General features: G+C 44.1%; 1 protein-coding gene across 1 annotated transcript; it reads right to left on the minus strand.

Annotated features, from left to right (window-relative positions):
* Window positions 1–17,500: 17,500 nt before the first annotated feature.
* Window positions 17,501–50,258, minus strand: LOC121565383 (calpain-1 catalytic subunit-like). The gene is made up of 22 exons (XM_045208993.1): window positions 50,169–50,258; window positions 44,926–45,182; window positions 44,729–44,798; window positions 44,520–44,638; window positions 44,171–44,304; window positions 43,900–44,074; window positions 43,530–43,604; window positions 43,289–43,374; window positions 42,579–42,653; window positions 42,298–42,458; window positions 42,032–42,198; window positions 41,676–41,687; window positions 37,330–37,538; window positions 37,097–37,154; window positions 36,901–36,981; window positions 35,072–35,129; window positions 34,463–34,527; window positions 29,180–29,248; window positions 28,986–29,064; window positions 19,252–19,368; window positions 18,859–18,911; window positions 17,501–17,796 (listed from the first exon to the last, which is right to left on the minus strand). Exons 2-22 carry the CDS (start codon window positions 45,160–45,162, stop codon window positions 17,770–17,772), a joined length of 2,127 nt encoding a protein of 708 aa, XP_045064928.1. The 5' UTR covers window positions 45,163–45,182; window positions 50,169–50,258; the 3' UTR covers window positions 17,501–17,769.
* Window positions 50,259–69,639: the final 19,381 nt, after the last annotated feature.

Consider the following 69,639-nt stretch of genomic DNA (forward strand, 5'->3'; position numbering starts at 1 on the left):
TTGGGTCAAACATTTTGGGTGCCTTCCACAAGCTTCCCACAATAAGTTGGGTGAATATTGGCCCATTCCTCCTGACAGAGCTGGTGTAACTGAGTCAGGTTTCTAGGCCTCCTTGCTCGCACACGCTTTTTCAGTTCTGCCCACACATTTTCTATAGGATTGAGGTCAGGGCTTTGTGATGGCCACTCCAATACCTTGACATTGTTGTCCTTAAGCCATTTTGCCACAACTTTGGAAGTATGCTTGGGGTCATTGTCCATTTGGAAGACCCATTTGCAACCAAGCTTTAACTTCCTGACTGATGTCTTGAGATGTTATTAAATATATCCACATAATTTTCCTTCCTCATGATGCCATCTATTTTGTGAAGTGCACCAGTCCCTCCTGCAGCAAAGCATCCCCGCAGCATGATGCTGCCACCCCCCTGCGCAGTGGTCTAAGGCACTGCATCGCAGTGCTAGCTGTGCCACTAGAGATCCTGGTTAGAGTCCAGGCTCTGTCGCAGCCGGCCGCGACCGGGAGGTCCACGGGCGGCGGACAATTGGTCCAGCGTCGTCCAAGGTAGGGGAGGGTTTGGCTGGCAGGGATGTGGGTTCGTTTCCCACGGGGGGCCAATATGATAAAAATTAAAAATAACATGTATGCATTCACTAACTGTAAGCCGCTCTGGATAAGAGCGTCTGCTAAATGACTAAAATGTAAAAATTTAAATATAAAATGTTGGGATGGTGTTCTTCGGCTTGCAAGCATCCCCCGTTTCCTCCAAACATAACGATGGTCATTATGGCCAAACAGTTCTATTTTTGTTTCATCAGACCAGAGGACATTTCTCCAAAAAGTAAGTTCTATGTCCCCATGTGTAATTGCAAACCGTAGTCTGGCTTTTTTATGGCGGTTTTGGAGCAGTGGCTTCTTCCTTGCTGAGTGGCATTTCAGGTTATGTCGATATAGGACTAGTTTTACTGTGGATATAGATACCTTTGTACCTGTTTCCTCCAGCATCTTCACAAGGTCTTTTGCTGTTGTTCTGGGATTGATTTGCACTTTTGGCACCAAAGTACGTTCATCTCTAGGAGACAGAACGCGTCTCCTTCCTGAATGGTAAGATGGCTGCGTGGTCCCATGGTGTTTATACTTGCGTACTATTGTTTGTACAGATGAACGTGGTACCTTCAGGCGTTTGGAAATTGCTCCCAAGGATGAACCAGACTTGTGGAGGTCTACAATTTCTGAGGTCTTGGCTGATTTCTTTTGATTTTCCCATGATGTCAAGCAAAGAGGCACTGAGTTTGAATGTAGGCCTTGAAATACATCCACAGGTAGCTTAGTGGTTAAGAGCATTGTGCCAGTTACTGAAAGGTTGCTGGTTCAAATCGCCGAGCCGACTAGGTGAAAAATCTGTTGATGTGCCCTTGAGCAAGGCACTTAACCCTAATTGCTCCAGTAAGTCACTCTGGATAAGAGTGTCTGCTAAAATGACAAAAGTGTAAAATGTACACCTCAAATGATGTTATTTAGCCTATCCGAAGCTTTTAAAGCCATGACATCATTTTCTGGAATTTTCCAAGCTGTTTAAAGACACAGTCAACTTAGTGTATTTAAACTTCTGACCCACTGGAATTGTGACACAGTGAATTATAAGTGAAATAATATGTCTGTAAACAATTGTTGTAAAAATTACTGTCACGGTTTCGGCCGAGGCTGCCTCTCTTCCTTGCTCGGGCAGGCTTCGGCGGTCGTCGTCTCCGGAGTACTAGCTGCCACCGTTGTATGTTTCGATGTTCGTTTGGTTTTGTCTTGATGTTGTACACCTGTTTTCGTTTAGCGCTCATTAGTGTCCTATAAGTTCTCGTTGTGTTTGTCAGGTGTTGTGTGTGATTGTACTTGCTGTCGTGTTTGTGCGCTACTGTTGGTTGTCTGTGCTTCGTTGTTTTCCACCTCTGTTAGGGAGGGTACTCGCACATGTTAGTGCGCATTTTGTTTTACGCCTGTGTGCGTATTTTCTCGCCTCCGGGCTTTTTGGCTCATGTTATGAGTGAGTGTTCACTAAAGTCTTTTGGACTAAGTTTCTGCGTCCTGCGCCTGATTCCTGCACCACACCCACCTACAGCACCCTCTGACAGAATCACACACCATAAGGATGGAATCAGCAGGAGCCGCAGCAGCACCTGAGTCTCTGGAGGATAGGGTCCGTGAGCAGAACGATCAGATCCTTCATATCGGGACCGCCCTTCAGGACGTGATTAACACCCTTCAACGCAGGGAGACCAGAGGGACACCCACAACTCCACCTCCCGTGCCATCACCATCGGCCAGTCAGCCCATTCAAGCTCCGGAACCCAGGGGAATTCGGCTCTCGCTCCCGAGGGCCTATGATGGGACCGCTGCCGGGTGTCAGGGCTTCCTTCTGCAGGTTGAACTATACCTGGCCACCGTACACCCGGCGCCCTCGGGACACGAGAGCGTGTCCGCCCTCATCTCCTGTCTTACCGGCAAGGCGTTGGAATGGGCCAACGCCGAGTGGAGGAGAATAGACGCCTCCACCATCACCTACTCTGAGTTCTCCCGCCGGGGGAGCGTCTGTTCTACCTCCGGCAGGGGAGGAGGAGCGCCCAGGAGTTCGCTTTAGAATTCCGAACTCTAGCGGCGGATGCAGGGTGGAATGAGCGGGCCCTCATCGATTACCGCTGTAGTCTACGAGAGGACGTCCGTCGGGAGCTGGCCTGCAGGGATACCAGCCTCTCTTTCGATCAGTTAGTGGACATGTCCATCAGGCTGGACACCCTGGTGGCTACCTGCGGACGTTCCGAGGGGGGTCCGTCCATTCCATCCTCCAGCACCTCCGAGCCGAGCCCTATGGAGCTCGGGGGTGCTGGCGCTAGAGAGAGGAGGGGTCGGAGCACGAGGGGGGCCGTCCTCTGCACCAACTGTGGCCGTGGAGGACACACCGCGGCTAGGTGCTGGGGAGGGTCTCCTAGGGGAGAAGACGACAGGCTCCGCACTGGGGAGTCCTTCCAGGTGAGTAGGCGCCCCACTTACCCAGAGCTCTCTGTTGCGCACTTCTGTATACTTGTGCGATTTCCACAGGTTGCACCTCATTCCCAGCATTGTTAGGCCTACTGCTGCTAGGTAGCTCTCTCTCTGCTCTCCCCCTCCCCTCTGTCTGTCCTTGATTGCAGGAGTGAAGTCTGGTGTGCGGGAGTCAGGGTTCCAGCTGCAGCTCATTCACCATAATCACCTCAGCCTTTAAGACCCGGTCAAACTTTCCACTCATCGTCAGATCATAGTCAAGACGACCATGTTAGTCTCGCTGCCGACTCAACCTGTTTGTTTTCGCTCTTTGTGTTTTTGGCCTGTTCTATTTACTTTTCTCCTGTGCCACAGATTATGGGAACCTGACTTCTGCCTCCGCTTCACTCCTGCCACCACCATCCTGCTCCCTACTACAGGACCTCCCTTTTGGACTCACCACAGACACTAGGACATTACGGTACCACACCTGCCCTGACCTGGATCTGTTACCCTCCCTGTAACCTGGACTTGCTCTTCCCCTATTATTGGAAACCTGGACTTTTTGAACATAGTAAATAAACCTGTTAAACCTTCTCTGGCTTGGTGTACTTGTCTGCATTTGGGTTCTAATCCAGTTAAATCATGACAGTATGATCTGACCAACATGAACCCAGCAGACAGTAGCTCGGATACCACCCCAGAGTGCACTCAAATTCGGACTGCTATAGCCAATCAGGACATTTTACTTGGCCAACATGATACCCTGTTTAAGACTATTGCTGAGAACAGTCAGGTGCTGTTTAATCAGGTTCAATTACTCACCAATCAGGTGTCTGTCCTTAGTACCCAAGTTAATAATGCAACCCTCGGGCATGGCATACAAACTGCCCCTTCTCCTGCTCCACCTGTTTTTCCTGGCCCTCCAGCCCAGATCAGAGAGCCTTTTGTTCCTGCTCCAGAGCGCTATGATGGGAACATGGGAACCTGTGGTGAATTTTTGACTCAATGCTCGTTAGTGTTTGAACAACAGCCCCTCACCTACGCCTCAGAAAGAGCCCGTATTGCCTACCTTATCAACTCTACTAGCGGTTCCGCTCGTGCCTGGGGATCCGCGGTCTGGGAGAGTCAGTCGGACATTTGCAACGCTTATGTGGCCTTCTCCACTGAGATGAGGAAGGTTTTTGACCACCCCGTACGGGGCAAGGAGGCTGCGAAACGGTTGTTGTCTCTTCGGCAGGGGGTTCGCAGTGTGGCGGAGATGGCAGTGGAGTTTCGGACGTTAGCGGCAGTGAGCGGTTGGAATGACGAGGCATTACAAGGAGTGTTCATCAATGCTTTGTCTGAGACTTTAAAAGATGAGTTGGTGTCATATGATGTATCGCCTACGCTGGATAATCTTATTTCACTCACAATCAGGTTGGATAATCGGATTCGGGAGCGCCGCCGGGAGAGGGAGTGTTAGTTCCAAGCAACTGGTCTGTCGTCAACAAACTCCTTCCCCGCATCTTCCCTACGGAGAAAGCCGAGTCTTCCCCGAGTGGATACGAGGAGCACTGAACCCGAAGCCATGGAGGTGGGTCGTGCACGGTTGTCCTCAGAGGAGCGTGCACGTCGTATTCAGGCTCGGGTCTGCCTGTATTGTGGAGAAGCTGGTCATTTCGTTCCTTCCTGCCCAGTTCGTCCGGGAAAAGGGCCGGCTCATCATTATTGGGAGAAGTTTTGGTGAGCCGAGCAGCGGATTCTTCCTCTTCTCCCCGCATTCTGCTCCAGGCATCCCTCCAGTGGCAGTCCCAGAATTTCTCGGTTAGTGCACTGGTTGACTCTGGTGCCGATGAAAGCTTTTGGATCGAGAGTTGGCTCAACAAATGGAGTTAGAGACTGTTCCTATGGACTGTCCGCTGCAGGCTAAGGGTCTAAATGGACAATTGTTGACCCGTATTACTCATCAGACTGTTCCTGTTTGTCTCAGAGTGTCGGGTAATCATCAGGAGAACATTCAATTCCATATAATTGACTGCCCACAGACCCCCTGGTCCTTGGTATCCCCTGGCTCATAAGACACAATCCACACATTGATTGGGTGACCGGTAGAATTGTTTCATGGAGCACATTTTGTCATGTGAATTGTTTGTGTTCTGCTCAGACCCCTGCCAGCACTGTGCCTCAACCTCCACTGGAGTCCATGGATCTTTCTGCTGTCCCTGACGTGTATCATGACCTGGCATCCGTTTTCTGCAAACACAGAGCTACTTCTCTTCCTCCTCACCGGCCTTACGACTGCGCCATTGACCTCCAGCCAGGAGCCCCTCTCCCCAGCAGTCGCCTGTACAATCTCTCCCGCCCGGAGACGGAGGCTATGGAGAACTACATTCGGGACTCCTTGGCGTCAGGTATTATTCGTCCTTCCTCGTCACCTGTAGGAGCGGGATTCTTTTTTTGTTGCTAAGAAGGATAAGACCCTCAGACCCTGTATTGATTTCCGTGGACTTAACAACATCACCATTAAGAACAAATATTCTCTGCCTTTAATTAACTCTGCTTTTCCCCTCCTTCATGGTGCAACTATCTTCACTAAACTGGATCTACGAAATGCGTATCACCTGGTGCGCATTCGTAAAGGTGATGAATGGAAGACTGCCTTCAACACACCTTTGGGACATTTTGAGTACCTGGTTATGCCTTTTGGGTTGTCCAATGCCCCTGCCGTTTTTCAGGCACTAGTCAATGATGTCCTTCGGGACATGTTGAATCGGTTCGTTTTTGTCTATCTGGATGATATCCTGATTTTTTCAGAGTCCTCCCAGGAACACGAACTGCATGTGTGCCAGGTGTTGCAAAGGTTGTTGGAGAACAAACTGTTTGTGAAGATGGAGAAATGTGAATTTCATGTGTCTGAGACCTCTTTTTTTGGGTTACATAATAGCTCAGGGGGAGTTGCGGATGGACCCAGCTAAGATCTCTGCTGTCACGGACTGGCCAGCCCCTCCACCCGCAAACAACTTCAACGATTCCTGGGGTTTGCGAACTTCTACAGGGAGGTTCATCAAGGACTACAGCCGCATTGCGGCGCCACTCACCGCTCTCACCTCCATCGCACGACCGTTCGCTTGGAATGAAGGGGCCGAAGCAGCGTTTGAAGAACTGAAACATCGCTTCGCCTCGGCTCCCATTCTGAAGCAGCCGGACCCCGACCGCCAGTTTGTCGTGAAGGTGGATGCATCCGACACTGGGGTAGGTGCGGTGTTGTCACAACGTTCACCGGAAGATAACAAACTGCATCCCTGTGCTTTCCTTTCACAGAAACTTTCTCAGGCAGAGAGGAATTATGATGTTGGCAATCGTGAACTGCTCGCCGTGAAGCTGGCTCTCGAAGAGTGGCGGCATAGGCTGGAGGGGGCGGAACAACCCTTCATCGTTTGGACGGATCATAAGAATCTGGCTTACCTCCAGTCAGCGAAGCAGCTCAACCCCCGTCAAGCCAGGTGGGCACTATTTTTTGGTAGATTCAATTTTTCTCTGTCTTACCGTCCTGGGTCACGCAACGTCAAACCTGACGCCCTGTCTCGTGTTTTTTCTGCTGTTGATACTGGTAGTAACCCTGAACCCATCTTGCCTCCTACCTGCAGTATTGCGGCCATTACATGTGACATCGAAGGGATTGTTAGACAGGCTCAACATCATCAAGCTGACCCTGGGAGCGGTCCTCCTAACCGGTTGTTTGTCCCTGAGTCTGTTCGCTCCCAGGTACTTCAGTGGGCTCACTCGTCTCCCCTTACCTGTCACCCTGGAGTTACTCGGACCCTTGACTTTGTGCGACGGAAGTTCTGATGGCCCAGGATGGAGGCGGACACTCGAGCCTTCATTGCTGCTTGTACGGTATGTGCACGTAGTAAGAACTCCACCCAGGCCAGCGCTGGTCATCTAAGACCTCTGCCAATACCCAGCCGGCCTTGGTCCCACATTGCCTTGGATTTTGTCACTGGACTTCCCCCCTCGTCTGGAAAGACTGTCATTCTTACTGTTATTGATCGTTTTTCTAAGTTTGCTCATTTTTTGGCCCTACCTAAACTGCCCACTGCCAGAGAAACGGCTGATATTTTGGTTGAACATGTGTTCCGCTCTCATGGTCTACCCACGGATATTGTCTCTGACAGGGGTCCCCAGTTTGTCTCCCAGGTTTGGAAGGCTTTCTGTAAAGCTTTGGGCATTACATCCAGCCTGTCCTCTGGATATCACCCCCAGACCAACGGGCAAGCCGAGAGAGCGAACCAGGAGATGGAGACCGCTCTCCGCTGTGTCACAGGGTCTAACCCTGGGTCGTGGAGCTCCATGCTCCCCTGGGTGGAATATGCTCATAACACCTTGACTAACGCTTCCTCTGGTTTGTCTCCCTTTCTGTGTGCTCTGGGTTATCAACCTCCCCTGTTCCCTTCTCAAGAGAGGGAACTGGCGGTACCCTCGGTGCAGTCCCACATGCGCTGCTGCTTCAAGGTCTGGAGGAAGGCCAGGGTAGCTCTGTCCCGAGCTTCGGCATACATGCAGAGGCAAGCCAACCGTCACCGGTCCCAGGCTCCCGGTTACTCTCCTGGTCAAGAGGTATGGCTTAAGTCACGTGACCTTCCGTTGAAAGTGGAGTCTAAGAAGATGGCGCCTGCTTTTATAGGACCGTTCAAGATACTGTCTATTGTTAACCCCTGCGCGGTTAAGCTACAGCTTCCTGCCTCCCTACGGGTTCATTCCACCTTTCATGTTTCCCAGATTAAGCCTGTGTCGGTTAGCCCTCTGTGCCCGCCCTCTCATCCCCCTCCTCCGCCCAGGATCGTGGGTGGGGGTCCGGTCTACACTGTCCGGCGACTTCTGGATGTTCGCCGCCGGGGTCGTGGTTTCCAGTACCTGGTGGATTGGGAGGGTTATGGTCCTGAGGAACGTTCCTGGGTGCCCAGGAGCTTCATTGTGGATCCTGCTCTGGTCCGTGAGTTTCATAGGTTACATCCTGATAAACCCTGTCGGTCGCCAGGTGGCGTCCGTAGAGGGGGGGGTACTGTTAGGCCTACTGCTGCTAGGTAGCTCTCTCTCTGCTCTCCCCCTCCCCTCTGTCTGTCCTTGATTGCAGGAGTGAAGTCTGGTGTGCGGGAGTCAGGGCTGCAGCTCATTCACCATAATCACCTCAGCCTTTAAGACCCGGTCAAACTTTCCACTCATCGTCAGATCATAGTCAAGACGACCATGTTAGTCTCGCTGCCGACTCAACCTGTTTGTTTTCGCTCCTTGTGTTTTTGGCCTGTTCTATTTACTTTTCTCCTGTGCCACAGATTATGGGAACCTGACTTCTGCCTCCACTTCACTCCTGCCACCACCATCCTGCTCCCTACTACCGGACCTCCCTTTTGGACTCACCACGGACACTAGGACATTACGGTACCACACCTGCCCTGACCTGGATCTGTTACCCTCCCTGTAACCTGGACTTGCTCTTCCCCTATTATTGGAAACCTGGACTTTTTGAACATAGTAAATAAACCTGTTAAACCTTCTCTGGCTTGGTGTACTTGTCTGCATTTGGGTTCTAATCCAGTTAAATCATGACAAGCATAAGGCGCTAGTAGATTCAGGCGCGGCTGGGAATTTTGTTGAGGCTCAACACCCTTTTCTCATTTTGACTGACCACCGTAACCTGGAGTACATCCGGGCAGCTAGGAGACTGAACCCTCGCCAGGCGCGGTGGAACATGTTTTTGGCCCGGTTCGTATTTAAGATCACGTACATCCCTGGGTCACAGAACGGTAAGGCAGACGCACTGTCTCGGTGGTATGACACGGAGGAGAGGTCCGTGGAGCCCACTCCCATACTGCCGGAGTCTTGTCTGGTGGCACCGGTAGTGTGGGAGGTCGATGCTGAGATCGAGCGGGCGTTGCGCACCAACCCTAGTCCTCCTCAATGCCCGGAGGGTCGGACGTACGTCCCGCTCGAGGTTCGGGATCGATTGATCTATTGGGCTCACACGTCACCCTCCTCTGGACATCCTGGTATTGGCCGGACAGTGCACTGCCTTAGTGCTAAGTACTGGTGGCCCACGTTAGTGAGGGATGTGAGGGTTTATGTCTCCTCCTGCTCGGTGTGCGCCCAGTGTAAGGCGCCTAGACATCTGCCTAGGGGTAAGTTACAACCCCTGCCCGTTCCACAACGACCATGGTCTCACCTCTCGGTGGACTTCGTCACTGACCTTCCCCCCTCGCAGGGGAATACTACTATACTGGTCGTTGTGGACCGGTTCTCTAAGGCCTGTCGTTTGCTCCCTATGCCGGGCCTTCCTACTGCCCTACAGACCGCCGAAGCTCTATTCACCCACGTTTTCCGGCACTACGGGGTACCCGAGGATATTGTGTCTGATCGAGGTCCCCAGTTCACCCCCAGAGTCTGGAGAGCGTTTATGGAGCGTTTGGGGGTCTCAGTGAGCCTCACCTCGGGTTACCATCCTGAGCCAACGCTCACAGCGAGTCAAAATAGGTCCCCATGTGTCGGATATACACAATACCAACACAGGCTCTCCTCAGGGATGTGTTTTGTCCCCACTTCTGTACATCTTGTACACTAATAGTTGTACTAGTTCCCATACTGACAGACACCTCGTTAAGTTCGCTGATGACACTGCCTTGATCAGCCTGTTGCATGATGACGAGGAACATCATGGCCCGGTCCTAGATGACTTTGTAGAGTGGTGTGAGGAATCACACTTGGTCCTCAATACTAACAAGATCAAAGAGATGTGCATAGACTTCAGGAAGCGTACAACACCTACCTCTGCAACATCTATCAGAGGCCAGAATATAGAAATTGTAGAGGAATATAAATATCTGGGTGTCTTTTTGGACAGTAAGCTTCAGTGGAGTAAATGTACAGACCAGATCTACAAAAAGAGCCAACGGAGACTGTATTTTCTAAAAAAGTTGGGTTCTTTTTAATATAGACTGTACTATATTGACTCTGTTTTACAAATCCTTTATTGAGAGTATTTTAACTTTTTGTATTGTTTGTTGGTTTGGCAATGCCACTGTCAGTCAGAGAAACATGCTGAGAAGGATTATTACCACAGCAAGTAAGGTACTTGGAGTCAAACAGACAGGCCTGGATGAGATCTTTAAGGTCAGGGCCCTCCGTAAGGCTCACAAAATCATTTTAGACCCAAGTCACCCCCTGTACCTGGACTTTGAATTACTCCCCTCTGGGCGTAGGTATAGGGCACCCCTCAGTAGGAAAAATAGAACGAGACAATCATTTGTGCCAGGTGTGATATCCCTCTTAAATAGCTCAGGCAAATGTTCCCATTGACCCCGTAAGGCCAGCAGGCTAGTCTTTGTTTTAAATGTTTTAAATGTTTTATTTCTTATTTCTTATTTTTATTGGTGCGTGACTGTTATTGAAAGTTGTATTGTCAATCTTGTTTTGTATTTAACGCCACTTTAAATGTGTACATGACACTGCAACAAAATTTCCCCATGGGGACAATAAAGTAAGTAAGTAAGTAAGAGTAATGGGCAGGTGGAACGTGTGAACCAGGATGTGGGTAGGTTTCTTAGATCATACTGCCAGGACCGGCCGGAGGAGTGGGCACGGTACGTTCCCTGGGCAGAAATGGCCCAGAATTCCCTACGCCATTCCTCAACTAACCTAACCCCTTTCCAATGTGTGTTAGGTTACCAGCCGGTTCTGGCACCATGGCAGCAGAGCCAGATCGAGACTCCTGCGGTGGATGAGTGGGTGCGGCGCTCTGAGGAGACGTGGAACGCTGCACACGTCCACCTGCAGCGGGCCCTCCGTCGTCAGAAGGCGAGCGCCGATCTCCACCGCAGTGAGGGGCCGGTGTACGCACCTGGTGATCGAGTCTGGCTCTCTACCAGAAACCTGCCCCTCCGCCTGCCCTGCCGGAATCTGGGTCGGCGGTTTGTGGGGCCGTTTAAAGTCCTGAGAAGATTGAACGAGGTTTGTTACAGATTACAACTGCCTATTGATTATAAGAATATTAACCCCTCGTTCCATGTGTCTCTTCTCAGGCCGGTGTTAGCTGGTCCAATCCAGGAAGATGAAATCAGAGAGACTCCTCCGCCCCCATTGGACATCGAGGGGGCACCGGCGTACTCCGTGCGGTCCATCTTGGATTCGAGACATCGGATGGGGGGTCTCCAATATCTCGTGGAGTGGGAGGGGTACGGCCCGGAGGAACGGTGCTGGGTGCCGAGGAGAGACATTTTGGACCCGTCTCTCCTGACAGTATTCCACGTAGTCACCCGACGCGCCCTGCTCCGCGTCCTCCTGGTCGTCCCCGAGGCCGGAGTCGGCGCACGTCTGGAGCCGCGCGTCAAGGGGGGGGGGGTACTGTCACGGTTTCGGCCGAGGCTGCCTCTCTTCCTTGCTCGGGCAGGCTTCGGCGGTCGTCGTCTCCGGAGTACTAGCTGCCACCGTTGTATGTTTCGATGTTCGTTTGGTTTTGTCTTGATGTTGTACACCTGTTTTCGTTTAGCGCTCATTAGTGTCCTATAAGTTCTCGTTGTGTTTGTCAGGTGTTGTGTGTGATTGTACATGCTGTCGTGTTTGTGCGCTACTGTTGGTTGTCTGTGCTTCATTGTTTTCCTCCTCTGTTAGGGAGGGTACTCGCACATGTTAGTACACATTTTGTTTTACGCCTGTGTGCGTATTTTCTCGCCTCCGGGCTTTTTGGCTCGTGTTATGAGTGAGTGTTCACTAAAGTCTTTTGGACTAAGTTTCTGCGTCCTGCGCCTGATTCCTGCACCACACCCACCTACAGCAACCCTCTGACAATTACTTGTGTCATGCACAAAGTAGATGTCCTAACCGACTTGCCAAAACTATAGTTTGTTAACAAGAAATTGGTGGTGTGGTTGAAAAACTAGTTTTAATGACTCCAACCTAAGTGTAAGTAAACTTCCGACTTCAACTGTATATAGCCTCGTTATTTTATTGTGTGACTTTCTTTTTTACTTTAGTTTATTTAGTAAATATTTTCTTAACTCTTATTTTTCTTAAAACTGCATTGTTGGTTAAGGGCTTGTAAGTAAGCATTTCACGGAAAGGTCTACACCTGTTGTATTCGGCGCATGTGACAAATAAAATGTCATTTGATTTTGATTTGATTAGATAGACATAGATTTCTTGGCTGAATTAAGGTTTTATTAAACCTTCAAAACAGGGGGACACCTGTACAATAAAGGAAGTTTATCAAATAAAGTCATTGACAGTAAAAGTAATTCACTACATCGATTATAGTCACAGCCTCTCCCCTTCATTTGTGTAACTGGGTAAATGGAATGGAGAAATGCTTTACAATAGACAGGGTGGGGATCAACAGGCGGAATGCGTCCCAAAGGGTACCCTATTCCCTATAACGTTTCCCTGTATAATGCAGTACTTTTGACGAGAACTCTATGGGCCCTGGTCAACATTAGTGTACTATGTATAGGGAATAGGGTGCCATTTGGGACACATTTCATCTGTTGATGAAGCCATCTGAAATCAATGGCTGCATACCAGCTGTCCATCCCTCTCCTCATGGATACCCAAGCATTGGCTAGGTGGAAGCATTGGTTAGGCAGAAGCATTGGTTAGGCGGAAGCATTGGTTGGGCGGAAGCATTGGTTAGGCGGAAGCATTGGTTAGGGGAAGCATTGGTTAGGGGAAGCATTGGCTAGGTGGAAGCATTGGCTAGGTGGAAGCATTGGCTAGGTGGAAGCATTGGCTAGGTGGAAGCATTGGCTAGGTGGAAGCATTGGCTAGGTGGAAGTATTGGTTAGGTGGAAGCATTGGCTAGGTGGAAGCATTGGCTAGGTGGAAGCATTGGCTAGGTGGAAGCATTGGCTAGGTGGAAGCATTGGCTAGGTGGAAGCATTGGTTTGAGCTACTTTAAGCCATGGTTAAATCCCTGAGACGAGAAGAAATGTGCAAGTCCACACTTTGGGAGAAGGACAGTGGATATGCAGCCAATGTTTAATGGTCACACACCTTTGAGTCATTAGTAAAAAGGGTTATTCTATAAAAGGGTAAATAATTGACAAGTTGTTGCAGTAGGTAGGTAGGACAATGGATCCAGAGCTGTATAAATTCATTATGAAGCAGAAGATTGTGGTAAACAGCGCCACACTCAGGCAGAAAACGGAATGTTCTATTCTCAGTAGTGTTGCTGTGGACACTGGATAATCTGACTAACACACACACACCTGTTTGACCTTGCTGTGATACTGTAGGCCTACTTATGTAACATTCAGGTAGCATTCAACGTCCTGCATTTGTGTTAGCCATGGCAACCAGCATTGTAAATAAAGAGATGTGCAGAAAGATAATCAACCTCTGTGTCTGTGTATCATTTCCCCTTAATGTAGTTTTCATGTCAGCCAGGCCCATTTTTTCAAAGAAACACCATTTAATTCAGTCTCTAGTTGAGTAAAATATGTAGTTTTGTTCTGATCACAAGATAATCTAGAAATGTGCAGTAAACAGTGCCACACTCAGGCAGAAAACTGAATGTTCTTGTCACGGTTTCGGCCGAGGCTGCTCCTCCTCCTGGTTCGGGCAGGCTTCGGCGGTCGTCGTCCCCGGAGTACTAGCTACCATCGATCTATGTTTCATGTTCGTTTGGTTTTGTCTTTATGTTGTACACCTGTGTCTTGTTAGTCCTCGTTAGTGTCCTATTTAGTTCTCGTTGGTTGTGTTTGTCTTTGTGTGTGATTGCTCTTCTGTTTTCGTGTTGGAGCTACGTACTTCCCTCCAGTGTTTTGGAGAGGTTTTTCGCACATGTTAGTGCGCCGTTTGTTTGACGCCTGTGTGCGCCGTGATTTCGCCTTCGGGCTTATTGTGCTTATTTTCTACGTGAATATTGCACTAAAGTCTTTTGGACTGAGCTTCTGCGTCCTGCGCTTGATCCATGCACCACACCCACCTTCAGCACCCCTTGACAGTTCTAGTCTTAGCCAGGCCCATCTTTTAAAAGAAAACACAATTTAATTATACCTCTGTTTTGTATTTCTAATGTATTCCAAACACTGGTGCTAACCAGATGATCCCAATAATGTAGGTAGTAAAGGATGCCCTCTGGTATGTTCTATTGCGTATTGCAAACTGTCTGGACTCATGGTTGTTTTTATGTATACCATTCATAATATTTTACTTATTAAGTCAAAGACTAAATTAACTGCAATACACTGGTCTCAAATATATTAGCATAACTAGGCTACACAGAACCACGGTGGACCCATTGTAAAAATCAGAGTTTTTTTTCTCCTATTAAAACTGTCCCAGTACAACATGATAAGTTCTGCCCACTGGGGCTTATGGAGCGCTATAAAGTAAGCGGTCCTATCATCATATGGCTCTATTATCTCACCACATAATAATAATAATAAATAATAATAATATTACGGCGCGCTATTATTCTTTATATAATTTGTCAACTACTGCTTTGACTGCCTACTATCTGTGATGATAATCTTCATAGTTAACTACTGCTCTAGACTGCCTGCTATCTGTGATGATAATCTTCATAGTTAACTACTGCTTTAGACTGCCTGCTATCTGTGATGATAATCTTCATAGTTAACTACTGCTTTAGACTGCCTACTATCTGTGATGATAATCTTCATAGTTATACTGCCGTATCGTAGCGAGAGTTGCTGAAAAAATAACTTGTCTTTGCAATGATAATGAGAAAACAATCCCCATTTTGACTGCCTGGATGTGTCTTCCTTGTGTTTGATATAAGTAGCCTCGCACAAGCCTTGGCATGTGCGCTCCAGAATGGCTCATAGCAGCAGCTCAAGTTTGATATGCATGCCTAAATATACTGTCACAACAGACAACAACGTTTCTACACTTTTGTATAGGCTACAACATGAAAAAATGACATGAAATCGCGCTTGAGGCATGGATAGTTCGAACATGAAGACTTTATCTTTAGTGTAGCCTACAACATGAAGACTATATATTTAGTGTAGCCTGCAACATGAAGACTGTATATTTAGTGTAGCCTGCAACATGAAGACTATATATTTAGTGTAGCCTGCAACATGAAGACTGTATCTTTAGTGTAGCCTGCAACATGAAGACTATATATTTAGTGTAGCCTGCAACATGAAGACTGTATCTTTAGTGTAGCCTGCAACATGAAGACTATATCTTTAGTGTAGCCTGCAACATGAATACTATATCGTTAGGGTAGCCTACAACATGAAGACTATATCTTTAGTGTAGCCTACAACATAAATACTATATCTTTAGTGTAGCCTGCAACATGAAGACTGTATCTTTAGTGTAGCCTACAACATGAAGACTATATATTTAGTGTAGCCTGCAACATGAAGACTATATCTTTAGTGTAGCCTCTGTAGCTCAGCTGGTAGAGCACGGCGCTTGTAACGCCAAGGTAGTGGGTTCGATCCCCGGGACCACCCATACACAAAAAAAAAAAAAATGTATGCACGCACGACTGTAAGTCGCTTTGGACAAAAGCGTCTGCTAAATGGCATATTATTATTATTATTATTATAGTGAAGCCTGCAACATGAAGACTGTATCTTTAGTGAAGCCTGCAACATGAAGACTATATCTTTAGTGTAGCCTGCAACATGAAGACTATATCTTTAGTGTAGCCTGCAACATGAAGACTATATCTTTAGTGTAGCCTGCAAGATGAAGACTATATCTTTAGTCTAGCCTGCAACATGAAGACTGTATCTTTAGTGTAGCCTGCAACATGAAGACTATATCTTTAGTGTAGCCTGCAACATGAAGACTATATATTTAGTGTAGCCTACAACATGAAGACGATATCTTTAGTGTAGCCTGCAACATGAAGACTGTATCTTTAGTGTAGCCTGCAACATGAAGACTGTATCTTTAGTGTAGCCTACAACAATGAGACTATATCTTTAGTGTAGCCTGCAACATGAAGACTATATCTTTAGTGTAGCCTACAACAATGAGACTATATCTTTAGTGTAGCCTACAACATGAAGACTATATCTTTAGTGTAGCATGCAACATGAAGACTGTATCTTTAGTGTAGCCTGCAACATGAAGACTATATCTTTAGTGTAGCCTGCAACATGAAGACTATATATTTAGTGTAGCCTGCAACATGAAGACTATATCTTTAGTGTAGCCTGCAACATGAAGACTATATATTTAGTGTAGCCTGCAACATGAAGACTATATCTTTAGTGTAGCCTGCAACATGAAGACTATATCTTTAGTGTAGCCTGCAACATGAAGACTATATCTTTAGTGTAGCCTGCAACATGAAGACTATATCTTTAGTGTAGCCTGCAACATGAAGACTATATCTTTAGTGTAGCTTACAACATGAAGACTATATATTTAGTGTAGCCTGCAACATGAAGACTGTATCTCCTTTACATTGCGCATAATTCACCATATCAATAGCCACGGCAGGTCAGGGCAAGTCAGGTTCCAGAAAATCCGGAACCATAGCCACTCAGTAATGATTAATGATCTGGACAGATTTTGGGCACGTATTTGGTGAATTTAGTGAAAACTCTCGCTTTGCCTCTTCGCGCAACAAAGCGGAGCATGGACCATTTCAATAAGGGCTGTTGGTTGTGAAAGCTTGCGTCCCTTTTAGAAACTCATTGGATGACAGCATAATCCTTTAATAGCGAGCAACCCCGTTTTATGAATACACTGTAATACAACGAAGGTGTTATAAAGAGCAAACAAGGTGGAACAAGGAGTTTTTTGCTTTGTTTTTTATTCGCAAGTCTAATCCAATACTTGTGTAGACAGTAGAACACTGGCCCCATTGCTTCAAACCATGACCAACAAATGATCACAGGAGAAGTTGTGTGACCGCATTTCTATTTAACAAAAAACCCTAATGTAAAACCCAACAACCAATATATCAGTACAGTTACATGGATAATGAAAGGTAGTAGACATTCTAAATATGCAGCGAATACATTACTAGACATCACAATGAAAATAGAATCCAACCTTGTTAGTCGATAGTATAGAAAGAAAGTTTGAGTTTTGAATAGTTTACAGTCTAGTTACTCAGTGTTTTTAGTTCCAGCCCTGCACTATCACCCCTGTTTCAAATAAACCGCCGTCAGTCTAATCAGTTGTGTTAGTGCAGGGCTGGAACTAAAGCCGGCACACATACATTAGTAGCTCTCCAGAACCATTGGAGATGGAGAACCCTGCCCTACACACACACATAGTTAGGAATTAATAACCTATACATTATAGCCAGAAACAAAAATAAAACTTTATCACATTACCAGATATAAAATATAATGTACCAGAATGTAACCCATTATGTTGTATTTAATTTTTTTTGTCATTTAGCAGACGCTCTTATCCAGAGCGACTTACAGGAGCAATTAGGGTTAAGTGCCTTGCTCAAGGGCACATCGACAGATTTTTCACCTAGTCGGCTCGGGGATTAGAACCAGCGACCTTTCGGTTTCTGGCACAACGCTCTTACCCACTAAGCTACCTGCCGCCTATTTTATAGCCTATGAACCCTTCAATTTCAAGAGCACCGTCATTTACTAAGCACCCATCTTGAGTGCTCTCTTTAAACTGCAGAGGCTTCACATCTCGAAGTGTAACAAATCACCCTGAAATTGCTGCTTCACAAATGAATGGTTTATCCAGCAAAGAACCACCCTCAGCACTTTTTCAAATCTCACGATTCCAAATGAAGTCTTCTGTCCATCCTATTTGGTCTGCAGCTTATGTATACATGGAGATGTACATCCACTGAAAAAAAATATTCAAGAAACATCATGTAATAGTGTATATAATGGTATGAGGTTAAGTTTGGCCTCTGAATGGACCTCTTCCAATAAGAAATGTCCCCAAATGAAATCCAATAAATCTCCAGTTGTTCTCTATTTTCTGAGAGCTAAAGGTAGACAATTAAAAAGGTGTGCCAGCTCATAACATTGGATAAACTCAAAGGTCAAAACGAATTGCTAAGGTGAAATATGGCTGTATCAGAACTGATTGAATCTCTGTTTTAGGAAGACTTAGGCCTGGATTGAATTGCAAACACCATGGCAATGTTTATGTGGATGAAGTATCTTGGATTGAATGGAAATGAATACTGTCTGCATGCATGTGTGACCTTTGAATAACACAGAGCTTTATGTTGTTTCATAACATACAATCATGGAAATGTTTGCTGCGATTGAGACCAATTGAACCAAGGCTTGTAGGCTTCATTCCAGCACAGCACTGACACGCCTGATTAAAATATTCAATAAATCATAGTCTTCAGTCTGGACCATGATTAACTGAATCAGGTGTGTTAATGCATGGTTGGAGCAAAAGCATACGTAGTACTGCAGGACTGGAGAGATAGCCTGGACACCCAGTACTGCAGGACTGGAGAGATAGCCTGGACACCCAGTCCTGCAGGACTGGAGAGATAGCCTGGACACCCAGTACTGCAGGACTGGAGAGATAGCCTGGACACCCAGTACTGCAGGACTGGAGAGATAGCCTGGACACCCAGTACTGCAGGACTGGAGAGATAGCCTGGACACCCAGTACTGCAGGACTGGAGAGATAGCCTGGACACCCAGTACTGCAGGACTGGAGAGATAGCCTGGACACCCAGTACTGCAGGACTGGAGAGATAGCCTGGACACCCAGTACTGCAGGACTGGAGAGATAGCCTGGACACCCAGTACTGCAGGACTGGAGAGATAGCCTGGACACCCAGTACTGCAGGACTGGAGAGATAGCCTGGACACCCAGTACTGCAGGACTGGAGTTGAAAACCCCTGGTGATGAGTAAATGTATTAACTGTTCATTACCTCATTCTCTTGAAGAGATATGGCCCCTCCATTATTGAGTTGTCTGAATATTTCTGTTGAGAAGGGCATGAATGACATTATTTACAATGTAGATAAACAGTACAAAGGCCATGGCTTCAAACCCTCATCTAGCACAGGGTTTCCCAAAGTCGGTCCTGCCCCCCCGTTTTGTTTTTTGCCCTAGAACTACACAGCTGATTTAAATAACCAACTCATTATCAAGCTATGATTATTTGAATCAGCTGTGTAGTGCTATGGGGGGGCAGGACCGAGTTTTGGAAACCCTGATCTAGCAAACTAACTAGGATCATCCTGTGAGTGCCATGACAGCTATAATGAGGAATGTGTCTCGTGTGCAAAGATGTATTGTGAACTATTCAGATGTGGACTTACTGGTCATGCAGTCCATGCGTAGGACTAGGCTGATGAAACTCTCCAGGCTGATGTTTCCAGAACATCCACCGTAGCGCAGAGCCATCAGGTTTAGCATGTCATCACCCACCCTGATCCCTGAAGAGGAGAGGAGAGGCAGACTGGTTTCACATCTCACACCTTTAGTTCACTGTGTAAGACGTATTACGCATCAGCTATCATGTAAATGGCCTAATGTTTAGTCGTACCCTAATAGTAGAGGTATCTGCAGTGAGTGATATTATGATGGGTGTTGTGACAGAAATGAGGCAACTTATTTAATTAAATGCCACAAGTGTGGGGGGTTCAAAGAACAAACTAGCCTCCGTAAAAAGACACATGTTGTATTTGTATTTATTATGGATCCCCATTAGCTGCTGCCAAGGCAGCAACTAAGATTGCACTCAATGAGCTGTATAAGGCCATAACTAAACAGGAAAACGCTCATCTAGAGGCAGCGCTCCTAGTGGCTGGGGACTTTAATGCAGGGAAACTTAAATCCGTTCTACCTAATTTCTACCAGCATGTGAAATGTGCAACCAGAGGAAAAAAACTCTAGACCACCTTTACTCCATACAGAGAAACACATACAAAGCTCTCCCTCGCCCTCCATTTGGCAAATCTGACCATAACTCTATCCTCCTGATTCCTGCTTATAAGCAAAAACTAAAGCAGGAAGCACCAGTGACTCGGTTAATAAAAAAGTGGTCAGATGACGCAGATGCTAAGCTACAAGACTGTTTTGCTACCACAGACTGGAACATGTTCCGGGATTCTTCGGATAGCATTGAGGAGGACACCACATCAGTCACTGGCTTCATCAATAAGTGCATTGATGATGTCGTCCCCACAGTGACCGTACGTACATACCCCAACCAGAAGCCATGGATTACAGGCAACATCCGCACTGAGCTAAAGGCTAGAGCTGCCGCTTTCAAGGAGCGGACCTCTAACCCGGACGCTTATAAGAAATCCCGCTATGCCCTCCGACGAACCATCAAACAGGCAAAGAGTCAATACAGGACTAAGATTGAATCGTTCTACACAGGCTCTGACGCTCGTCAGATGTGGCAGGGCTTAAAAACTATTACAGACTACAAAGGGAAGCACAGCCGCGAGCTGCCCAGTGACACAAGCCTACCAGACGAGCTAAACCACTTCTATGCTCGCTTCGAGGCAAGCAACACTGAAGCATGCATGAGAGCACCAGCTGTTCCGGATGACTATGTGATCACGCTCTCTGTAGCCGATGTGAGTAAGACTTTTAAGCAGGTCAACATTCACAAGGCCGCAGGGCCAGACGGATTACCAGGACATGTACTCCGAGCATGTGCTGACCAACTGGCAAGGTTCTTCACCGACGTTTTCAACATGTCTCTGACTGAGTCTGTAATACCAACATGTTTCAAGCAGACCACCATTCTCATCGACGGGGCTGTAGTGGAACAGGTTGAGAGCTTCAAGTTCCTTGGTGTCCACATCACCAACAAACTATCATGGTCCAAACACACCAAGACAGTCGTGAAGAGGGCACGACAAAGCCTATTCCCCTCAGGAGACTGAAAAGATTTGGCATGGGTCCTCAGATATTCAAAAAGTTATACAGCTGCACCATCGAGAGCATCCTGACTGGTTGCATCACAGCCTGGTATGGCAACTGCTCAGCCTCCGACCGCAAGGCACTACAGAGGGTAGTGTGTACGGCCCAGTACATCACTGGGGCAAAGCTTCCTGCCATCCAGGACCTCTATACCAGGCGGTGTCAGAGGAAGGCGCTCAGAATTGTCAAAGACTTCAGCCCCACCCTAGTCATAGACTGTTCTCTCTGCTATCGCACGGCAAGCGGTACCGGAGCGCCAAGTCTAGGTCCAAAAGGCTTCTCAACAGCTTCTACCCCCAAGCCATAAGACTCCTGAACAGCTAATCATGGCTACCTTGACTATTTGCACTGCCCCCCCCCACCCCCACCCCATCTTTTTACGCTGCTGCTACCATGTTAATTATTTATGCATAGTCATTTTAACTCTACCCACATGTACATATTACCTCAACTTCCTCAACTAGCCGGTGCCCCCGCACATTGACTCTGTACTGGTACCCCCCTGCATATAGCCTCCCTACTGTTATTTTATTTAACTTCTGCTCTTAACACTTAACACTATTTTGTTGTTGTTTTATTAAAAAATAAATGCATTGTTGGTTAAGGGCTGTAAGTAAGCATTTCACGGTAATGTCTACACATCTTGTATTTCAAATCAAATCAAATCAAATTGTATTGGTCACATGCGCCGAATACAACAGGTGCAGACATTACAGTGAAATGCTTACTTACAGCCCTTAACCAACAGTGCATTTATTTTAAACAAAAAAAGTAAGAATAAAACAACAACAAAAAAAGTGTTGAGAAAAAAAGAGCAGAAGTAAAATAAAGTGACAGTAGGGGAGGCTATATATACAGGGGGTACTGCAGTAGAGTCAATGTGCGGGGCACCGGCTAGTTGAGGTAGTTGAGGTAATATGTACATGTGGGTAGAGTTAAAGTGACTATGCATAAATACTTAACAGAGTAGCAGCAGCGTAAAAGGATGGGTGGGGGGCATTGCAAATAGTCCGGGTAGCCATGATTAGCTGTTCAGGAGTCTTATGGCTTGGGGGTAGAAGCTGTTGAGAAGTCTTTTGGACCTAGACTTGGCACTCCGGTACCGCTTGTCGCTGCGGTAGCAGAGAGAACAGTCTATGACTAGGGTGGCTGGAGTCTTTGACAATTTTGAGGGCCTTCCTCTGACACCGCCTGGTATAGAGGTCCTGGATGGCAGGAAGCTTTGCCCCAGTGATGTACTGGGCCGTACGCACTACCCTCTGTAGTGCCTTGCGGTCAGAGGCCAAGCAGTTGCCATACCAGGCGGTGATGCAACCAGTCAGGATGCTCTCGATGGTGCAGCTGTAGAATTTTTTTGAGGATCTGAGGACCCATGCCAAATCTTTTTAGTCTCCTGAGGGGGAATAGGCTTTGTCGTGCCCTCTTCACGACTGTCTTGGTGTGTTTGGACCATGATAGTTTGTTGGTGATGTGGACACCAAGGAACTTGAAGCTCTCAACCTGTTCCACTACAGCCCCATCGATGAGAATGGGGGCGTGCTCAGTCCTCTTTTTTTCCTGTAGTCCACAATCATCTCCTTTGTCTTGGTCACGTTGAGGGAGAGGTTGTTGTCCTGGCACCACACGGCCAGATCTCTGACCTCCTCCCTATAGGCTGTCTCATCGTTGTCGGTGATCAGGCCTGCCACTGTTGTGTCGTCGGCAAACTTAATGATGGTGTTGGAGTTGTGCCTGGCCATGCAGTCATGGGTGAACAGAGAGTACAGGAGGGGACTGAGCACGCACCCCTGAGGGGCCCCCGTGTTGAGGATCAGTGTGGCAGATGTGTTGTTACCTACCCTTACCACCTGGGGGCGGCCCGTCAGGAAGTCCAGGATCCAGTTGCAGAGGGAGGTGTTTAGTCCCAGGATCCTTAGCTTAGTGATGAGCTTAGAGGGCACTATGGTGTTGAATGCTGAGCTGTAGTCAATGAATAGCATTCTCACGTAGGTGTTCCTCTTGTCCAGGTGGGAAAGGGCAGTGTGGAGTGCGATAGAGATTGCATCATCTGTGGATCTGTTGGGGCGGTATGCAAATTGGAGTGGGTCTAGGGTTTCTGGGATTATGCTGTTGATGTGAGCCATGACCAGTCTTTCAGTCTATTTGGCGCATGTGGCAAATAAAATTTGATTTGATTTGATTTGAACTACTCTTCCTGGGGTCCAGCAAAATTCAGGCAGTTATTGTGGTGAATTATTATTAATGAACTGTAGAGTTTAATGGACTATGAGGTAGAACTGGTTAATCCAGAGCATAAAGTTAGAAGTCTTTGTTACTGGGCCAGGAATTGTTTTGGGTCATTTAATTTCACTGTGTGGGTGAGTAGAGAGGGAATCTGCCCTAGGGTCAGATTGCTTTCTCTTACTTAGATCCATGGTTGTCTTGTCATATCAAAGACTGAAACTGGCTTGGGCCGTTTGTTTTTGTCTTCAAACACAGTGAAAAGAGCCAGGGTTGAAAAGAGTTTAAACTAAACATGAGTGTTTTTGCAAGATAAGGATTGATTGATTGTGGTACTCTGAACTTAATGAAAGTTGAGTTTAGCCGCTCTCAGAGACAAAGGAAGTGGGCGGAGCAATAAAAGAGCGGGAAAACTGAAGAGGACTATATAAGTTGGAGGGAGACCGTAAGGGGGTGTGCCACTCTGCAGACTGGTATCGGCTTTGTTGAAACTTTAATAAAGTAATTTCTTGATGCAACAAAAACTCTGTAAGACCTTATTTGTAAAAAAGTATAGTTGTTATTTTCCACAACATTATACATTTTAAAAACAAGATGACAGATGTCACAACATGTCACGCCCTGACTCAGGGGACTCGTATTTGTTGAGTCAGGGTGTGTATTTTCTGTTTTGTGTTTGCTATGTTGATTTTCTATGTTTAGATCTAGAATGTGTAGATCTATGTTGGCCGGGGTGGTTCCCAATCAGAGGCTGCTGTAGCTCGTTGTCTCTGATTGGGGACAATACTTAGGCAGCCTATTGGCACTAGTGGGATCTTGTTCCGTGTTAAGGTATGTTGTGTTGTGCTGCCTTGGACTTCACGTATATCGTTTGTTTATTGTTTTGTCGTTGTGTTTATTAGTTAATAAACATGTATGCATATCACGCTGCGTCTTGGTCCGTCCCGTCTGTAAACGATCGTGACAGAAGATCCCACCAAACGAGGACCAAGCAGCGTGTTCAGGAGCAAACGCCGGGAATTACAGACACCATGAGGGTGGTATGAGGGCCCGACGTCCACAGGTGGGGGTTGTGCTTACAGCCCAACACCGTGCAGGACGTTTGGCATTTGCCAGAGAACACCAAGATTGGCAAATTCGCCACTGGCGCCCTGTGCTCTTCACAGATGAAAGCAGGTTCACACTGAGCACGTGACAGATGTGACAGAGTCTGGAGATGCCGTGGAGAACGTTCTGCTGCCTGCAACATCCTCCAGCATGACCGGTTTGGCATGGGTCAGTCATGGTGTGGGGTGGCATTTCTTTGGGGGGCCGCACAGCCCTCCATGTGCTCGCCAGAGGTAGCCTGACTGCCATTAGGTACCAAGATGAGATCCTCAGACCCCTTGTGAGACCATATGCTGGTGCGGTTGGCCCTGGGTTCCTCCTAATGCAAGACAATGCTAGATCTCAAGTGGCTGGAGTGTGTCAGCAGTTCCTGCAAGAGGAAGGCATTGATGCTATGGACTGGCCCGCCCGTTCCCCAGACCTGAGTCCAATTGAGCACATCTGGGACATCATGTCTCACTCCATCTACCAACGCCACGTTGCACCACAGACTGTCCAGGAGTTGGCGGATGCTTTAGTCCAGGTCTGGGAGGAGATCCCTCAGGAGACCATCAGCCACCTCATCAGGAGCATGCCCAGGCATTGTAGGGAGGTCATACAGGCACGTGGAGGCCACACACTACTGAGCCTCATTTTGACTTGTTTTAAGGACATTACATCAACGTTGGATCAGCCTGTAGTGTGGTTTTCCACTTTAATTTTGAGGGTGACTCCAAATCCAGACCTCCATGGGTTGATACATTTGATTTCCATTGATAATGTTTGTGTGATTTTGTTGTCAGCACATTCAACTATGTAAAGAAAAAAGTATTTAATAAGATTATTTCATTCATTCAGATCTAGGATGTGTTATTTTAGTGTTCCCTTTATTTTTTTGAGCAGTGTATATTATCAAGCATTTCACACATGTTTTCCAGATACTGACTGTTAGCACTTGGTGGTCTATAGCAGCTTCCCACCAGAATGGGATTTAGTTGAGGCAGGTGAACCTTTAGCCATATTACTTCAACAGTATTTAACATGAGTGAAATGAAAAAAATAACTTGTTTTAAGAAATTCTAAAAAATTAATAATGGAAAAGTGGTGCATGCATACAGTGAGGGAAAAAAGTATTTGATCCCCTGCTGATTTTGTACGTTTGCTGACTGACAAAGACATGATCAGTCTATCATTTTAATGGTAGGTTAATTTGAACAGTGAGAGACAGAATAACAACAAAAAAATCCAGAAAAACGCATGTCAAAAATGTTATAAATGTATTTGCATTTTAATGAGGGAAATAAGTATTTGACCCCTCTGCAAAACATGACTTAGTACATGGTGGCAAAACCCTTGTTGGCAATCACAGAGGTCAGACGTTTCTTGTAGTTGGCCACCAGGTTTGCACACATCTCAGGAGGGGTGTTGTTCCACTCCTCTTTGCAGATCTTCTCCAAGTCATTAAGGTTTCGAGGCTGACGTTTGGCAACTCGAACCTTCAGCTCCCTCCACAGATTTTCTATGCGATTAAGGTCTGGAGACTGGTTAGGCCACTCCAGGACCTTAATGTGCTTCTTCTTGAGCCACTCCTTTGTTGCCTTGGCCGTGTGTTTTGGGTCATTGACATGCTGGAATACCCATCCACGACCCATTTTCAATGCCCTGGCTGAGGGATAGGAGGTTCTCACCCAAGATTTGACGGTACATGGCCCCGTCCATCGTCCCTTTGATGCGGTGAAGTTGTCCTGTCCCCTTAGCAGAAAAACACCCCCAAAGCATAATGTTTCCACCTCCATGTTTGACGGTGGGGATGGTGTTCTTGGGGTCATAGGCAGCATTCCTCCTCCTCCAAACACGGCGAGTTGAGTTGATGCCAAAGAGCTCGATTTTGGTCTCATCTGACCACAACACTTTCACCCAGTTCTCCACTGAATCATTCAGATGTTCATTGGCAAACTTCAGACGGCCCTGTATATGTGCTTTCTTGAGCAGGAGGACCTTGCGGGCACTGCAGGATTTCGGTCCTTCACGGCGTAGTGTGTTACCAATTGTTTTCTTGGTGACTATGGTCCCAGCTGCCTTGAGATCATTGACAAGATCCTCCCGTGTAGTTCTGGGCTGATTCCTCACCGTTCTCATGATCATTGCAACTCCACGAGGTGAGATCTTGCATAGAGCCCCAGGCCGAGGGGATTGACAGTTATTTTGTGTTCCTTCCAGTTGCGAATATTTGCACCAACTGTTGTCACCTTCTCACCAAGCTGCTTGGCGATGGTCTTGTAGCCCATTCCAGCCTTGTGTAGGTCTACAATCTTGTCCCTGACATCCTTTGGGAGCTCTTTGGTCTTGGCCGTGGTGGAGAGTTTGGAATCTGATTGATTGATTGCTTCTGTGGACAGGTGTCTTTTATACAGGTAACAAACTGAGATTAGGAGCACTCCCTTTAAGAGTGTGCTCCTAATCTCAGCTCGTTACCTGTATAAAAGACACCTGGGAGCCAGAAATCTTTCTGATTGAGAGGGGGTCAAATACATATTTCCCTCATTAAAATGCAAATCAATTTATAACATTTTTGACATGCGTTTTTCTGGATTTTGTTGTTGTTATTCTGTCTCTCACTGTTCAAATAAACCTACAATTAAAATTATAGATGATCATTTCTTTGTCAGTGGGCAAAAGTACAAAATCAGCAGGGGATCAAATACTTTTTTACCTCACTGTATGTATTCATCCCCTTTGCTATGAAGCCCCTAAATAAGATCTGTTGCAACCAATTACCTTCTGAAGTCACATAATTAGTTAAATAAAGTCCACCTGTGTGCAATCTAAGTGTCACATGATCTGTCACATGATCTCAGTATATATATACACACCTGTTCTGAAAGGCCCCAGAGTCTGCAACACCACTAAGCAAGGGGCACCACCAAACAAGCGGCACCATGAAGACCAAGGAGCTCTCCAAACAGGTCAGGGACAAAGTTGTGGAGAATTGCAGATCAGGGTTGGGTTATAAAGAAATATCAGAAACTTTGAACATCCCATGGAGCACCATTAAATCCATTATTAAAAAATGGAAAGAATATGGCACCACAACAAACCTGCCAAGAGAGGGCCGCCCACCAAAACTCACGGACCAGGGAAGGAGGGCATTAATCAGAGAGGCAACAAAGGAGCTGCAAAGCTCCACAGCGGAGATTGGAGTATCTGTCCATAGGACCACATGAAAATGTACACTCCACAGAGCTGGGCTTTACGGAAGAGTGGCCAGAAAAAAAGCCATTGCTTAAAGAAAAATATAAGCAAACACGTTTGGTGTTCGCCAAAAGGCATGTGGGAGACTCCCCAAACATATGGAAGAAGGTACTCTGGTCAGATGAGACTAAAATTGAGCTTTTTGGCCATCAAGGAAAACACTATGTCCGGCGCAAACCCAACACCTCTCATCACCCCTAGAACACCATCCTCACAGTGAAGCATGGTGGTGGCAGCATCATGCTGTGGGGATGTTTTTAATCGGCAGGGACTGGGAAACTGGTCAGAATTGAAGGAATGATGGATGGCGCTAAATACAGGGAAATTATTGAGGGAAACATGTTTCAGTCTTCCAGAGATTTGAGACTGGGACGGAGGTTCACCTTTCAGCAGGACAATGACCCTAAGCATACTGCTAAAGCAACACTTGAGTGGTTTAAGGGGAAACATTTAAATGTCTTGGAATGGCCTAGTCAAAGCCCAGACCTCAATCCAATTGAGAATCTGTGGTATGACTTAAAGATTGCAGTACACCAGCGGAACCCATCCAACTTGAAGGAGCTGGAACGGTTTTGCCTTGAAGATGTGCCAAGCTTATAGAGACATACCCCAAGAGACTTGCAGCTGTAGTTGCTGCAAAAGGTGGCTCTACAAAGTATTGACTTGGGGGGGGGGAGAATAGGCCACAAATAGCCATGTGGAGAATAGGCCACAATCGTAGAGCCTCCGTATGTGGCAAAAGTTAGTAGAAACTGTATATAATCAATGGAAGATGGAATTAAAATGATGGAATTAAAAGTTAAAGGAGAAGGATAGGCTACAACGACCAAGAGCCAACAGGTAGGCTGCTACTTAATATTCTGAATGGAGTTGTTGTTGTTGTTTGTAACTGTGTAGGACGACAAAGCGCAGACTCAATTAGCCTAGCTTCTCCAGGTTTGATGCAGTTAAGACAGGTACTAGTAATCATATTGGATGATAAATGACCTAGCTATGGCAGCTATTAGTCTACTATAGCGCGAGTCGGCTTGGTTGGTTGCTATCTCTCCCTCTCTCCCTGCACCAGTATCACTCACTCATACTCACATTAGCCTACACACACAGCACGGCCCCTGCTAGAGCGTCACCTCTCTCTACCTCCTTTCCCTGGCACTTTATCAGCTCTGGTTAATAAAGTAGCTTAAAAATGGAAATTTCTGCTTCTTCCCTCATTCAGATCGGACCGTGTCTGGATCCGGCCAGGTCTATACGGAACGGGTCTAGTTGTCCTTAGGTCTGTTTGGAACGGGTCTCTATATTAAAAATATATATATATATCGGGTCCGGATGGGAAAGCCCCAGGTCCATTTCAGAACAGGTCAAACTTTTTGGACCCGTGAAGGCCTCAAGTTGGAGCTACTGTATAGTCTATCCCATCTGTTTGGCTTAATTCAAACGTAAGGACTGACTGCTAACCTGATTACCCTAACTCAGACTTGCGCGTAAATCATGCACTGATGTCAAGTTTTGCTGGCCCAAAAATCTGTTTTTTGTTGTTTGTTTGTCAAGTCGAAGTTACCTGAAGCCATGATTGCGTTCCTCAGTTCACTCAATGACAACATTCCAGAACGGTCCACATCTGTGCGGAAGAAGATGTCCTTGACAATGTAAGAAAAAAATTATACTTTCAGGTAAATTGTACTTGAAGAATCTGAAGAAGTAATTAGTTATAACCCAATAGAGGTTTTGCCACAGACCTGCTAATTCATTTACCTTGTACTTGGCAACTTTTCTCCATAGACGTAGAAATTCAGCAACGTTCAGTTTTCCAGTGATTGATGTCTGGAGAAGGAATGGTTAAGGCAGCGGTTCCCAAACTAGGGGTTTCCTGATATAAAAATGGGGTCGCTGGAGAATTTCCTAAATCCCCCCCAAAAAATATATATCCAGTACCAGTCAAAAGTTTGGACACACCTACTCATTCAAGGATTTTTCTTTATTTTAACTATTTTCTACATTGTAGAATAATAGTGAAGACATCAAAACTATGAAATAACACATATGGAATCATGTAGTAACCAAAAAAGTGTTAAACAAATCAAAATATATTTTATATTTGAGATTCTTTAAAGTAGCCACCCATTGCCTTGATGACAGCTTTGCACACTCTTGGCATTCTCTCAACCAGCTTCATGAGGTAGTCACCTGGAATGCATTTCAATTAACAGGTGTGCCTTGTTAAAAGCTAATTTGTGGTATTTCTTTCCTTCTTAATGCGTTTGAGCCGATCAGTTGTGTTGTGACAAGGTAGGGGTGGTATACAGAAGATAGCCCTATTTGGTAAAAGACTAAGTCCATATTATGGCAAGAACAGCTCAAATAAGCAAAGAGAAACGACAGTCTATCATTACTTTAAGACATGAAGGTCAGTCAATCCGGAAAATCTGAAGAACTTTGAACGTTTCTTCAAGTGCAGTCGCAAAAACCATCAAGCGCTATGATGAAACTGGCTCTCATGAGGACCACCACAGGAAAGAAAGACCCAGAGTTACCTCTGCTGCAGAGGCTAAGTTCAGTCGAGTTAACTGCACCGCAGATTGCAGCCCAAATATATGCTTTACAGAGTTCAAGTAACAGACACATCTCAACATCAACTGTTCAGAGGAGACTGCGTGAATCAGACCTTCATGGTTTATTTGCTGCAAACGCCATCTCATCTGCTTTGCGCTTAGTGGGACTATCATTCATTTTTCAACAGGACAATGACCCAAAACACACCTCCAGGCTGTGTAAGGGCTATTTGACCAAGGAGATTGATGGAGTGCTGCATCAGATGACCTGGCCTCCACAATCACCCGACCCCAACCCAATTGAGATGGTTTGGGATGAGTTGGACCTCAGTGTGAAGGAAAAGCGGCCAACAAGTGCTCAGCATATGTGGGAGCTCCTTCAAGACTGTAGGAAAAGCATTCCTCATGAAGCTGATTAAGAGAATGTCAAGAGTGTGCAAAGCTGTCATCAAGGCAAAGGGTGGCTACTTTGAAGAATCTCAAATATAAAACATATTCTGATTTGTTTAACACTTTTTTGGTTACTACATGATTCCATATGTGTTATTTCATAGTTTTGATGTTTTCACTATTATTCTACAATGTAGACAATAGTATAAATAAAGAAAAACCCTTGGATCAGTAGGTGTGTCCAAACTTTTGACTGGTACTGTATATACAAAAAAATATATTGTAATATCATCTTTGTATCTCAAAATCATTGTAATGTGGTTAACCTTAAAACCTAATGAAAATTATTCAAATCTAAAAGATAAAATTAAACTAGAGAGCGCCCTTAGCTCATGGGAAAATGCCACACTTGACCGTTGCACTTGAATCATTCCCACTGTGAAAGGCCCGCAGCGCTATGAAACCACACACTATTGCAGAGACTTTGATATTTCTGGCCACAATTGATATGGTGAAAACAATGTGTGGGGAGGCAGAGGCACAGAAACTCACATCAATACCTTTGTCAGATAACACTGTTAAACAAAGAATGTATGCTATTGCAAGCAATCAAGAGGAAACTGACAATGACTCAAAAACTCCCCAGCTTATGCTCACCAAATGGACATTAGCTGTGTGGTCCGAGATGCCCATGTATCGACTTTTGTTCGCTATGCATGTCGGGGGATGCTATTCACGAGGACATATTGTTCTGTCTCATGATTCCAGAGCATGAAAGGGTACAGGGGATGTTCAGTGTGCTGCGTGACTATGTCGACGAAAAACAGATTCCATGTGATCGAATCGTGGACTTTTGCACAGATGGGGCTCCATGTATGGCTGGACGGCGGGCAGGCCTCTGCACTCTAGCTATGAATGTGTCTCCCTCCGCCATATGGACGCATTGTATGACACACCGAAAGCAACTGGCGGGCAAAAGAGTTGAGCACAGAACTCAGAGATATACCGCAGCAGGTAACTTTGATTGTAAACAACATCAAACCACATCCACTACGCGCACTCCTGTTCGCAAAACCATGTGGAGATATGGGATCAGAGCATGTTAATGTTCTATTTCATACCGAGGCTTGGTGATTATCGAGGGGGAGTGTTGGAAAGATTTTTCGCATTGAGAGAGGAACTGTTGTCATTCACAATGGATGTAAAAAAAAAAAACTGACTTGGTTGACTTTCTATGTAACGAAAAGATAATGTTTGTCCTTGCCTATGTAACAGAAATATTTGGGAAACTGAACGAACTGAACTCAAGCATGCAGGGGAAATACAAAAACATTGTATCAATCAAATGTATTCATAAAGCCCTTTTTACATCAGCAGATGTCACAAAGTGCTTATACAGAAATCCAGCCTAAAACCCCCCAAACAGCAAGCAATGCAGATGTAGAAGCACGGTGGCTAGGAAAAACTCCCTAGAAAGGCAGGAACCTAGGAAGAGACCTAGAGAGGAACCAGACTCTGAGGAGTGGTCTGTCCTCTTCTGGCTGTGCCAGGTGGAGATTTTAAGAATACATGGCCATTAAGGCCAGATGAGTGACCGAATCAGTGGATTCAGAGGAAATCATTCTTATTGGAGAGAGCGTCTTTCAAAAGCTAACCATGCCCCCTTCCCTCGGCTGTGCATGTTTCTAACAGAAAACAGCATCAGTAAGTGTCCCACACGAGTGATGACTGCTCACCTCCAATGCTTGGAAGAGCACTTTGTGACCTACTTCCCAATCCGTTTGACTGTGATCCTGGCTCAATTGACGTGCCAAATGAACAGCTGATCAAGCTGTCATGTGACCGAGTGCATTTACGGCAGTGGCGGTCGGTGCCATTTAAGATGAGGGAGGATGGAATTCCAACTCGGGAACTCTGGCCTCTTTCTAGCGCTCCAACTTTCTGACCTGAAGATCACTGACGTCATGATTGGACCTCTTATTTTTCCGAGTTCCCAGTTGTCTTTAAAGCACCATAAAACTCATGGTACCCTTCGCCAGCTCATACAGTATCTGTGTGAAGCTGGAATCAGTGCTCTCGTCTACATTAAAACCAATTATCAATCGAGGTTGGATGTGACAGCGGAGATGAGGTGCGCACTGTCGTCCACGCCCCCTGACTTTGAGAAGCTCCGACGCAACACGCATCAAGCACACCCATCTCATTAGTGGTGGTGAGATAAGAGTCATTATGTCAGATTGTTTTGTAGTTGACTGTCAAAGCCCCACATTAAAAGTATGTGATGGTGAGTTGAGAAGACAATCAGAAATACTGTTAGAATGTTTTTCATTTGACTGCCATAGCCCCAAATAAAACAGTTGACATTGGCTGTTAATTACATACTTTTTTTCACATGGCTGGGGTCACGAGAATTTTCAGATATCAAAATGGGGGTTGTGGGCCAAATAAGTTTGGGAACCCCTGGGTTAAGGGAATCTCCAAAGGCAGATAAAAAAATGTGTTTACATTTTGACCTGTTATGGGATAACGCTGTTTGTTTAGTTATGTGGTCTGTTTTACATTGGTGGAACTATATTTACTCTCTTTTTCCATTCTGATTCAGCTGCTGGGTTTGTAAACTGGTGTTCAGATTACATTTACATTTTAGTCATTTAGCAGACGCTCTTATCCAGAGCGACTTACAGTTAGTTTTATTTTTCATACTGGCCCCCCTTGGGAATCGAACCCACAACCCTGGCGTTGCAAACGCCATGATCTACCAACTGAGCCACATCCCTGCCGGCCATTCCCTCCCCTACCCTGGATGACGCTGGGCCAATTGTGCGCCGCCCCATGGGTCTCCCGGTCGCGGCCGGCTACGACAGAGCCTGGATTCGAACCAGAATATCTAGTGGCACAGCTAGCACTGCGATGCACTGCGATGCAGATGACATGAAGATGAAACATGAAACTCATTCTCTCTCTCTCTAGTCTATACCATAGAGACTCCTACATTCATTCACAGTTTTAACTGTACTGTAAAGTACTGTTCAAGGTGTTTTACAACAGAAGACACGGTAGTTTGTGCTGTGGTGGAGACCTCTGTGGGCTATACTCGGCCTTGTCTCAGGATTGTAAGTTGGTGGTTGAGGATATCCCTCTAGTGGTGCGGGGGCTGTGCTTTGGCAGAGTGGGTGGGGTTATATCCTTCCTGTTTGGCCCTGTCCGGGGGTTTCTTCGGATGGGGCCACAGTGTCTCCGGACCGCTCCTGTCTCAGCCTCCAGTATTTATGCTGCAGTAGTTTATGTGTCGGGGGGCTGGGGGTTAGTTGGTTATACCTGGAGTACTTCTCCTGTCTTATCCAGTGTCCTGTGTGAATTTAAGTATGCTCTCTCTAATTCTCTCGTTCTCTCTTTCTCTCTGAGAACCTGAGCCCTAGGACCATACGTCAGGACTACCGGGCATGATGACACCTTGCTGTCCCCAGTCCGCCTGGCCTTGCTGCTATTCCAGTTTCAACTGTTCTGCCTGCGGTTACGAAAACCCTACCTGTCCCAGACCTGCTGTTTTCAACTCTTAATGATCGGCTATGAAAAGCCAACTGAGAGACCTGAGCCCTAGGACCATACGTCGGGACTACCGGCCGTGGTGACTCCTTGCTGTCCCCAGTCCGCCTGGCCTTGCTGCTATTCCAGTTTCAACTGTTCTGCCTGCGGTTATGGAACCCCTACCTGTCCCAGACCTGCTGTTTTCAACTCTTAATGATCGGCTATGAAAAGCCAACTGAGATTTATTCCTGATTATTTTTTGACCATGCTTGTCACTTATGAACATTTTTGAACATCTTGGCATGGTTCTGTTATAATCTCCACCCGGCACAGCCAGAAGAGGACTGGCCACCCCTCATAGCCTGGTTCCTCTCTAGGTTTCTTCCTAGGTTTTGGCCTTTCTAGGGAGTTTTTCCTAGCCACCGTGCTTCTACACCTGCATTACTAGCTGTTTGGGGTTTTAGGCTGGGTTTCTGTACAGCACTTCGAGATATTAGCTGATGTAAGAAGGGCTATATAAAATAAAATTGATTGATTGATAGAGTGTCACTAAGCTCATGAAGGATACATCCATCAAGGCCACCATGCTTTGACAGGACTCCAAGCTGAAGCCTTGTGTTTTCTTTACATTTCCTGCGTAAAATGTGAAAAGGTGGCACATAAAAAAAAATCATACAGATCTTGTTAAAACATTCTCTGTGTTCAAACTCCTGATTTTGTTCATAACTAGTGGTGGGTATCAATATTGATAATTCAATATGATATTTGATATTGTTTGATATCGATATGAGCAAGGCATAACGTGATGTCGGTTTATCCTTGCTGTTAACCTACATTATGTAAAAGAGCATGACATGACTGTTCCTGCATGCACAAAACCTTCTCACAGGCTCTCAACTTATAGCATACTTCACTGCCTGCTGATGGTCCATCAATGGGCTTCCTGTTGTATTCAAACTGGTTGGGTAGTTTAGGCCCACAGAACATTCACACCTGGCCCAATGGGCAATCAGCAAGCAGTTGTCTGAACTTCACAAAGCCGTGGAAGTTGCATTGTTATTTATTCAAACCGTTATGATATTGATTTTGGTTAGAAAAAATGCTACTGATATCGATATAGATTTTCAATATCAGTGCCCCAACACTATAAATTACAATAGATTTTCTCTTTACATACCTTGGATCAGATTTTCATTCAGAGTCCTCTGAAGCTGTTCAGCATCCACCTCCTCAAACTTTTTTGAAAAAATAAAATTATAGTGTTATTCAGTGGTGTAAAGTTCTTAAGTAAAAAATACTTCAAAGTACTACTTAAGTAGTTTTTTGGGGTAGCTGTACTTTACTATTTATATTTTGACAACTTTTACTTCACTAAATTCCTAAAGAAAATATTGTACTTTTTACTCCATACATTTTCCCTGACACCCAAAAGTACTCGTTACATTTTGAATGCTTAGCAGGACAGGAAAATTGTCAAATTCACACACTTATCAAGAGAACACGTGGTCATCCCTTCTGCCTCTGATCTGGTGGACTAAACACAAACACATCTTTTGTAAATGATGTCTGAGTGTTGTAGTGTGCCCCTGGCTATCCATACATTTTAAAAAACAAGAAAATGTTGCCGCCTGCTTTGCTTTATAGAAGGAACTTGAAATGATTTATACTTTTGCTTTTGATACTTAAGTATATTTTAGCAATTACATTTACTTTTGATACTTAAGTATATTTAGAACCAAATATTTTTTAGACTTTTACTCAAGTAGTATTTACATTTTAGTCATTTAGCAGACGCTCTTATCCAGAGCGACTTACAGTTAGTGAGTGCATACATTATTTTTTCATACTGGCCACCCGTGGGAATCGACCACCACAACCCTGGTGTTGCAAACACCATGCTCTACCAACTGAGCTACATCCCTGCCGGCCATTCCCTCCCCTACCCTGGACGACGCTGGGCCAATTGTGCGCCGCCCCATGGGTCTCCCAGTCGTAGCCGGCTACGACAGAGCCTGGATTCAAACCAGGATCTCTAGTGGCACAGCTAGCACTTTGACGCAGTGCCTTAGACCACTGGGTGATTTTTACTTTTACGAGAGTAACTTTCTATGAAGGTGTTTATACTTTTACTCAAGTATGACAATTGGATACTTTTTCCACCACTGGTGTTATTATAATTTTTTTTACGATTAGTTAAAAACAATTCGGCCATACCTCCAAACATTAGAAAAAGTTTAAGCTTTAGTTCAAGTTTAAGCATCAGCTAATTAAAATCGTTGAAGTAGTTCAAAGGCTACATGTTAGCTGTTCCCATTTCATAATCTGGCACATTTAGCCATATGCTAATTTCGCCAGGTGGGAGTGATTCTTTCCTGTAACAAATTCCGCGTCAGCCTATCAAAGATCTTAAAAGGGACAATGCAGCAGTTTTTATCTGAACATCAAATCATTTCTGTGTAACAATTAAGTACCTTAGTGTGATTGTTTTAAATTAAAATGGTCAAAAAGAAACAAAAACTGAAAACTAGCTATTATTGGCAGAGAGGCTTGGAAGTCTCATTCTTATTGGTCTATTTGTACGCCTGGTGATGTCAACATAGGCCAAAACTCCATCCCACCAAAACAGGCAAACATTTCAGGGATACTTTTTAAACAGCTCTTACACTAAAAGAGCATTATATTAATTTTCACAATTTCACAGTATTATTCCAACATCATAGTGTGGAAATATATATAAAACCAAGATGATTTATTATATTGACAAGATAACCAAATGACTGCTCTAACAATGGAAATACATGTCCTCAATGATTGAAGGCAGGCAAGATCAGGTGGGACCATTCTAACCAATAACAGGGCAGATATGAGTGTGAACAACAGGCACAACTAAGTCGTTTGTTACCCAAAGTTGCCGGAATGCCACATGCATCCACGTACACTGAGTGTACAAAACATTAGGAACACCTTCCTAATATTGAGTTGAATAGAAAAATACTCTGAACTTGCCTCATCAGAATACTTCTGAAACAGAGTTTTTTTGCTGTCCACATCTCCTCCCTTGTGTTCTAGATCGACTGTAGGTGTGAGCTAAAAAATGAAAATAGTGTTTTGATGAGTTATAAAGGGGGTGGAAGCAAAGAAATATTAGTGTTGCATTGAAATACATAAATATGAGGGATGAAACACTTTTTGCCTTAAATACCGTTGGGGTTTTTGGGGAAAACAGGATTTCCTCCATATCTTGGTCATTGGAATTTTCACTGAGGAAAAAAACGGACTGATTTGTTTCTGTTAGGAATACATTCATTATAGTGAGACCTAATGTTTGCTATGATCACAGACTATATAATATATATATATATATATATATATATATATATATATATAGAAAAAATTATGACTACTTTAATATTAATGAGAGGGGGCTGTGCTTACTGGATTTGGGGCTTCACCTTGGAGACGATGGACAGGATGAAGGAGGCGGTTTCATTTGGTTTGAAGGTTGATGGCACGATCAGGTATTCACCAGGTTTCAACCTGAAGAACTCCATCACTTCCCGAGCGTTCAGGTAGTTCTTGGATTGGGCGACAGGCACATTGTTGTTGAAGAAGAAGGCAGGAAACTTCCCCTTCTGGCTTTTGAACTGAGATCACAAAAAAAAAAATATATATATACAAAAGGCTTTGCTAAAAATATGTCTTTATAAAACGTTACTTTTGAACCCTAATGCAACAATTCAACAAAGCTACTTGGTCCTATATGTTATATAATGGTTGTGCAACAACCCAACCTGGTCTCAGAGCATTTCGTATTTTGCTGTAAGTAAATCCGAGACACTCCATTTAGTATGATATGTTACGTTTGGTATGGTATGTGTTAATTTGTCGAGGTCCATCACCCATTTCTGTGGCGTGTGATTTGGACGTCAGGCGCAGGAGGGTAAATCACAGAATAAAGGTTTATTCCGTATATACACTACCGTTCAAATGTTTGGGGTCATTTAGACATTTCCTTGTTTTCGAAAGAAAAGCATTTATTTTTTTGTCCATTAAAATAACATCAAATTGATTAGAAATACAGTGTAGACATTGTTAATGTTGTAAATGGCTATTGTAGCTGGAAACGGCTGATTTTTAATGGAATATCTACATAGGCGTTCAAAGGCCCATTATCAGCAACCATCAGTCCTGTGTTCCAATGGCACGTTGTGTTTGCTAATCCAAGTTTATAATAAAAAAATAAATAAAAATAAAAATAGTAATAATAATAATAATCATTTTAAAAGGCTAATTGATCATTAGAAAACCCTTTTGCAATTATGTTAGCACAGCTGAAAACTGTTGTGCTGATTAAAGAAGCAATACAACTGGCCTTCTTGAGACTAGTTGAGTATCTGGAGCATCAGCAATTGTGGGTTCGATTACAGACTCAAAATGGCCAGAAACAAATAACTTTCTTCTGAAACTCGTCAGTCTATTCTTGTTCTGAGAAATGAAGGCTATTCCATGCGAGAAATTGCCAAGAAACTGAAGATCTCGTACAAACGCTGTGTACTACTCCCTTCACAGAACAGCGCAAACTGGCTCTAACCAGAATAGAAAGAGGAGTGGGAGGCCCCGGTGCACAACTGAGCAAGAGGACAAATACATTAGAGTGTCTAGTTTGAGAAACAGACGCCTCACAGGTCCTCAACTGGCAGCTTCATTAAATAGTACCCGCAAAACACCAGTCTCAACGTCATGAGGCAACTCCGGGATGCTGACCTTCTAGGCAGAGTTGCAAAGAAAAAGCCATATCTCAGACTGGCCAATAAAAATAAAAGATTAAGATGGGCAGTCTGAGATATGGCTTTTTCTTTGCAACTCTGCCTAGAAGGTCAGCATCCCGGAGTCGCCTCTTCACTGTTGACGTTGAGACTGGTGTTCTGCGGGTACTATTTAATTTAATGTCCCCTTGTTCAATGCTCGGTAATCAATGCACGGGCTTAGACCTCCGTCTTTCCTCTTCACAAAAAATAAACTTGAGGTGGCGGGCGAAGTGGAGGAACGTATGAACCCCTGGCGCTGGGACTCGGAGACGTACGTCTCCATTGCCTCCGTTTCAGCCTGCGACAGGGGATATACATGACTCCTGGGAGGCACAGCGTCTACTCATAGGTTTATCGCGCAATCCCCCCCCACCCCGATGAGGTGGTAATTTGGTCGCATTTGGTCGCTTGCGTTTTGGAAAACGCATGCGCCAAATCAAGGTATTCGGGGGGGAAGTGTCTGGACTTTCCACCATGGTTGCACCAACGGAAACAGCTAGTCACCTACCCTGACACTCTCGCGACCACCCCGTGAGAACCCTCTGCATTCATGAAAAGGTGGGGTTGTGTAGTGCTAACCAGGGAAGACCCAACACAACAGGGAAATCGGGGGACAAAATAATACAAAATGTGTTGTGCTCTCTATGGGTCCTTTGGGTAACCATTGTGACTGATGCTGTAACTTCACTAATGAACCCTGACCCTAATGGTCGACTGTCAAGTGCTTTGATGGGCAGTGGAGTGGATAGGGGAACCAATGGAATACCTAGACTTAGAGCTAACGACCTGTCCATAAAGTTCCCAGCTGCGCCTGAATCGATCAGCGCCTTACACTGGGAAACTACGGGGTAAAAGGGAAGGTGACGTGTATGGTGCAGTGTGCAGTAGAAGGCTCTGACTGAGTGTGGGTTCGCACTTCCTGGGGTGATGCGAGAGTTCCCTGCCTGCCGCCTCCAGACCCGGAAGAACCCTGACAACAGCGTGACACTGAAGCTGTCCTCCTCCGTTCTCCCGGATCGCTGCGCCACCTAGCTCCATCGGAACGGACTCTGAGTTGGGGGGGGCGGGGGTGAAATGGGAAAACCACTCCCAGGACGTCCTCTAGCAGCCAGCAGGTTGTCCAACCGGATGGCCATGTCCACCAGCTGGTCGAAGGTTAACATGGCATCCCGGCAGGCTAGCTCCCATCGGACGTCCTCTCGCAGGCTGCACCGGAATCCGTCGATCAGGGCCCGCTCGTTCCACCCGCACCCAGCTGCTAGGGTCCGAAACTCCAGGATGAAGTCCTGCGCGGTCCTCGTCCCCTGCCTCAGTTGGACTAGACGCTCGCCCGCCTCTTGTCCTTCGGGCGGGTGGTCGAACTCCCCGTAGTTGTCCAACGCGGTTCCTCCTTCTCTCCAGACCGCGTTGGCCCACTCCTGGGCTTTCCCTGAGAGGCAGGAGAAAGCAGGGCTGATGTTCACGAAGTAGAGGTCCAGCTGCAGGAGGAATCCCTGACAGCGGGCAGCCGTCCCGTCAAACTCCCTCGGTCGGGATAGATTAATCCCTTGGGGTGCTGGAGTGTGGGTGGCCGGATCCGGTCGCTCAGCTGGTCCCGACGGGTCGGGTCCTCTCCTCTCCAGGCGTTGGACGACCTGCAGAACCCGATCCATCGCTTCTCCCAAGCTGGCTAGAATCCTGGAATGCTAGTGGACCCGTGCCACAACTCCAGGCATGGGCTCTTCTCCTGCTGACTCCATGGCAGGTGTGTGATTCTGTGGTGTGTGATTTGGACGGAGTCAGGCGCAGGAGGGTAAATCACAGAATAAAGTTTTATTCCGTATATGTGTCGATATAAAAGTACAAGGAGCTCCACCAAGCTCATATAACCTCCACAATAAACAATCACATACAAAGACAATGGGGCAGAGGGAACACTTATACAGGTACTGATGAGGAGAATTGAAACCAGGTGTGTGTAATAAACAAGACAAAACAAATGGAATGATGAGATGAGGAGCGGCAGTGGCTAGAAGGCCGGTGACGACGAACGCCGAAGCCTGCCCGAACAAGGAGAGGAGGCAGCTTTGGAGGAACTCTTGACAATTTCGTATGATATGTTACGAATTTATCACGTGTCAGGAGAAGACCTAGATGCAGTCAGTGTCAAAGTACAAAAGTTTATTACAAAAACAGGGGGCAGGTAAATGACAGGTCAAGGTCAGGCAGAGGTCAGTAATCCAGATCAGAGTCCAAAAGGTACAGAACGGCAGGCAGTCTCAGGGTCAGGGCAGGCAGAGGTCAATAGTCCAAGGTGGCGTGTCAAGGTACAGAACGGCAGGCAGAAAACAGGAACTTGAAAAAGACAGGAGCTTGACGAAACAAAACGAACTGGCAACAGACAAACAGAGAACACTAATGGGGAAGATGGGCGTCATCTGGAGGGGGTGAAGACAATCACAAAGACAGGTGAAACAGATCAGGGTGTGACAGAATTACAATTAATATTATATGTTACGAATTTGCAAAACGTACAATATGTTACGAATTCTAGCTAGGTGGCTAGGTGGCTACCACTATCTAGCTCTCTAACGTTAGCTAGGCTAGGGGTTAGGGGTTAGGAGTTAGGTTAAAGGGTTAAGGTTAGGGTTAGGGGAAGGTTTAGCTAACATGCTAAGTAGTTGCAAAGTAGCTAAAAAGTAGTAAGTAGTTGAAAAGTTGCTAATTATCTAAAATTGTCCTTGAGGAGTTTCGAACACACAACCGTTGCTAGACGTTCAAGTTATATGCCTACCCAACCACCCTCCTTTCGTTTGCCAACCTTGGTATGTAACCATACAGAATAATATGAAATGCTCTCAGACCAGGTTGCACAAACATTGTACAACAGGAACTACAGACCAAGGAGTATGCGTAGGCCTCTCTAGACAACAGCGTATTTCATTAGTTCTTGTATAACTGTATTTGTGAAAATGATATATAAAAGTTACTTACTTTGGCAGGCACCTGTTAGAAAGTAAAACAAATACAATTCAATTGCAGGAACAATAGCATATCTGGGCTGTTTAATTTCTTCTTCTGGGATGACATCATACTGAACATGTAGTTGTGTCTGGATCATATTTGTAAATGTTTTAATGATAAAAAAAAAAAATTTGTGGATAAAAGTTTAGATAAACTTGTTTTACTTGCTTTAGATTAAAGTCATTTAATTGGTTTTGTAGAAATACACATTTTCAGCAGCAAATGCAGTGCATCTTGGTCGTATGTGGGAAGTGTTATACGGTTTATCATTAGGGGTCGTTTGTGAGAAGTGTTTTACGGCTTATGCACCAAAGAAGGGCACTGACCTCAAAGATGGAGAAGCCAATGTGGAGACTTTTGACCAGGCGTCTGTTTCTTTTATCAGGCTTCTGCATCAGAGACACCAACATGTTGTTGTCCCCCTGTGTCTCAGAGCAGTCCCCGCCCAATCCCCCAATCTTCACCCGATACTGGGGATTGGTCCAGAAACTGTCTGGGAGACAAGACAAAACATATTTTGACTGTAGATTCATGAAATGTTGTAGTCATCATGAACTGCATATCATTCCGTGTCAATCAAGATAAGATTTACTTGGGAAATTCATGCAACCACCAGCAGTGGTTCCTGCAACCCATCTGCCAACGTGGAATGAGGGGGTCCAATGACAAGTGGGGTTGCCATCGAGAAAATCAGGGCACAGACTGCAGATATCCACTTCTGCGAAATTCTCACAGAAATGTTTCATTGTCATCCTGAGAAGACAACCAAATTGTGAATGATAAGGTGTTGAAATATCAGTACTTGAAACACTGCATGTGTCAGTTCCACTTATTAACATGGTCTACAAACACATTTCAGCAAATATGGTTTACCAGAATTCCCCATTCTCTTCCACTGACAGAAACATCTTCTGATCGTCAGGACTCACTGTTTGCCACAGGGAGGAACTGACAGGAAAACAAACATCAATAGGTGAACTGGGGATAAGGCTCCTGAGAAAAGTCTAAGTAGTTTTAAAATGTTATGCTGTTGGCCACAGACAGGAAGATCATGTTGTAAGAAGCGCAAGAGGGACAGCAACACCATCAACCTTGCTGTTTGCAAATATTTGGCAGACTTTTATGACCTCACACGACAGAACATACTATTACATACAGTACAATTACATACCATATACATGACGTAGCATACCATTACATAGTACCATTACATATCATTACATACAGTACCATTACACAAAGGTCAGCTGAGTGAAAATGTAAAGGTTAGACTGGATTATCACTCTTTTGACAGAACAACTTGTTTTTCATGAATAGGGGGGGGGGGGGGGATTAAATTAGCTTTATGGAAACTAGGAATGTTTCTCTCCGCAGTTGGTTAAAAACATTTAAGGTTAACATTTAAAGTTAAAGACACAAAACAAGAGACAACAATGCAAAATCTTTAATGCTTTGGCTGCTTGTGAGTGACTTCTGAATGCAATGTAAAAGGGAAGGGAGATTATCTGACATTTCATAAAGACCTGTTGAAGACAATTGCTGTCATTACATGTCGCCATCAGAATATACTGTATAGTCCTTACTTATCGCTCCAGTCTCCAATCCACTCTCCCTGGCCCCAGGGGTTGAAGAGGCGGATCAGATTCACTGGCATGCCTTGGCTCATGATCTGTGGAAGAAACCAGAATGAACACGAGGAGAGGGTTCATTTAGGGTTGGGCAAAAAATCATACCACACAAACCACACAAATGCTCCCATTTCCCTCCAGGAAGAACCAGATATTGACAAAGCATTTCCCTCACATAGTTAGTTCCATACAGTACCTGGCTAACTCCTGTGACGGTGTAGGCATGTCCCCTCACTAATCCGTTGGGTGCCACCGTGTTCGCTGATGTTTCCTACGTTACAACAGACACAGGTTATTAGGTATCATAAGTAAACTAATCGGACCATAACATAACAGAGGTTTCAGTCACAAAATAGGACATGGCTGAATATGAACAATATGAACACAACCTTCATCTCTTTTGTGTTTAAAAGTTACAGGACATATCTTTTAACTTCAACTACGCCACATGACTCATATTACCCTGCAGATATTTTATTGACATCAATGGATGATTTGCGGTAAGTTGACACATGCATTTCTCACTGCCCTACTAACGGTTTTGTTCAAAGCTTCATCAAAGCTACCCCTTGAGGTGTGCCACATCCAATCAGAGATTTTGACTTGGCAGCTCTGAACAGGAGGTCCCACAGATTTGGTGGAGCGTCAGTGAGCTTGAACGTGATGTGAACCCCTCCAGTGAAGTCCATCATAGCCTCTGAAGTGGTCCCTAAATTCATGTCTGCGAAGGAGCCACACACCCTGCCAGAAGAAACAGGTCAATAAGTCCTACAATTAAGGTGGTGTTAGTGCATATCAGAAGGTGCCTTATATAACCAACTGATGTGGCTCACATACTTGGCGTAGGCTTTCTCCAGCAAGGCGGGCCAAAACTCATTGGGAGTTTTTGAATGAACGAAAATGAGCCTGCCGTCAACTGTTGGTAGCTTGTCATCGATCACAACATCCACCCACCTCCCAAACCTCCAGAACTGAAAGATAGGAGGAGAGGACAATGATTCCTACAGAGAACATTCTCTATGGGGCTTGAGAAATGCGCAGCATTAGCAGTCATCATTCATTACAATTCAATAGTTCTCAATACATCTCAGAACCTTTTCAATGCAATGTATTCTGTGTCAATACATTACTAACCCTCAAAGGATGATAGTTATTTTAATAAGTTATTTAGCCCAAGGTTATTTACCCGGAAGTGGAATATTCCGCAGTAGTCATCTTTAAAGCTTTGGTTTAGGGGCACTACTTGCTCCAGGATGTGCTTCTGGAACGTCAAAGCCCCAATGGAAGCAAGAAACCAGCAATCTCCTAAAAGAAATGTTGTACATCATGACATTTATAATGCAAGGGGCACGGTGTGGTATATGTTGACGCTTGTTTACAACCAAATCCACTTACCAACTATTCCTTGCCCAAAGTCAAACCTTGAAATTCCATCAACAATAAAATCTGGATTCCGTACAATTTTCTGGAAGAGTGAATACACACGTTAAAACTATTAATAATATTTATAATTTCTATTCATAATTACAAATAAAATCAGTTAATACCCTGTGTTGTAATGTGTGCAGATCTGAATGAAGACTTGAACATACCGCTGGTCTCAACCACACCACCCTGCCCATGTCATCAGGGGAAAGTAGCCCATCACCAATGGAGTTGTGGTCTGGGGGGAACATCTCATCGATATACCTTACCCCCCTGACCAAACAGTATTGCTTCAGCCGCTGGAAGTCTTGGTTGCTGTGTTTCTCTGGGTTGGCAAGGCTCCCAACACCCTCTTTCTTGTGGCGCTCCTGCATTATACTCACGCACACACCGGGAGGAGGCATTGTTGTACTGTATGCAGGATCTGTTAGCAGGGTGAAATGATGAAATACTAATAGGTGGAGCCGAAATATAAATAGCATAGTGCATTATTAAGTGCTGACAACATAACAGATATGCAAAACTACTATTCAACAGTAGTATTAAAAAAGTATTTCCTTCAGCATATTGTACATTCAGTATTTTTGAAAAAGCGCTTTTATAGATATTGTTTTATATTTTAAAGATCTTATTCATAATATTTAGCCTACATCCAATGTATCAAATGAAAAGCCCCTAAAAAATGCAAGAAGGAATAGCATACAGCAAGTTCAGCTGTGTATTTAAAAGTGTAATACTCTATATTTAACAAATACAAACTTAGGAATGGTTTCACAGACAATGAAGTCAATGTTGACAATGACATGTCAAATATTTGCCTATTGCACCGATTTTATACACTGTGGACACCCCTTCAAATTAGTCGATTCAGCAATTTCAGCCACACCCGTTGCTGACAGGTGTATAAAATTGAGCACACAGCCATGCAATCTCCATAGACAAACATTGACAATAGAATGGCCTTACTGAAGAGCTCAGTGACTTTCAACGTGTCACTATCATAGGATGCCACTTTTCCAACAAGTCAGTTTGTCCAAAAAAATTACGCTACAGCATACAATTACATTCTAGACTATTCAGTGCTTTGGGGAAGGCCCTTTCCTGTTTCAGCATGACAATGCTCTCGTGCACAAAGTGAGGTCCATACAGAAATGGTTTGTCGAGATCGGTGTGGAAGAACTTGACTGGCCTGCACAGAGCGTTTACCTCAACCCCATCGAACACCTTTAGGATGAATTGGTGCGCAGACTGCAAGCCAGGCCTAATCGATACACCTAGCCTTCCCAGAAGAGTGGAGGTTGTTATAGCAGCAAAGGGGACTAACTCCATATTAATGTCCATGATTTTGGAATGAGATGTTTGACCAGCAGGTGTCCGCATACTTTTGGCCATGTAGTGTATTTGTCTGTGCTGCGCGCTGCAGCACGATTCCAAATGCTATCTAGATTATCCTTTATCACAGTGTTTTTTTGTTTTTTTAAGGAACTCGGTCGGGCTTTCAACTTACTCTTGAAAGTTGTAATAGTAGAATGCACAAGGTGCAATTTCGAAATTGGGTGGTGCATCAGCAGTTTTCCTCTTGTCATGTCACTCATTGCAGACCTTAGAGATCTATTTATATATTGTCAGAAATGTCTAGATCAACTAGCCTATGTCAGTTAACGTTTTTTGCTAGTTTGCTTTTTGACCATTCCCATAGGAAAGCAAAATCCAAGAGATCTCATCTTTCCCCCCTTTGTTCCTCTTTAACACCAAAATAAGATTGCATTTTCTCATATTTCTCTAATTCTGCTCAGGAGAAACAACCACATAGAAGCTCATATTTGTCTTATTCGGATCAAAATAAGAAATCTCTAAATTATCTTAAATAGGTCTAATTGAACTCTCCTGTATACGTCTCCATGCATGAGACAATGAAATTACATCTCAAATAATACTCGAAATGACTGTATTATGACTCCAAGGATTTGGATGCACCTTCTCAAACATGGCTCAGTTTTCACATAGTCTCACTGCTGCATTATTTTTGTTAGCAACTATTTCTTACCAGCTAGGTTGCCTGCTAACTTGCTAAATCAAACTGAGTAGCCAGTTATCTAACATTAGCTAGCTACACATGCTAACAGAGTTTAGATATAGCTAATGTTAGTCGTGGCGAGCTGAAGAATCTACCTAACTAACATAAAAATAAAATAATGCAGCTAGTTATCTAAATCATAACTAGCGGGTTGAAAATAGTGGTATACTAGCTAGCTAGCTAAACACAGCTAACATTAGCTAGCTAACTAGAGTGTGGTGTTGCCACTGTTTTGACAGCAGCTGAGGCGCGTTTAGCTAGCTAGCTACAGTATGCCAGAGGTAACATTAGGTAACGCAGTGGTGTAGTTGTACTCTAATTTGCCCCAAATTTGCCAAATTGCCTGCCCAGCGAAGGAAAGTGCCCTTTGTGAAAGACGATATGTGAAACAGTGACATAAGCTCTGAATTACCTAAAATTATAAATCCTATATTGGTCTTTCGCAGTCAGGCCCAAGCTGTATTGTGCAAGTAGGCTATTAGTAGTCCTACTATTGAAACAGATACATTTGGCTGTCAACTGAGGCAGAAATTCACAGGTTTCAGATATTTCCAATTTTTTCAGGTTTTTGCTCTCAAAGTCACACTATTTTAATAGAACAATAACAAAATTGGTTGTTCTAAGTCCATAACAATGCATAAACCACATCAAAATACCACTTTTGAGGTTTGGGAAAAATCTTATATTTTTATATTTTTGAGTGTAGTTACCCTTTAATTCAAGTTCATAGGCACCTAGCACTGTTGTGTGTTTCTGTAGCCTAGCATATGAGATGGAGTTAGCAAAACAAATGGCCACCGGATTGATACAAATAATCATGATACAATTCTGCCAGGTAGGCATAGGCTACTTTGTAGCTAGTTAACACTTAATTGATAATGTTTTTGGGAAAGCCTTTCCTTCTACCAGAAGACCTACGCTACTTTTGTGGGGATTTAGTATACGCAATGCCCACTGAAAAATTAGTTTACAGTGCCTTCGGAAAGTATTCACACCCCTTGACTTTTTCCACATTTTGTTACGTTACAGCCTTATTCTAAAATGGATGAAATTGTTTTTTTCCTTCAATAATCTACACACAATACCCCTTAATGACAAAGCAAAAACAGATTTTTAGAAAGTTTTGCAAATTTATTTAAAATAAAAAACTGAAATATCACATTTATATAAGTATTCAGACCCTTTACACAGTACTTTGATGAAGCACCTTTGGCAGCAATTACAGCCTCGAGTTTTCTTGGGTATGACACTACAAGCTTGGCACACCTGTATTTGGGGAGTTTCTCCCATTCTTCTCTGCAGATCCTCTCAAGCTCTGTCAGGTTGGATGGGGAGCGTTGCTGCTCAGCTATTTTCAGATCTCTCCAGAGATGTTCGATCGGGTTCAAGTCCGGGCTCTGGCTGGGCCACTCAAGGACATTCAGAGACTTGTCCCGAAGCCACTCCTGCGTTGTCCTGGCTGTGTGCTTAGGGTCGTTGTCCTGTTGGAAGGTGAACCTTCACCCCTGTCTGAGGTCCTGAGCGCTCTGGAGCAGATTTTCATCAAGGATCTCTCTGTACTTTTCTCTGTTCATCTTTGCCTCGATCCTGACTAGTCTCCCAGTCCCTGCCGCTGAAAAACATCTCCACAGTATGATGCTGCCACCACCATACGCTTCACCGTGGGGATAAATACATTAATATAATGGTGCCAGGTTGGCATTCAGGCCAAAGAGTTCAATCTTGGTTTCATCAGACCAGAGAATCTTGTTTCTTATTGTCTGAGAGTCTTTAGATGCCTTTTAGCAAACTCTAAGCGGGCTGTCATGTGCCTTTTACTGAGGAGTGGATTCCATCTTGCCACTCTACCATAAAGGCCTGATTGGTGAAGTGCTGCAGAGATGGTTGTCCTTCTGGGAGGTTCTCCCATCTCCACAGACGAACTCTGGAGCTCTGTCAGAGTAACCATTGGGTTCTTGGTCACCTCCCTGATTGCTCTGTTTGGCCAGGCGGCCAGCTCTAGGAAGAGTCTTGGTGGTTCCAAACTTATTCCATTTAAGAATGATGGAGGCCACTGTGTTGTTGGGGACCTTCTATGCTGCAGAAATGTTTTGGTACCCTTCGCCAGATCTGTGCCCCGACACAATCCTGTGTCGGAGCTCCACGGACAATTCCTTCGACCTTATGGCTTGGTTTTTGCTCTTGACGTGCACTGTCAACTGTGGGACCTTATATAGACAGGTTTATGCCTTTCCAAATCATGTCCAATCAATTGAATTTACCACAGGTGGATTCCAATCAAGTTGTAGAAACATCTCAAAGATGATCAATGGAAACAGGATGCACCTGAGCTCAATTGTGAGTATCATAGAAAAGGGTCTGAATACTTATGTAAATAAGGTATTTCTGTTTTTTATTTTAACACGTTTGCAAAATTATTAAAAACCTGTTTTTGCTTTGTCATTATGGGGTATTGTGTGTAGATTGTTGAGGAAAAAATTATATTTGATACTTTTTAGAATAAGGCAGTAACGTGCCAAAATGAGGAAAAAGTCTAGGGGTCTGAATACTTTCCGAAGGCACTGTAGCTTCCCTCCACTACACTACTGGTTGGAGGCTTAACAATGCATGAATGCAACGACATTCTAAATGTACAGTGCCTTCAGAAAGTAGCCCTACCCCTTGATGTATTCCACATTTTGTTGTGTTACAAAATATATTAAATATTTATATATATATATTTTTTACCCATCTACACACAATACTCCATAACGACAAAGGAAACATTTTTTTTGCAAATGTATTGAAATTGAAATACAGAAATGTCTAATTTATAATAGATAAGGCATGAATATGCTCATGAGGATAAAATGATAAGATCTCATCCATTTCTCATATTTCTCAAATGTAAGTCTCAATATAAATGAGGAAGACACATTTCAGCTGAATGTATTCAGTTGTCCAACTGGCTAGGTTTGTCCCCTTTCCCTTTCCTTACAACTGACCCCCTTTCCCTTTCCTTTCAATCCAAGCTTATTTGTCTCATGAAAGTCTCAATATATATATATATATTTTTTTCATCTCCTCCTTGCTGCTAAAGGGCATCAGGAGAAACAGTTCAGATATAAGTGATCACTAAATAATACAACATTGAGATCTCCATATTTCATCAGAGATTAAGAAAATATTTTTCCTCTGGTGGATTTTGTTGTAATGTTTGAGTCACTCAGAGATCACATGAATACATAAAGCCATGGCAAAGCGAAACATGAACATGTCTGTTTCAGACACCTGTAGCCTAAACAAGCCATTAATAACACTGGCTACAAATCAGAGTCAGTTAAAGTGTCTCACCTCAGAATATCGCAGGAATGGGTGTTGTATTCAAGGTTTCAATCATTTAGAAACTAATTCAGGTCATCGTCATCTTATATACCTGAAGGCTCCAGAGATTGCTGACGTATTGTACTGTACTGTAGGCTACTGAATATGTTGTGGATACGCCACGCCCACAGTAGGTCTACACACTGCTTCTCATATTACCATAGCTTTCTCCCATTGATAGGCTACAATCTGTTTAGTATTCTTCTGGAAAATACTGAAAAGAGAATAGGTTCACAAGACTTGAAAAGGGCAAAATGCCACAACTACTGTTTGTTGCTGAATTGGATGGGCTATATAAATACTGATAGGCTATTTAAATGTGTAAACTTGGGAATAAAAATACAGGTTGTAAAATGCTAATAATCCAGTGAAGGCCTACCCACTGGGTACTAGTTGGGCTACAGTCAGTCGTTTGATCCTGTGAAATATATCACATTAGGCAGCAGATGTTATTCTAGGCATATTTTTGCTCACCTGCATGGGCTAATCTTTTTTTTTTTTCCTTCAGCAAGACTTGACTCACTCTCCTGAGGGCATTTTAATGATTTGCATTTTAGAGAAAATGCCATGGGAGAAAAAAAAAACACACAAACACAGAAAGTTAATACTTTTGTAATGTTGTATTTATTGCATGGTTACCTGATGTTGCCAGGACTACAATGCTCACAACCATACTCATGTACCATAAACTTGTTCTGCATGTTTTAAAATGTAATAGGCTATTTGATTAAAATGTGCTCCGCTTATCGCTGGCCTCCTCCCTAAACAAAAACTGGTCACATAAAATGAGGTGGAACGTCTAAAGCTTGTCTTGTATTTCTGAAACTTTTAGCCTTTTTTTATTTTTACCTAAATAACAATTTAAATGAATCATCCTACTATGATACTATCATACTACTATCCTGCTACTGTCCATGTTTGATAATAACATATACGATAAACTGACTAAATAAATAACTAATGGTAATTTCCAGGTTTTCACCTGCATTGATGTCACGATCGTCGTTAAGAAAATTGAATATTATCTGCATGACTACAAGGTCCGAGGAATTAGAACCCAGTGAGGAACTCTGCAGCATGGCCCAGGAGGCCTGTAAACAGAAGTTGGCAAAAGGATTGAGTAGGTGCATAGATTTCATGACTAGAAGCTCAAAAGATGAAAAGCAATCTTCAAATAATTATTTTATTGACATTTAAGTTATGTTAGCAACACTCTCCGCCTTTATGGATGCGTGATTGATATGGTACTAGTGTAACTAGGAGGAGAGGTCCTCATTTAACACAGTAAATCTACATCACGCTGCCATGTTTCAGTCAGGCCAATCACTCGGAAGATTATGATCAATGATTAGTTAAGGACTACAACTGCCTTGGAAGTGAGGATCTAACATTAAGTAGCCCTATTTTGGAGAATGTGAATCACAATCTCTTTCAAATAAATGACTGGAATGAGGAGGCCTATTCCAGTGAGATTGCTAAGGCAAACACTACAGCAAGTTGTTTGCTCAACCTAGATCAAGGCATGATATGTGTCCCAATGGGGATAGCTGAGCTGACTACACTGACTGTGCCAGTGTGGCAGACTCCCACTAAGCTGGCAGGCTGGCTAACAGCCTGCTGCCTGGCCTGCACCCTATCTCATTGTGGAGCTAGAGGAGTTAGAGCCCTGTCTATGTTGATAGATACGTTGAGCCCAGCACCCCTCCAGCTAGGATGGAGTCCGTCACTCCTCAGCAGGCCAGGCTTGGTACTGTTTGTGGGTGAGTCCCAGAAAGAAGTCAAATTATCTACAACTTCTATCTTTTGGGAGGGGCAGAAAACAGTGATTGAGTTGTGAGACTCTGCTGTAGAGCTCATCACTCCCCCTAACTGGGAGGGGCCAGAGACAATTACTCGATGCAGACACATCTTTCTAGCTAATTTACACGCTGAATCTATGTTGCGCTTGGTGACCTCTGACTGTTTCCCTATACTCTCTACGCTCCCCGATTTTAGCCTTAGCAAGCACCCTCTTCAGATGAGCCTTTACGTTGGTAGCCCTGCCCCCTGGTAAACAGTGTATGATCGCTGGATGATTCTTTTTAAGTCTAATATTGCGGGTAATGGAGTCGCCAACGACTAGGGTTTTCAATTTGTCAGAGCTAATGTTGGGAGGTTGGGGAGCAGCTCAGACCCCGTAACGGGTGGAGGAGAGACCTGAGAAGGCTCTGCCTCTGACTCCAACTCATTGCTTAATGGGGAGAACCGGTTGAAAGTTTCTGTCGGCTGAATGAGCGACACCGGTTGAGCATGCCGACAGCATTTCTTTCCAGAAGCCTTGAGAAAATTGTCCGGCTGTGGGGACTGTGCGAGGGGATTTATACTACTATCTGTATTTACTGGTGGCACAGACGCTGTTTCATCCTTTCCTACACTTACATTGTCCTTGCCTAACGATTGCATCTGAAGCTGGGCTTGCAACACGGCTATCCTCACCATAAGGCGATAGTTTTACTGTATATTATGAGTACAGCGACTGCAATTAGATGGCATAGTGTTAATGTTACTACTTAGCTTGGGCTGGTGGAGGTCCTGTAGAACCATGTCCAGATAAAGCGTCCGGGGTGAAAAGGTTTAATGAAAAAAGTCGAGCGAAAAAATAAAATAAAACTAAGACGTTGGTGTTAAATGAAGATTTTGTTAGGAAATGGTCAAAACCGTCAAGTTTGGCAGGTAGCCAATTAGCAACTAACAGCATAGCAGCACGGAGACAAGTGACGCGCTCAAAATGGGAGCTTCTTCCCTCTCCCCCCTTCTCCCTAAATCCTATAGGTTATACAGTACCTTGCAAAAGTATTCATCCCCCTTGGTGTTTCTCCTATTTTGTTGCATTACAACCTGTAATTGAAATTGATTTTTATTTGGATTTAATGTAATGGACATGCACAAAATAGTCAAAATTGGTGAAGTGAAATGAAAACAATTCTAAAAAATAAATAACGGAAAAGTGGTGCGTGCATATGTATTCACCCCCTTTGCTATGAAGACCCTAAATAAGATATGGTGCAACCAATTACCTTCAGAAGTCACATAATTAGTTAAATAAAGTCCACCTGTGTGCAATCTAAGTGTCACATGATCTGTCACATGATCTCAGTATATATACACCTGTTCTGAAAGGCCCCAGAGTCAGCAACACCACTAAGCAAGTGTCACCACCAGGCAAGCGGCACCATGAAGACCAGGCAAGGAGGGCATTAATCAGAGAGGCAACAGAGACCAAAGATAACCCTGAAGGAGCTTCAAAGCTACACAGCGGAGATTGGAGTATCTGTCCATAGGACCACTTTAAGCCGTACACTCCACAGAGCTGGGCTTTACGGAATAGTGGCCAGAAAAAAGCTTTGCTTAAAGAAAAAAATAAGCAAACACGTTTTGTGTTCGCCAAAAGCATGTGGGAGACTCCCCAAACATATGGAAGAAGGTACTCTGGTCAGATGAGACAAAAATTGAGCTTTGTCGCTATGTCTGGCGCAAACCCAACACCTCTCATCACCCCGAGAACACCATCCAGCACGGTGGTGGCAGCATCATGCTGTGGGGAAGTTTTTCATCGGCAGGGACTGGGAAACTGGTCAGAATTGAAGGAATGATGGATGGCGCTAAATACAAGGAAATTCTTGAGGGAAACCTGTTTCAGTCTTCCAGAGATTTGAGACTGGGACGGAGGTTCACCTTCCAGCAGGACAATGACCCTAAGCATACTGCTAAAGCAACACTCAAGTGGTTTAAGGGGAAACATTTAAATGTCTTGGAATGGCCTAGTCAAAGACCAGACCTCAATCCAATTGAGAATCTGTGGTATGACTTAAAGATTGCTGTACACCAGCAGAACCCATCCAACTTGAAGGAGCTGGAGCAGTTTTGCCTTGAAGAATGGGCAGAAATCCCAGTGGCTAGATGTGCCAAGCTTAAAGAGACATACCCCAAGAAACTTGCAGCTGTAATTGCTGCGAAAGGTGGCTCTACAAAGTATTGACTTTGGGGGGGTGAATAGTTATGCACACTCAAGTTCTGTTTTTTTGTTTTATTTCTTGTTTGTTTCACCCAAAAAAATAGTTTGCATCTTCAAAGTGGTAGGCATGTTGTGTAAATCAAATGATACAACCCCCCCCAAAATCCATTTTATTTCCAGGTTGTAAGGTAACAAAATAGGGAAAATGCCAAGGGGGGTGAATACTTTCGCAAGCCACTGTATCAGCTGTGTCGTTGAACCCCTCCCGCATCTGAACTGGCTACATAGAAGGCACAGCATGATCAGAGGTGAGAGGTCACTTGTTCGGGTCATCAGGAAGTATTATTAAAGAGATGCTTTACATTGAAATACAGATAGAGATGTAGTAGTGTCAGAGTTAATGATCCAAGGTCAGTTTTGTATTTCAGCTCCTCTTTCTCACACCGCTCTCCCCACTTCCTCTTTCTCACACCGCTCTCCCCACCCCCTCTTTCTCACACCGCTCCCCCCACCTCCTCTTTCTCACACCTCTGTCCCCACCTTCTCTTTCTTCCTCTGTTTTTAAACACACCAGATTTGCATTGAAGTACAGATTGAACTTGTATTTATAATATCAAACCAAACTATTGACCACATCTAGTGACCACAACCACATACCTTTAGACCACTACTACTGACCAGAACTTCTGACCAAATCTACTATCGATGGAAATTAAAAATGATTTCAATATTTGAATAATATAATCAAAGTACAACTTTTTAATCTTTTTTCACTACCACAAAAAAAAAAAAATGTTTAAAAGCATTAGCAAGCCCCAGAACTTTACTTCTAAAGTTACCATCTAGTTAGTTGCATTGCAGTTGTGTGTGGTGTTGTCATTCAGCCCCATCTAACCTTGGCATGGACTAACTGGTAACTGACAAAATACCTCCGCCGTAGGAAATCATTGAGAAAGAAGTCTCACTTCCAGTTTGCACAAATATTTTGTTGACTTGCTATAATACAGAGATACAAACCATATAAAATCATACATTAAATCTCTAACAATGTCTTCATTGTGTCTTAATTGAAAATGAAATCATAGTCTTCCTTTATTCACCATGTCAATAAGGGTAGGGCAATAACAGTATTAATCAAATCAAAATCAAATGACATTTTATTTGTCACGTGCGCCGAATACAACCTTACCATGAAATGCTTACTTGCAAGCCCTTAACCAACAATGCAGTTCAAGAAATAGAGTTAAGAAAATATTTACTAAATAAACTAAAGTAAAAAAATTAATAAAAAGTAACACAATAAAATTACATAGCAATAATGAGGCTATATACAGGGGGTACCGGTACCGAGTCAATGTGCGGGGGTACAGGTTAGTCGAGGTAATTGAGGTATGGCCTGTGCCATTTAGCATGGAAATAAGTATGACGATTAATATGTACATGTAGGTAGGGGTAAAGTGACTATGCATAGATAATAAACAGCGAGTAGCAGCAGCGTGGGTGGGTGGGGGGTCAATGTAAATAGTCCGGATGGCCATTTGATGTTTATACTGCATGTATTTTGTATTTATTTATAACACTTCGATAATGAACTTCTTTCAATAAAGCGTTTCACATTCTCTAGTGGTTGAAATTATGTCTCTCATTTGATTGAAATACTACACCTATCCTGTGTCCTCAGATCAGTGCAGATGAAGGAAATCCTGTTTCTAGTCTATTGAACAGTTGCAATGCGTAACCATTGATGTCCGAGGACCAGGATTTGCAAACACTGTTGAAGTGTATAATTGTAATACATACATGCAGACACAGCATCATTCAACTGGTTAAACTATGGTATCAAAAAAAGAATCTCACAGACATTCATACCTGAACTGCACCTTTATTTGCCAAGGTAGAGTACATGATCAGTGAATATATTCAATGTACAGGCTACAATTTGGGGATCTCATGCTTGGTAATAACTACATGTAAATACAATTTGTATCCTTGCCACAATACAGTTATATTATATTTTACTCAATCCATAGGCTTCATTATTAGCCAATCTGATTATTTTGAAGACGAAACAACCGGCTATGATAGCTGAAGTTCATAGCTAGGTTCTGAACTAATTTTTATACCCAACGTTTTAGGGTCCATGCACAGATCGGCTACATAGCTAGCTACACATCCACAGGCAAAGAGGTATTTTTATCCTCCACTACACAATAAGCAAGAAAATAGTTAGCTAGCTACGTTACTTCAGCTGCATTGCATGGGAAATATCAGCAAGGCAAGCTTACAAAATTGTACATTCAATGTGCAGTAAATGCTTTAGCTAGCTAGACATTTATAGTACAATATTATGGGGAATGGGAATGAGAGGGCTACTTACACAGTGTTGGGAAGGGATCACAGCAGTGATTGAATGAGGGTATGAGGCATGAGTTGAGGTGTTCAGAGGCTTGACTTCAGTGCAGGACAGGATTTGACTGGGAAGACAAAAAACAATAACACAACACAGTTAGACAAAAGAGCTACATTCACATTTTAGCAGACACTCTTATCCAGAGCGACTTACAGTTAGTGAGTGCATACCTTTTTTTTCATACGGGTCCCCTGTGGGAATCTAACCCACAACCCTGGCGTTGCAAGCGCCATGCTCTACCAACTGAGCTACACAGGACCGAGCTAAGAATGAGTAAGTCCAAGCAAGGAGTAAAATCATTGATGTGTAATAATGTGATTGTGTATGTGATTGACTCTACATACAGTAATGAGAGAAAATTGATAGGGGTACTCAAAAGTGCTTGGAGAGGAAACATTCAATGTGCCAGTGGATGAGCGGGCACATGAGACGTGGCTTCAGTTCATGTCAGGAGAGAGTTGACAGTGGAGTGGAGCTGTCATCACCTCTTAATCAGGGAACATGAAGGGACTTATCTGGAAATACAAATAGCAGATGCATTCCATTACAGCTGCACCATCGTAGGTTTGAACAACAAGTTTCTCCATGAAGTTAAACACAGACTGCACATCTCGCCCACTTGACACATCAAAGTAACCCAAGAAACGTTCCTGAATAAAGCCCTGATCATCCACCTACCTGACGATAGCTGACAACTGCAAGCAGACTGGTGGCACCATAGGTCCCAGAGTGGGGGGGAGGGGGCAATTTTTACCCCCTGGGGCCCGGAGTTTTTCCTTATTTGTTAACCTAACCAGGAAAACTCTGGACCCTAGAAGGTATGACAGTGATTAATCAGTTGTAAAAAGGTTTTATAAGGGCTATGATGGGACCAGTTTTTCCTAATCAGGTCACATGGCTTTATAAAACTCAACTCCTGGCCCTGGGAGGGGCCCTGTCAAACTGCAGCAACCTTATACTTGTTCATATGGATTATATTTAGACTGGATTAGGAGGGGGATTTCCTCTACCCAGACACAGAGACAACAACTGATAGACAAAAGAACTCACAGGGCTGAGCTTGCTTTATGCATGTTTGCATCACACAGGCCTATGCAACTGTAGACCTTATAAAAACATTAACTCATATCTGTCATCACTATTATGTTGACTGATTAATTCCAGTTAACCGTTTTGGATTGAAAATGTATAGGCAGCCTAGCCAGCTCAATTTAGAATATAAACCATATTTGATCACATTCACATTTTCTCCTGACACACAAATGGACTATAAATACATAACGTTACCAATTAGTTTACCCTGACCAGATGGACAGGGCACATAGGCTGTATGCATCTGCTCTTATTTGTAGCCTGCAGTTGATCAGACTGAAAAATAGTATTGTTTTCATCCCATACAGCATGTCAGATCTCTGATGTTTAGGTGTAGCCTAGACTGCTGCAACATTTATGTCATGAGTTTTTGCTTGTGTCTGTCCTGAATGATTATGTGTTGTCATCTTTGCTAAATAAATACCGGGGGAAAGTGAAAAGCCTACTTGAGCATGCGCGAAAAAATGCGCTGCGTCAACCTCTCTCTTTAATCTAACTTTTAATGGATGATGCGATGGAAGCTATCAAATAATTCTGAATTGATTTCGAAATCCCAGACAGTAGAAAGTTCCATTAGATCAGCAAGTAAAGCATCGTAACGTGCAATTACCACTGCAAGCTCCTTGTAGTTGCACTTGTTAGTCTGTCCTCTAAAAGCCTATTCTTGCATGCCCAAAAACACAGTGGTGTTGATAAAACGCTTGAGAACATCCCGGTTTCTTCTTAGTTTCTGGTTGGTTGTTGCGCAGTTTGAATATGTATCCCTTCGCCATGAGCGATGTGGCTTTTTCCCAGAAGCTTGAATCTGATGTGGGCATTTATATGCTCCTATCACGGCTCAGGAGAAGCCCCAGATGCAGACCGTTTCGAAGCAAACGACAGGTCAAGGGCAGGCAGAGGTCAGTAATCCAGAACAGAGTCCAAAAGGTACAGAACGGCAGGCAGGCTCAGGGTCAGGGCAGGCAGAATGGTAAAAACAGTTGAAGACAGGTGAAACAGATCAGGGTGTGACAGTCTTAGGGTCGGTGCGGAGAAAGCGAAGTGGCCCGGGCCTTATTGAAAACCTCCCGAAGGTCCTGGTACTCCGCGGGAATGGCGGAGAGGTCCGGGGCAACTTCTGAGCCCCCAGGAAGACGTCCCGGGGCAGGCTGCGCTGAGTTCAGGCAATGGGCGTGGCAGAACGGGCTCCAGCCCATGATGGCACCAGCAGTCCAGTCAATGAGGGATTGTGTCACTGGAGCCAAGAGAATCCCAATACCACGGGAACCTGAGGAGACTTGATTAGCATGAATTGGGAAGCCTCGCTGTGGTTCCCTGACACTCGTAGGTTGATGGGGGTGGTATTGTGGGTGACCCGGCCTATAGAGCACCCGTCCAGCATTCTATAGGCCATGGAGAGGGGCTGAGTGGGGATGCCCAGCTCGGACGCCAGGGTAGCGTCCATAAAACTCTCATCGGCCCCAGAGTCGATGAGTACCCGGAGAGATTTCAACTGGTTCCCCCACAGCAAGACGGCATGGACAGGGGTGTGAGTAAGGGAGAAGAAAAGTTATCTGTATGGCCCACCAGAGTACTGGTCTTTTAGTGGACAGGTGGACACAAAATGACCAGTAGTCCCGCAATACAGGCAAATCTTCGTGTGAAGCCTGTGTAGACGTTCGGCAAGGGACAGCCTAGCTCTGTCTATTTGCATTGGCTCGGGAAGAGGTGAATCGGCAGACTTCGGAGACTCTCTGGGAAACTCGGGCAGCCTCGGGTTCTCTCGGCAACAGAGACGTCGGGGACTTCCGGGATGCCTCGGAGGCGAGGTGGAATCCTTGGGCGGGCGAGAAGAATCAGATCTTCTCTCCTTCCTACGTTCCCGTAGCCGCCCATCGATCCGGATGGTCAAGGCGATGAGCGAGTCGAGATCCGTCGGTAGTTCCCAGGCTGCTAGATCATCCTGAACTTCCTCTGATACTCCGTGCAGGAACGTGTCGAACAGTGATTCCGGGTTCCAGGCACTCTCAGCTGCCAATGTGCGGAAATCCACAATGCCACACTGCGGGAGTCTTGCCAAAGCTGGATAACTTTTGGGCAGCCTCTCTCCCGGATAATGGAGCATCGAAAACCTTCTTCTCCTCTGCCACAAACTACTCCAGACTGAAGCATACGGCCGACAGTTTTTCCCACACTGCCGTAGCCCAGGCAAGAGCCCTCCCGGACATCAGCGTGATGAGGTACGCTATCCTTGAGCGGTCCGAGGGGAAGGAGGAGGTCTGCAGCTCGATGATGAGAGAACACTGAGCGAGAAACACCCGTCAGGTTCCCGACTCTCCAGTGAAGCGTTCCGGGGGAGGTAAGCGGGTTTCTCGGGAAACCGGGCTGGCCGGGGAGGCCGCCCTGCTAACAGCCAGGTTACTGAGGGGCTGGGAGGTTACCGTTGTGGTAGGCTGCCTGACAGACAACCTGCGGAATTACTCCAGCAATGTGTTCAAAGCTCGGTCATGGCGTTCGGCAAAAAGTCTGGAACCTTTTCATAAGACCACAAAGCAACTCCTCGTGCCTTCCAATGGTGGCTCCTTGGTTTTGTTTTGCCGTTTAGCTGAATGATCGATGTTCTTAAGGTCTTTGTACCACTCTTTTGTCCAAGGCTTTCCAAAAAGTAGTCAAGGCCAGCAATACAGGCGGCTTGATGAAAGGCGACAGCTATACTTTTGATACCAATTTGTAATGAACGCCCTCACGTTTTCATCCTTCTTCATGAAACTGATCTCAGGCAGAGGTCGACCCTCGGTTTAAATTCACACCTTTTCCATGTACCCCAGAGAATGAAAGGGGTTCTTCAACAAAAAGTCAACTAAATTTTCAGTAGCGTTGGCGGCGAAAACTGCTACTGAAGTTAGCAAGGCAAATTGAAATAAATTACACTAACTGGACACAGAAATAAAGTTCTAAAACCAAGAAAACAATTTATAATCTACCTCCTCCGTCTCCTGTAATTTGAAGAAACTAATTTGAATTGAATAATATCCAAAAAATGCTCAACTATCACTTTTCAATCTATCCAATAATGCCACCAACTCTTCTTCTTCTTCTTTGGGTTTTATGGCGGACTACAACCCAAAAACGTGTATTGTCATACGTGATAGGGAAACAAACTTAATCTACCCAAATAAAAATAGTACACTGACAAAAAAATAAAATAAATCCCACTTCTTCCTTCTTTCAGTTCTCCAGGTTGTAAGGCTTTTGGATCAAGAAACGGACAGAGTCCCAGTCTGCATAGTCAGGTGTTTATTCATTGAGAATTCTGCCACAAAATGGTCGTACAATATTTTTATATGCACACGTCATACGAAAATCCCACCCCTCTGTAGGCAGGCTGTAGTTTTCCACTTTAAAACTGCTCTCCTGACCATCAGTTCATACACACACACACACACATACATACACACACACACACACATACATACACACACATATACACACATACATTTTCTTATCATAGTCTACTCCCTGCATTCCTCAGTTATCGCCGTTCTCACAATATTCTGCACCATGTTTAACAGTTCTCCTTCTTCTTCGCCGTCCGGACTAACTCCTACTCACATTGCTAAATAGTAACACAATGTCATAATCTTTACTGGTCCTACACTCACACATTACCAGGTAGTAGATTCTAACACATCTCACACAGTTTCGGAGTATAATAATTAGTCACTACTAAGAAAGTACTAATCATACTTAAAACAAGAACATTTGACAACTATATTTAAGGGTTGAACATTCAGTCATTACTTTTAACCTGTATATATTTTAATTTCTATATCAATCCACCCTTTGACTAAATTATCCACACTTTAATACACAGAAAATCATTACAATTACTTTTAAACTAGAGATTTATAGTTCTAGGAAAACATCCAGTTACAGTTCTCCGTTTTCACTGCAACCTTCACACATTAGAACTAAGAAAAGTTTCATCCAGTCTCAAACTATCAGAATAGTCGTCATCTTCCACCAAGCCTGGTGGGTCATATTCTTAATTTGGTTGGTCGGAGTCCGGGATTGGGCCGTATCTCACCATCTGCTGTGATACTGCATACTCCAATGCCTTGCTCACCAACCCTCGGACACAGGGAATAAGACAACATCCACAAAGAACAAGCATACCAATAGACGCGATTGCCATGCCTAAAATAGTTACAACAATAGTTTTCCATTTACCAAACATTTGATCAAACCATCCAGTCATTGATGTATTCACCCCCCAGTTCTCAGCCCATTCTTTAATTAATGCAGTGAGACCTGCCAGTGCTCTAGTTATTGTACCATCTGGGGCTGTATTGTTGGGGATAAACATACAACAATGACCTCCCACCATCTTGCAAATCCGCCCTTCTCTGCTAAAAGCATTTCGAGAACCAAACTATTCTGCAGGTCATGAGTGAGGTGGCGGATAGTTGGTCTGAAATTCCCTCAACTGCATCCCCTGTCTAATTAACAAACCTTTGTAGAATTAATTAATCCAGTCAACATTTGTATCAATTGTAACCCACCAGAAAAACGTTGTTGTAAATCCTTCTCCAATTTGATCTGTGATTCGCATTACTTTGGTGTCTATAACATTGATAATCTCCGGGGTTCATGGTGAATTGGGGTGCCTTGGTATTATCCTTTTTAAGAGTGGTTATTTTAATATCAGAACAATTAGGTGAGGTTTGGTTTGATCCCAAATCTATCACACAAGAGAACATGGTCTGAGGCATAGGTGCAGTTAGAAGGGTTGGCCTACCTGTTGAACAGGCATAACAATTAGTTTGACTGTAAGTCGCTTTGGATAAAAGCGTCTGCTAAATGGCATATTAAATTAGTTTGACCCAACGCCCTAGCTGTGTAGTTCATCCACCTTACCCAGAAGTTCTCATTTGAAATTCCTTCTACTTCTCCTTGGTTCATTTCCTGCAAGAGGAAATATTCTACCCTTGGTGGTTTAGTTCTATTTAGGATTCCTTCTGAGGGCCTTCCAAGGGTATTAGACTAGTTTTTGGTACCTCTGGTGATAACATTAGATCTACCTACTGTTCTGTCTCGGGGGTGGAAGATTCATTTATCTCCTGAAAAATGAGCCTCACACATCTACAGTGGGGAGAACAAGTATTTGATACACTGCCGATTTTGCAGGTTTTCCTACTTACAAAGCATGTGAGGTCTGTAATTTTTATCATAGGTACACTTCAACTGTGAGAAACGGAATCTAAAACAAAAATCCAGAAAATCACATTGTATGATTTTTAAGTAATTAATTTGCATTTTATGGCATGAAATAAGTATTTGATCACCTACCAACCAGTAAGAATTCGGCTCTCACAGACCTGTTAGTTTTTCTTTAAGAAGCCCTCCTGTTCTCCACTCATTACCTGTATTAACTGCACCTGTTTAAACTCGTTACCTGTATGAAAGACACCTGTCCACACACTCGATCAAATAGACTCCAACCTCTCCACAATGGCCAAGACCAGAGAGCTGTGTAAGGACATCAGAGATAAAATTGTAGACCTGCACAAGGCTGGGATGGGCTACAGGACAATAGGCAAGGAGCTTGGTGAGAAGGCAACAACTGTTGGTGGAATTATTAGAAAATGGAAGAAGTTCAAGATGACGGTCAATCACCCTCGGTCTGGGGCTCCATGCAAGATCTCACCTCGTGGGGCATCAATGATCATGAGGAAGGTGAGGGAACAGCCCAGAACTACACAGCAGGACCTGGTCAATGACCTGAAGAGAGCTGGGACCACAGTCTCAAAGAAAACCATTAGTAACACACTACGCCGTCATGGATTAAAATCCTGCAGCGCACGCAAGGTCCCCCCTGCTCAAGCCAGCGCATGTCCAGGTCATAAAAATTACAGACCTCTACATGCTTTGTAAGTAGGAAAACCTGCAAAATCGGCAGTGTATCAAATACTTGTTCTCCCCACTGTATGTCATGTCTCATGCTTGCTAACAAGTTTCTCATATCATCAAAGACAGTTGGCCAGACCATGCTCTTAACCTCTTCGACAGTTAAAACCTTTCTCATTAACTGAACTGTGATGCTGTGATTGTTGGTCTTCTGTTTACCTATGAAACTATTTGTTCGCACAAATGGAAAGCACCAGAAACCATATATTGAATCATAGTCCACATTTTTGTATCTATTCTTGTGCATTGAACTGAGAAAAAACCCTGATGAGATTTTTAGTGCGTAGTTGGCAGGTGCTTTCAGTGCATAATTTTTAAGCTGAATATTTCTTAGTATTCCATCATCCAGAACACCAATATTCTTCCAGACGGTAAAAACGTGTTTTGCTGTCCCCAGTAAAATACTATGCATAGGGTCCACTACAGCCATTATGGGCCTGAAATATGGCAATTTAAATATCTCAGAGAATCTGTCCCCAGTTTCAGTCTCCATAGTTTTCCTCTCTGCCTTGGTCTTCGTCTGTGTCCACATACTCCCTTGCAATTTTTTTACTTCCTTCTGACATTGCAGTACATGGTTTTCCTTCCAGTCCATGATTGAGTAATCTGCTTTTTCACCCTATTTCCATGCAAATATCTGTAGGCATTTGTTGCAACCTGTGTGAACCTGGATCTGTGTTGTTGAAAAGAAAAAAAGATGGTGTTGAAATCCCAAGTAGGCTACGTGAAAGTTAAAAAAACAACACACTAACAATAAACTTAAAAAAAATAGAATGATATTTGGAAACACATCATCCTGCCAACTCCTGCAATGGCAATTCCTCTGGAATGGTGTCTGTGTCTTGCTGTTCAACTGTCCATTCATGAGTTAATTTATCATAGAACTTAGCTTTGTTCATAGTGTACTGTGGCAGTGGCCACACTCTTTAATAATGGACCAAGTCCTGGGTTTGAGATCATCTGCCTTGCTCTTTGACATGATAGTGACAATAAATTACATGTGAGGTAGAGATATTCTATGTAGAATTACAGATACAGGCTTTGAGCGAAGTCTTGTGGATCTGTCCACCTAGAGCCCAAGATGGTGGATAAACGTAAACGTCTTATTCAGGCCGTTTACCACTGAACAGATTGTCATAGTTCCGGTCTACTTAAAGGGTGGCTCTCCCATAGACACCAATGCGACAGCAGCTGGGTCAGGTCGAGTTGTATATGAACCAGAAAAATTGGCCAGTGAGATCAATCAATCAATCAATTTTTATTTTATATAGCCCTTCTTACATCAGCTAATATCTCAAGTGCTGTACAGAAACCCAGCCTAAAACCCCAAACAGCTAGTAATGCAGGTGTAGAAACGCACGGTGGCTAGGAAAAACTCCCCTAGAAAGGCAAAACCTAGGAAGAAACCTGAGAGGAACCAGGCTATGAGGGGTGGCCAGTCCTCTTCTGGCTGTGCCGGGTGGAGATTATAACAGAACCATGCCAAGATGTTCAAAAATGTTCATAAGTGACAAGCATGGTCAAATAATAATCAGGAATAAATCTCAGTTGGCTTTTCATAGCCGATCATTAGAGTTTAAAACAGCAGGTCTGGGACAGGTAGGGGTTCCATAACCGCAGGCAGAACAGTTTAAACTGGAATAGCAGCAAGGCCAGGCGGACTGGGGACAGCAAGGAGTCACCACGGCCGGTAGTCCCGACGATGGTCCTAGGGCTCAGGTCTCTCAGTTGGCTTTCATAGCCGATCATTTAGAGTTGAAAACAGCAGGTCTGGGACAGGTAGGGGTTTCGTAGCCGCAAGATGTCTTGCTTCCTCTGCTTCCTCTGCTTCCTCTGCTTCCTCTGCTTCCTCTGCGACCATATAAAGTGCCTTCAGAGGGTATTCACGCCCCTTGACTTTTTCAAGTTACATCCTGAATATAAAACGGATTAAATTGAGATTTGTTATCACTGGCCTACACACAATACCCCATAATGTCAAAGTGGAATTATGTTTTATTTTTTATTTTTACAAATTAATAAAAATGAAAAGCTGAAATGTCTTGAGTCAATAAGTATTCAACATCTTTGTTAGGGCAAGCCTATAAATTCAGGAGTAAACATGTGCTTAACAAGTCAAATAATAAGTTGCATGGACTCACTCTGTGTGCAATAATAGTGTTTAACATGATTTTTGAATGACTAGCTCATCTCTGCACCCCACACATACAATTATCTTTAAGGACCCACCGTCAAGCAGTGAATTTCAAACACAGATTCAACCACAAAGAACAGGGATGTTTTCCAATGCCTCGCATAGAAGGGCAAAAAAACAAAACAATATTGAATATCCTTTGAGCATGGTGAAGTTATTAATACAATTTTGGATGGTGTATCAGTACACCCAGTCACTACAAAGATACAGCCGTTCTTCCTAATTCAGTTGCCGGAGAGGAAGGAAACCGCTCAGGGATTTCACCATGAGGCCATTGGTGATTTTAAAACAGTTACAGAGTTTAATGGCTGTGACAGGAGAAAACTGAGGATGGATCAACAACATTGTAGTTACTTCACAATGCTAACCTAAATGACAGAGTGAAAAGAAGGAAGCCTGTAAAGAATAAAAAATATTCCAAAACATGCAATACGGCACTAAAGTAAAATTGCAAAAAATGTGGCAAAGAACTTAACTTTGTGTCCTGAATACAAAGCGTTATGTTTGGGGCAAATCCAACACAACACATCACAGAGTACCACTCTTCATAATTTCAAGCATGGTGTTGGCTGCATCATGTTATGGGTATGCTTGTCATCGGCAAAGACTAGGGAGGTTTTTAAAAACACACAAAAAAAAACAGAATAGAGCTAAGCACAGGCAAAATTCCATGTCCCTTATATAAAATCAAATCAAATCAAATGTTATTGGTCACATACACGTTTTTAGCAGATGTTATTGCGGGTGAAGCTAAATGCTTGTGCTTCTACCGCCGACAGTGCAGTATATCTAACAAGTAAAATATAAAAATGTCACAACATATACCCAATACACACAAATCTAAGTAAGAAATGAATTAAGAATATATACATATACACAGTACCAGTCAAAAGTTTTGACACCTACTCATTCAAGGGTTTGTCATATTTTTTTTAACTGTTTTCTACATTGTAGAATAATAATGGCATCAAAACTATGAAATAACACATATGGATTAATGTAGTAACCCAAAAAGTTTTAAACAAATAAACAATATATTAAATTAGCCACCCTTTGCCTTGATGACAGCTTTGCACACTCTTGGCATTCTCTCAACCAGCTTCACCTGGAATGCTTTTCCAAAAGTCTTGAAGGAGTTCCCACATATGCTGAGCACTTGTTGGCTGCTTTTCCTTCACTCTGCGGTGTGTTTTGGGTCCTTGTCCTGTTGAAAAACAAATGACAGTCCCATTAAGCGCAAACCAGATTGGATGGCGTATCGCTGCAGAATGTTGTGGTAGCCATGCTGGTTAAGTGTGCCTTGAATTCTAAATAAATCATAGATAGTGTCACCAGGAAAGCACCCCCACACCATCACACCTCCTCCTCCATGCTTCACGGTGGGAACCACAAATGCGGAGATCATCCATTCACCTACTCTGCGTCTCACAAAGACGCGGATGATATCTCAAATTTGGACTCCAGACCAAAGGACATATTTCCACCGGTCTAATGTCCAATGCTCATGTTTCTTGGCCCAAACAAGTCTCTTTTTCTTATTGGTGTCATTTAGTAGTGGTTTCTTTGCAGCAATTCGACCATGAAGGCCTGATTCACGTAGTCTCCTCTGAACAATCTCCCGAGTGGCGCAGTGGTCTAAGGCACTGCATTGCTAGTGCTAGCTGTACCACTAGAGATCCTGGTTTGAATCCAGACTCTGTCATAGCCGGCCATGACCAGGAGACCCATGGGGCGGTGCACTATTGGCCCAAGGTAGGAGAGGGAATGTAGAGCATGGTGATTTCAACGCCTGGGTTGTGGGTTTGATTCCCACGGGGGGGCAGTATATTAAATAATGTATGCACTCACTAACTGTAAGTCGCTCTGGATAAGAGCATCTGCTAAATAAAATAAAATCAGTTGATGTTGAGATCTGTCTGTTACTTGAACTTGGTGAAAACAGTTATTTGGGCAGCAATCTGAGACTGATAACTCTAATGAACTTATCCTCTACAGAAGAGGTAACTATGGGTCTCCCTTTCCTGTGGCAGTCCTCATGAGAGCCAGTTTCATCATAGCGCTTCATGGTTTTTGTGACTGCACATGAAGAAACTGTCAAAGTTCTTGAAATTTTTGGATTGACTGACCTTCATGTTTTTTTTTTTAATGCTTTTTTTCAATGTATTTTTCTATCATTTGTTCTCTTATTTTATTTTATTTTATTTTTTTTATTTAGCGTTGTGTCCCCGGAGAAGATGGCTGCCGTTTTACAGCCCTCTAACCAATTGTACTATTATGTGTGTTTTTCCGCTTTATTTGTAATTTATTCTGTACAAAAAAAAGAGCTTCTGGATATCAGGACAGCGATTACTCACCTCGTATTGGACGAAGATTTTTTCTTCAACGAGTCGGACGCGAAAGATATCCTACAGACACCCGACAAGGCCCATATCCCTGTCATTCGCAGGAGAAAGAGACAGAGATATCGTGGACGTAGGACGGGGTGCCTTGTAAGGATCCGACAGCGAGCGAGTAAACTGCCTCTTCCATCAATCCTATTAGCCAACGTTCAATCATTGGAAAATAAATTAGATGACCTAGGATTACGGTTATCCTACCAACGGGACATTAAAAACTGTAATATCTTATGTTTCACAGAGTCGTGGCTGAACGACAACATGGACAACATACAGCTGACGGGATATACGCTACATCGGCAGGATAGAACGGCTGACTCCGGTAAGACAAGGGGTGGCTGTCTGTGTATATTTGTAAACAACATCTGGTGCACAAAAGTGGTCAGATGACGCAGATGCTAAGCTACAGGACTGTTTTGCTAGCACAGACTGGAACATGTTCCGGGATTTTTCAGATAGCATTGAGGAGTACACCACATCAGTCACTGGCTTCATCAATAAGTGCATCGATGACGTCATCCCCACAGTGACCGTACATACCTCAACCAGAAGCTATGGATTACAGGCAACATCCACACTGAGCTGAAGGGTAGAGCTGGGTTGTCACCGTCTTCTCTTAAGGGACCACCAGAGATCCACACCAAATCGGGTCCCAGCAGTGTGGGTCTATCTCCAGCACTGTCGTCATCAGCAGGGTCGATGGCCAATCAGCAACTCCAAGCCGGCCCCAATATGACCCTGCTGTACAAAGTCAGACAGCCCCTGTTTCACTCGATCCACCATTTTTGAGTCTTTTTTAATTATTTCCATATATCTGTCAATTTCTTTAAATGTTCTGCGAATATCTTAAGTAAACATTTTATTAGAGCAGTTCTGGGAGAGAACGTTTTACTCCACTTCTTCCTTTATAATCCATCTTCATCTCACCAGAATGTTTATTCAATGACATGACGTCACTCTTTTCCATTTCACCAATGCGAAGATAAAACAGAGCCCAATACTCTGTTCTAATGTTCATAAATGAAGCATCAACATATTGGATAGCATTTCCCTATGAAACACTTGACTCCAATTCCTATTCCACAACGCTACAATTTACAAAACAATGTTCAACTTACATCGCGCAGCACAAGAGTGGAGCGCACGTACCAATGTCCTTTGATGAGCAATGGTGCGGGAGATTTAGTTCCTGGATTCTTCTTGTTCTCCAGGAAATGCTTGCCACAATCCTTGTTCATTGTCACAGGCATAGCACGAGTGATTCCAATAATCCGACATGCTGCATGCAATGATCCATTAGTCCAATTTCCAAGGAGAGTTAAGTTCTTACTTTTGTAGTGGCGATTCCATATGAAAAGCCACTGGCACAAGAGAGAGCCGTCCATAACACGTCCACACACATACATACA

The sequence above is a fragment of the Coregonus clupeaformis genome, chromosome 29 (assembly GCF_020615455.1).
Source record: "Coregonus clupeaformis isolate EN_2021a chromosome 29, ASM2061545v1, whole genome shotgun sequence".
Lineage (NCBI taxonomy): Eukaryota > Metazoa > Chordata > Actinopteri > Salmoniformes > Salmonidae > Coregonus > Coregonus clupeaformis.

Bases quoted from the DNA above. Each gene is read 5' to 3' on its own strand.
- LOC121565383 (XM_045208993.1), bottom strand. From the start codon at position 45,162: ATGCCTCCTCCCGGTGTGTGCGTGAGTATAATGCAGGAGCGCCACAAG. The intron at 43,375-43,529 runs GTACTGTATGGA...TTTCTTCCACAG, and splicing joins CCGTCACAGGAGTTAGCCAG to ATCATGAGCCAAGGCATGCC. The intron at 29,065-29,179 runs GTAAATGAATTA...TACATTGTCAAG, and splicing joins GAAAAGTTGCCAAGTACAAG to GACATCTTCTTCCGCACAGA.